Consider the following 72,089-nt stretch of genomic DNA (forward strand, 5'->3'; position numbering starts at 1 on the left):
AATACCAAATTTTGAAACAATTCCGGTGAATAATGTCGCTAAAATCATAAAAATACCGAATATTGGAAGGCACCGTTATATGGGGGCTCTACGAAGACGTGGACCTGCACAGACAATTTTCTGTCTTAGGCTGTAGCATCCATTACGAACATCAAATACCAAATTTGACAGAACAACACAGACAACTTTCTGTCTTTGGCTGTAGCATCCACTACGAACATCAAATACCAAATTTGAAACAATTCCGGTGAATAATGTCGCTAAAATCTTCAAAATACCGAATATCGGAAGGTACCGTTATATGGGGGCTCTACGAAGACGTGGACCTGCACAGACAATTTTCTGTCTTAGGCTGTAGTATTCATTACGAATTTCAAATACCAAATTTTAAACAATTCCGGGGAAGAAATATCGGTAAAATCGTAAAAATACCGAATATCGGGAGGTACTGTTATATGGCGGCTATACGTAGACGTGGACCTGCACATACAATTTTCTGTCATAGGCTGTAGTATTCATTACGAACTTCAAACACCAAATTTGAAACAATTTCAGTTAATACTGCCGCTAAAATCATCAAAATACCGAATATCGGGAGGTACCGTTGTATGGGGGCTCTACGAAGACATGGACCTTCACAGACAGTTTTCTGTCTTAGGCTGTAGTATCCACTATGAACTTCAAGTACTAAATTTGAAACAATTTCGGTTAATACTGCCGCTGACATCATCAAAATACCGAATATCGGGAGGTACCGGGGCTATACGAAGACGTGGACCTACATGGCGCATTTTTAATACCAAAAGTCCTGCAGACATAACATACATTTGAGTAAAATTTTGTCAATCTACTTCAATTAGTTCGGAAGCAAGAGTGATTTCCACAGAGGAATGACATAATATACTCTCCATACTATGGTGGAGGGTATAAAAATATACAGTTATATTTTCATATACTTTTCCATTAAATCCCTATGCTATTATCCTGCCCACACCTTCCCCTTAATACATATGTTTTTGACTTGTTAACCAACCGACATCAGCTTTAAAATATTTGTTTTTTTTTTCGGCTTTAGAAATGTTAAAATTTACAACCTCTTTATAACACCGCTGGTGCCGGCGATGGTCCCGATGACGGTGAGTGACCTCGTTTTCTTTGTCTGTCAACACTTTATGCCCGGAGAATTTAATTAAAAAAGCCCTCGTATTAAATAATATTCGACACGTGCTGTTTACAATTCACACACACACATACATACACGACTCAATGCGAATATGTTTCGCAGAATTTTTTGTTTTTGTTGTCTCAATATTGTTTTTGATATTTTTATCACACACACATACGCACACACAAATTCCCTTTTTGACTCAAAGGGATTTGCACCAGAAAAAGGAAACAAGCCAAAGTTAAATATCAACATTTAACACTTGACAGTGTGTGTGTGTATCTGCATGTGTGTACGTGAACGTGAACGTTTTCTCACTTTGTTGCAGTTAAAAAAATTTTAATTAGTTTTAAATGTTGCATTGAGAACGTGTCCCGATTATAAAGAATTCTTTGATCAAATTCTTGGTGGAATTGTAATGATAATTTGGAAATAAAAAGGAACAAGACTGGGTTACATAAAAAGGAAAGATTGCTGAAAAAAATTAAAAAAAATTTTATACGTTTTGTACAGAAAAAAAAACTGTACATTTTTAAGTTATGAAATCTAAGAAGAATATAAATCAAAGATAATCAATTGTATCGGCGATATGCGTGATAGAGTAGATTGATGTTGTCTACTTTCGCAATTAATTTAGGCATATTAAAAGCAGCAAGTAAAGGTCAAAAGTCGGGCGGGGCCGACTATATGATACATCACTATGCGTATTAAGTAGAGTTTCCGTAACAAAAAAGTTTATATTGGGATTTTATGTGAAGTAGATAATATTAACTACGAACTTTATTTGAATGGGTATCACGGTTTTTGAGAAGTCAGCATTTTGAAAACTATATCTATGGAGGCTTTGGTACCTCTAGTAGTATATAAAACTGATGTATATTGAATAATATGACTTCGATAAGGATTATATTAAAAAATATTTCTTGGAACAAGAGACACGCCGGACCGAGTTTCACCGAATGGAAAAATTCGGTTGAATATGAAAACATCTATCCACTTTGGGCTGATATTATATATATGTTATATCGAAGCTAAAAACTTCAAATCGGATAAAAATATATATATGGGACCTATAAAGAAATCTGAACCGATTTAGATAAAATTTGCCAGAGGTATTTCTGGACTGTGTCTGATAGCTGGTACCAATATCATTGTTGTCGAATGCATATTACGAATGTGAGGGACTTAAACACCAAATCGGATGAAACATATATATTGGAGCTATGGGTATATCTGAACCGATTTTCACAAAATTTATTGTACTTGCCTCTAGATAAATTCGGTCGCATAAGCCAAAATTCAGGTCATTATACCCTACAACAATATGTGTTGGGCCAAAAATTATATAACACCTCGAAATATTAGTTTCCCACATAGGAAAGTATATATGGATCTTCCTACCTCGCCGAGCTGATTCGATCTAGCTATGTATGTCCGTCCGTCCGTCTGTCCATGTTAATTTGTAATCACTCTACAGGTCACAATTATGGCCCGATTTAGAACGGAGGTGGGGTTTGGGCCAGAATATAACCCTATTGCTTTTGGAGATGATCGCATAATATTTAGATTGAAATGGACCAAAATCTAAAAAAATCCTGATTTTGCAGTTGCTCTACAGGTCGCAATTATGGACCAATCGAAGCGAAATTTAGCATGGGGCTAGAGCTTAGGGCTGGGCAGAAACCTTCCAATTTTGATGGTCATCGGGTAATATTTAGTGAGTGAAATAGACCATAACATTTGTGTTAAATAAAAGTCAAATTGTTCATTAAACCGCGAATATTTTTAATTAAATTAAGAGGTCAATTCTGACCGTTTCAAAGATGCCGATAGTATATATTTCTGATATTTATAGCGAAATATATACAATGTAAATATACAATGGAAGGGGATGTTAGTTAGAATGCATATATCTTAAGAATGGCTGGACCGATTTTGACAAATTTTGACAATTCAGAATGCCCTCTTGTCATGAGAGAATAAAATCCAAACAAATCGCATAAAACATATGCCAATAATGGTGTTAATATAGATTTTGTAGTATTTTGTGACATTTTTGTATTTTTTCATATTTTTATCGCATGCGATTTTTTCAATTTGAGTTGCAATATTGAAGTGTATATTTTGTAATATTTTTTCACTTTACAACACAGGTTGGGGTTATTATATATAGATTGCAATTATCGTCCGATTCTCACGAAAGAGGGTAGGGTTAGGCAGAGAAGGACTAGGACTATTGTTTTCAAAGATGTCCGCAATATATTTAAGGGTTGAAATGGACCAAAAACGGAAAAAAATTCCTGGTCTCACAATTGAAGCCTATCGACACCCTGAGAAGAGAGTTAAAGATAGGGAAGAATTCTAGAATTTTGTTTGACCATTGGATTATATTTAGCTGTAAAATGGACCACAACAACTAACAGCACGACCGAGTGCGTAAATATTGGGCAAATGTCCCTGATGGAAATCCAAAATGGATTTTGGACATACAGGGGCTTCTAACATATTGTGTGTTGTAGGGTATCACATGGTCGGCCCGCGCGACTGTAGCCTTTGCTTACTTGTTGAATATTGGTAAAGGTTGTATATAGGCCAAATGCCACAATTTTTATTTATTTTTTTAAATGTTATTGAAAGAAAACAAAAACTGTCGGAAATAGCATCAAATTTTAGAATAATTTCAGATTTGTTTCAATTGGTCTCCTTTGGCACGAATTTTGGCCTTCAAACGGCCAATGAAACCGTCATACGCTACTCGAATATTGCTCAGCGGTATTTTGACCCATTCCCGGCGAAGCGCTTGATTGAGGTGATCGAAACTTTGGTATTTTTTAGTGCCAGCCTTGCTTTCCAACATACTGCAGACACAATAGTCCAACGGATTTGTATTCGGAGATTTTGGTGGGTATTGTGCGCTGGAAATGAAGCGAGAAACCTCATTTTGTAACCATTCCTTGGTGGCGCGAGTCCTGTTGGAATGTTCAAGGTCTGTGGCCAAATTGTTTGCGTGCCCAAAGCGGAGAGCGACCATCGGCTGTTATGGCGGCCCACACCATCACCATGGCCAGCGCTTGAGTTCTGGTGGCCAACCGAAGGTGCCAATTTTCAGCTGGCCTCTTTGACAAGTAAACACGATCATTTTTTTTTTGTTTACAAACTGCTGGACAACGAATTTTTTCTCATCGGAGAAAACTAAATTTGGCAGTTCACCTCTTTCGGTCAAGCGAAGAAACTCTTTAGCTCGTTTGACTCCATTTTCTTTCAGTAGCGTTGTAAGTTCTTGAACTTTTTGGAATTTCAATGGCTTTATCCCGAGCTCATTTTTCCAATATTTGCCAAATCGAATATTGCGATATGTTCAGCTCACGAGTCATTTTTCAGCTACTGCGACGCGGGCTTCGATCCAGTCGCTCATTTACTTTTCGAACCATTTCTGCTAATATTGCTGTTTTCTTCCGTCCACTTCCTTGACGTCGGGCTACCCTACCAATATCACAGTAACGAGCGATGGAACGAGACACAAACGATTTATTCACATTTAAATGCTGGAGTGCTCCAACAATAGCCACTTGTGGTTTTCCAGCCTATCACGCTTGAATTCCAACGCGTATAACCTTTTCTTCTGTAAAACTCTTTTAAATTAATGAGCTGTCACTGGAATAATTTTAACAGCTGTCGGGCGAGAGGCTTAGAAATGACAGCAGTCTGAAATTGGTTGCAATTTTTTCATCTCACCCTGTGTATGGCAGCTATAGTTAATATAATCCAAATTTCACCAAATTTGATGTACTTGCTTCTAGACTGAACTCATTTGGACTGATATTGACCATTTGTTTCACAATTAATCCGAAATCGGTTGAAGATATATATGGGAACCATATCTAAATTTGAACCGATTCTCACCAATTTCAACATGGTTCGTCCTTCGGCCAAACAAATATAATTTTATCTAATTTATTATCGGAAAATAAATGCGGCCTGCATTTTGTTCACAAAAATACATGGACAGAGGGGCTGACGACGGCAGAAAGTGATTCTAGTAACTATAGGTCTATCTCGCCTTCATTTATCAATACAAACAAATGTACAAGGACACAATACCCTTACCACTACGTGGTGTAGGGTAGAAAAATGCCTCTCGCTATTCTGTATTGTGACTAGTTAACAAGAGTTTTTAAAGGAATTGCTTGAAATTTGGTATTTGAATTTTAATGAATAACAACCTTTGTATCGGAGTAGTTGCACTCGGACATTAAAAATTATTTGATTTCTTCATTGCAAAAACTATTAACAGTTGAAAAAATATTTCTTTGAAAAAGTCTATCTTCAACTTTTATTCTTTTGTGAAATTAAAAAAAAATTTCTTGCACCTTACATGGTATTGAATAATTGAAATGTATCTATATGTGCAGCATACAACTTTGCTCTGACTCATTAATCCATTTTAACTTCAAGTCACTTAACTTCTTCGGAAGAAAAATAAAAAACACAAAACTTCCCATTAAAAGAGAATATTTGCATTGCAGCGAACACGAAGAAGACGAACATAACAATCTGCAAGGAGTAACATCAACAGCCAACAGAAGTACCTACAATCCCTTTCATGCTTTATCCACTTGAAAAGCAGGGGAACAAAAGAGAAGGAAAAATAAAACTTTTTTCACTTTTAAGAAATAAATTCACCTTTCTTATTTGTCTTTCAAATACTTTAAATTGTAATTCTTTTTTTTTCACAACTCATAAATATGTTTACCTGAGGAACAGCAGAAGTAGCTCAAGAAACACAAACACTTTTAAACTTTTGAAAAAAAAAAAAAAAAAATGAAAACGAAATTAGCCAAGCGGATTTGCAGCTAGGTAGCTTCACACACAAACGTCAGAAAGAAAAGTGAAATTTGCCAAGGGTCACTTTGAAGTTGAAGTTAGGTATTTTAAATATTTCTCTTTCAGCAGCTAATGTTGGAAATGCACACAGAAATTGTTTCTTTCAAGGAGGGAACGCGATGAGTTGAAATACTTGAAAAGTTTTTTGAAGATGAAGAAAAATGCGAAATAACTTAATTCAACGAGGAGAGTTGCCAAGGAGATTTTGAGCTGTAAATGGGGTTTCTCTTAGATTATGCATAAATGCAAATTGCAATACTTGTACTTTAAAAGTGGTTTGGTTGTAACTGATCTATTGAGAATTAGGGGAACAAGGTTGTAATCTCTCCATAAAACTCTAAAGGTTTGGCAATTGGCAAATGCCTGCTATTTCGCCAGCCAAAAGTCTAAATTAAAATTTTAGATTCATTCCAACAGTTCGTGTTAGGCCTTTTTCTACCCTCAACCATAGTATGGGGTGTAAATTGAGTTTGTCATTCCGCTTGTAACACCACGAAATATAAACCTTATAGTACGTTTATATATATGAGGGTTAACCCACTGGATTTGGGTTTAAATTGTCATACCCATTACTTTTACTTCAAATAAATCCTCTCAAAGTAGGTTAACCCTACAAAAAGTTCTAACGTAAACATGGCATTAGGCCCAACAAAGGGCATAGACATTTGATCTGCATAAAATTCTACTTCGACCGTCCGTCCGTCCGCCTGTCCTTCTGTCCGTCTGTGGAAATCACTCTAGTGGGTACGTACGTTAATAAAATTTGATTTTTGGTATTGAACATGGGCTATATAAGTAGACGTTTTAGTATAGTCCCCATATAACTTTACCAACAGATTTAAGCTTTTCTGGGTGTATTAGACAACATTTAACTTAAAATTTGCTGTAAATTGGCAACATGTTTCCATATCACTGTACGGTCAGATATTCGGTATTCTGATGATTTGTGTCACACATTTCTCCGGAAACGAGTATTACATCCTACGACAGATATGACAGGTCCACGCCTTCGTATAGCACCAATATTCCCTATCTTCGGTATTTTGACGATTTTCGAGCCACTATTCACCGGAATTGTATCAGATTTCGTATGTTAAGTTCTTATGCAGGTTCACGTCTACGTATGGGTTCAATATAAAATTACCTTCCTTTTCTCGGTATTTTGATGATTTTGGTGACATAATCCACCAAAACTGTTCAATTTTCGTACTGAATGTCGTAATGGCCCAATAAGCTAAGCAATAGATACACATCTGAAATGTTTCTCCTAAGGCTTTCTTTTCGCAAAAAATTGTAGCATTCATACTATGGCGGAGGGTATGATACATAACTAAAAAAAATTGATTGATCGCCAAACTAAATCTCTCAAATATTTTGTCCATACGAAGCTCTTCGTCTGGAATGGTTGATATAGCGTCAGGACAGATATTCTTGGATGGTTGATATATCGTAGAAAATAGTAGAAAAATATATTAAGAATCTCTTTGTTATAAATATTTTATTAAACAAAATGTTTTGTTATTTTATATTTCTTTTTGTTCTCGTATCCGAATTAATTGTCAGAATGACTTTATAGTTCCTATAACAACAATGTTGTTATTGTAAAATATTAGTTGTTGTAGCCGATGCATACACCATATAAATACACCTTGGTTTCAAGTAACTTATTTGAATATTGCAGTGGTCTATAAAAATATTTGAATATAAAGATGTTCCCGATATAACTCTAACTCTATGATTTCTATATCCTACACCACAAAGTGATAAGGGTATTATGTTTTTGTGCATTTTTTTTTGTAATATGGAGAAGGAAGCGAGATAGACCCATAGTAACGTTTGAGTATCTTTATAGAATCACATTCTGATTCGATTTATGCATGTCAGTCCGTCTGTCCGCCCATCTGAGATAATATTTTTCAAGCAATATTAGTTTGGCCTAAGGACGAACCCTTTTGAAATTGAGATCGGTTCAAATTAAAAGATACCTCCCATATATATATTCAACCGATTTCGGGTTAATTGTACATATATATATGTTTCATCCGATTAGTTGTTTAAGTCCCTCACATTCGTAATATGTATTCCACAATAATGATATGTAGTACCAGATATCAAATACAGGCCTTAAATACCTCTGCCAAATTGTATCAACATCGGTTCAGATTTGTATATACCTTCTATAAATACCTTCAACCGATTTCGGCTTAATTGTGCACCATATGCCTAATATTCAAACTTGGTTAAAATCGGTTATGATATAGCTGTAGCTCTCATATGTACATTTCATCCGATTTGTTGTTTAAGTCCCTTACATTCGTAATATGCATTCGACAACAATGATTTTTGGTACTAGATATCTTATAGAGCTCGGAAATACCTTAGAGAAATTTTATCGAGAACGTCTTAGCTTTGGATATAGCTCCCATATATATCCTTAATCCAGTTTAAGGTTTATTGTGCAAATAATGGTTAGTATAAGCTCAAATTGGGTGAATTTCAGGACGTAGGGTTTCATTTTGTATAACTCGGCTCCGATATATATTTTTTTAATATAATCCTTCTTGAAGTGATATCTTGCGCTCTATACCAATATTATTTGGCATAAAAGATTAATATGTTTTCGTCAAATTTAGGAAATATCGATTCAGAATTGGATATGCCTCCCAAATATTAATTACCTCTGACACCAAATTATTACTGCTCTAAAGCCAAATGTTAATAGGTGCTATGTTCTACTTGAAAATTCTTTTGTTACGGGAGCGCTACTAAGTGTGCAGTAGTGGTCGGCACCGCCCGACTTTTGACTTTTCCAGGCTAGTTTTTTTTTTGCAATATTGAGCAAACCGTTTTATACCTTCCACTTTTAAAAGCAGGGTATGTTAACTTTATCATTCCATTTATAACGTCATTAAATATTCGTCGTAGACCCCCTAAAGTATATATATTCATGATCAGCATAAAATTCTATGTCGATTCAGCCCACATTATTAGACGTAGACGGTATTGAAAATGATATATCGACCGACGATTAACAGTATCCCCCGATATTTTGAATTTTGATGATTTTCGCCACATATTTTTACGGATTTATCTAAAAATTGGTATTTGTAGGTCATAATGGCTTTTAGCTCTGGTGGAGAAACCTTATATGTATAAGTCCACGTTTTTATATAGGTCCCATATAACGGTACCTCCCGATATTCGGTATTTTGATGACTTTTGCCACATTTTTCCGAGGATTTGCTTAGAAATTATTTTTGTTTATCCCCCACATAATGGTACCTCCGAACATTCAGTATTTTAATGATTGTTACACGGATTTATCTAAAATTTTGTATTTTTTTAGCTCCGGTGGCGGAACATATAATATATAGGTCCACGTTTTCGTATATAGCCCTTACATAATGTACTTCCGGATATTAAGTATTTTGATGATGTTTGCCACATTTTTCCACGGATTTGTCTAAATATTGGTATTTGTAGTTTATAATGGATTCTAGCTCCGGAGGCAGAGCATATCTAGGTCCACGTTTTTCTAAAGCGCACATTTAACGATAGCCACCAATATTCGAAATTTTGATGATTTTGACTCACTTTTGGATTTGTTTAAAAATTTGCATTTGTAGTTCGTAATGGATTCTAGCTCCTGTGGAGAAATATTATATGTATAGGTCCACGTTTTGATATAGCCCCCATATAACGGTATTCTGTATTCTGATTATTTTTGCCACATTTTTCCAAGGATTTGTTTAAAATTTGGTATTTGTAGTTCGTAATTGTTTCTAGATCTAGTTTCGGAACATAATATGTATATGTCCAGGATTTTCGGTATTTTGATAGTCCTAGTCACATTTTCGCACGAATTTGTTTTAAATTTTAAAAACGCCGGTACATATATTTTCTATTTTCTCTATTTTCATAATATGCTGGATTTCTCCCGTAATTATTTTTAGGTTGCACGTAATTATTACATTATTAATATGACAATAAACAAAATGTAAATACCTGTTAAATATTTCGATTTTTTTTTTTTTTGGAACATTGCCCTGAGATCCATGTCCTTTAAGGATAGCAACTATGTTGCTTTAATTTATGAGTGTTTTACACAGCCTGAGCTTTAAATATAACTCTCTTAAATTCAAATTTCGATATCACCCTAAAAGAATTTAGTGGAACTTTTTTCATTTGTTACAAAAATCTCAGCAACAAAACAAATGTATACTAAACCGCCTTTTCTTTCTTGAAAAAGTAAATTTACAAAAACCCATAGTATTGTTGTTTCCCCAAGATTCAACGAAACTTCTCAAATGAACATATTTCAATTATTTGCCATATGTTTCGTATCATTTTCTTGGTCTCCTTTCACTTCTTTCTTTTCCTTTTTTTGTTTTGCAAAAATTTCCAACATTTGAAAAGAACCGCATTAAATTTTACGACAACATTAAGAAATTTGATTTACATATCAACATTATTTACATAGCACACGCACGCACACACACACACAGACAGACACGCGTTTAAATGCAGTCACACAAACAAATATCTACAAATGTATACAAATAATGTCAATAGTATTGCTAATGTCTTGGAAAATCACATGCGTACACACGCACACTCACACACATCTGTATGAATAAGCACACACACACACCCAGGCACATGTCTCAAGCAAAATCAGCAACAACTGGCTCGGGACCAAAAAGGAATCTGAAAGTGAGCGAAGAAGATAAAATCGCTTTTCAAATAGCAAGCAAATCGAACATGATTTGTTGTTTGCACAACAAATGAAAGGATTTATTTATTAGTCTCCTCGCTTTCTGTTGTTGTTGTTGCTGCTGCTGCTGCTGCTGCTTTCTCTCGGTCTCGGTTCCTTTTGGCATTACAAAGTAGCTGCATTTGTTATTACCCTTTTGTAAGGAGTCAATTCAAGATACACTGACAAAGTGCCACAGCTCCATTGTTTGTTTGTCTCGTTCAACAGGAAGAGGGAAGAGTGTGTGTGTTTTGGGGAGGACGAGCGGGAGGTCTTTGGTGGCGTATACATAATGTATTATTTATTTTATCCATCTTTTATTCATTTTTTCCGTTTAATGCTGCCGGTTGTTTAAAGCTTTAACAATGGATTACGGTATATTTTAACGGGTTTTTGTGTTGTGCTACATTGGGGGAAGAGGATGTTAAGTCGAAAATGCTCACCGAAAGCGGGTAAGATTATCATCAGCTTGATGGTCTTAAATATGATGAAACAATATTTTATAGTTTTTTTTTTCAAGAAAAAGGCAAACATACATTTAGGAAGGTAAGTTAGGATGTATAGAAGAAAAAAATGTTACAAACAATTGTTTGTGTATCAGCAGCAACAATTTGTTGTTTCGGTAAATCAACTTAGAAAGTAACATATATTTTATGACATTCGAAGTTTGGAGGAACCCGATTTTTTATCATTTTGATTGGTTATAGGGCCAATACCAGACAGATGTATGACCATTTTTGATGGAGGCCCGATACATTCTATCAGGGTACATATTTGATCTTTTTCACTCGGAAGCGAAACTTGTTCAAAAACAGGATTGCTCGAAGAGAGAAAGTTTTTGAAGAAAATGGAGGAAGAGAAGGAAGATGGGGACAAAGAACTATGAAATTATGTTCACTTATATTTGAGCGTTCGAAGTTAACCGCTCCCACGAGCGCATTCGCTTGAATTCGATTGAGTTTCACTTTTTGGACAAATTCAAGCGAGTTTTTCAGAGATTGGTATCCGAAGATTTTGATGATCATTGTGCACTGGAATTGAAGCTAGGAACCTTATTTTGTAAACATTCTTGGTTATGGCGGCCCACACCATCACCATGAACAGAGCTTGAGTTCTGATGGCCAACCGAAGGGCACATTTTCAGCTGACCTCTTTGGCAAGTAAACACGATCATTTTGTCTGTTTATAAGCTGCTGGACAACGAATGTTTTTTCTTTGGGCCAAGCGAAGCAACTCTTTAGCTCTTTTGAGTCGAGTTTCTTTCTGTAGTCAATGGCTTTACCCCGAGTTCTATTTTCAAAATTTGCCAGATGGAATATTGCGCTATGTTCAGCTCACGAGCTCAGCTCGCGTCCCCGATTTTAGGAAAAACGGGGAGTTATTTCCGGTTTTCTAAGTGATAAACTTAATTACACCCTCGGCCATGTGGCTATAGAGGGTATATACATCATTTGATACGGCTAAAACGTGCTTTATCGAAATAACGGTTTTAGATCCTAGGTCTCCTTGGACGATATCCGTTTCAGATCCTTCCGTCCGTCCGTCTGTCTGGTGCGCACGATAACTCTCGAAGGGAGTATCCAATTTGATCCAAACTTGGTACATCATAATATTATTGTCAAACTTAGATCGAGTTCGGAGATGGGCAATATCGGTCCACTCCTTCTGGTACCTCCTCCACAAAATGTCAAATTTTTCGAAGAAAATTTTTGGCTGCACATAGAAAGAAAGGATAATCCGAGTTAGCTCCAACTTGGCAAAACCTAATATTTGCATCAGTGCTAGGTCAGATGCGAAAATGGACAATATCGGTCCAGTCCATCAAGTACCTCTCCCACAAATTATAACTCTTATAAAATGTGATGTAATATTCCGATTGTCTTCAAATTACAAGCAGCACAATATTTTTATTAGCCCAATGACTGGTGTGAAGATGGAATATATCGACCAACTCCTTCTGGTACCTCCCCCTCAAAGGGTCAAAATTTTGAATATCAATTAAGATTATAAAACGCGAAATTAACATCCAATTTCATTCAGACTTGGTACGTCTCAATATTTCTATCAATACAATAAGGTAGAGATCTGATCATTCCTTCTGTTACCTTCCCCACAAAGTGTCAAAATTTTGAATAACCAAAACGATAAAAAACTCCGAAATATGCATACGGTACTTTTCATATTTCACACATCCTATTATTTCTACTAACACAAGATCAGCTGTGATGTGATATACCGGTACAATCCTTGTGCTACCTCTCCCACAAAGAGCCAAAATTTTGAAAACTCGAAATTAACTTCCGATTGCATTCAAACTTGGTATATCTCAATATCTCCAGCAACACAAGTTCTGCTATAAAGATGGGAGAGATCGGACCATTTCTTTTGGTACATCCCCCACAAATTACACACAGCATAATAAGCATCCAACTCTCTTCATTTCACACATACAAACATTTTTTGCAAACACAAGATCTGTTGTGAAGTTCATATATATCTGTTACCCCACCCACAAAGAACCACAATTTTCAATGCTTTTATTTGTCATAACTTGCGAAAAAAGTCAGCGATGAATATATAATTTATGATTTCGCATAAACTTGGATATAAATGTTCGATTTTCTTGTAATTTTACCCATACCAATATTTTTATCTGTATTAGATGAGGTACACACAGCATAATAAGCATCCAACTCTCTTCATTTCACACATACAAACATTTTTTGCAAACACAAGATCTGTTGTGAAGTTCATATATATCTGTTACCCCACCCACAAAGAACCACAATTTTCAATGCTTTTATTTGTCATAACTTGCGAAACAAGTCAGCGATGAATATATAATTTATGATTTCGCATAAACTTGGATATAAATGTTCGATTTTCTTGTAATTTTACCCATACCAATATTTTTATCTGTATTAGATGAGGTATGGAATTGGAATATTTCGCTCCACTATATGTGAAGGAAGTAACCAATATAGTCAAAAACTGGAGCGTCGTAATATTTATATCATATTTATTTAGATCCGATACGAAATGGACAAACCTACTCCATGGAGGGTCAACAGTTTGAATAATTACAACCGAAGTTAAAATATATTTTATCGAAAATTGGCTGAGGGTATACATCTGTGGGCAAAACCGACTGATATTTTCTATCTTGTTTTTCAGTTATAAAGTATGAAAATGGAATATTTCGGTCGGCTATATCTGGTATCTCACGCACATTTTAACATTTTCTAAAATTATCACATATCTCAAATAAGGTAAAGCAGTCGATATAGTCCAAACCTGGAACGTCGCAATATTTATATCATATTTATGTAGGTCCGATACGAAGTGGACAATATTGGCTCAATTCTTCGGAAACTACTCCATAGTGGGGTCAAAAATTTTATTAATCATAACATAAGTCAAAATATAATTAAATAATCGAACATTAACTGAGGGTATACATCTGTCGGCAAAACCGACTGATACTTTTTAACTTGTTGTTAATCAAAAATGTAACCTTTGTGGGGGGAGGTACGAAAAGGAGTGAGCCATTAAATTCTGCATTCAAGTCTGATCTCTAGTTGAGAGAAATATTTATATATACCAAGTTTGAATAGAATCAAAGAATATTTGAAATTTGACCCTTTGTGGGAAAGGTATCAGAAGGGTTGGGCTGATATATGCTATCTTCACTCCAAATCTTGATCTACTGGGATGTATGACATTTGTCCCGTTGTTGAGGTGATACCAGAAGGAGTTATGGCGTTTGACTTTGTTGCAGTATTTTTTTTTTTTTATCTCACCCTGTACATCTGTCGGCTACACCGACCGACACCGAGAAACAACTAGAACCTATTATTATAATGCGACTGCCAGAAAAATAAACACAGTTGTAAACAAGTAAGCAAAGGCTACAGTCGAGCGGGACCGACCGTTGAATACCCTACAACACTATAAAAAACGATACAGTTCATATAGACGAGATACTAGAAAGAATTCCACAAGATATTGTGACAAAAATTATAAAAGAAAACCATCAGGTTTCGTTCTCTAATTTTCGAATAATAGAAACTTAAACTAATTTGCTCATTTCCAATTTATAGGTAGATGTTGCACGTAAATGGTCTTCCTAGATCTGGAACCAATATTTCCCAAAGACCTATAGTCTCTCAGAAGTGGCAAAAGATTAACATTTATTATTGGTTTTTGACTGAAACGCATTTAGATGAGATACAGACATAGTCAGAGTGCGTCTTTCCTGCATTTGTGAATTCTCCAAAAAGTCACTGGAATGAACATTTTCGTATTTTGTCTACAAAAGTTGGCAAACTCCTTCACACATTGAAAATTTTTGGATGGCCATCCAAAACTGCTTGGCTTTTGCAATGTTCGGTAACCCCAATTCAATTGTGCGTAAGGACCGGGCGATAATTATGACTTGCTGACAATTTTGCAGTTTTTTGTCCATTTCAACCCCTAAATATATGGCGATTATCTCCAAAAAGAGTAGGCTTCTATTCTGACCCTCTTCTTATCCCCATGCAAAATTTTATTAGGATTGGGCCATAAATGCGATCTGTATATGATATCCTGATATCCTAACTACTTAGTTTTGTTAGCTGTAGAAACATTACCAAATGTTTAATTTAAAATGAAAATATGCCAAAAATATGACAAAATTGAAAAAATATGAGAAAATATTACAAAATCAATATTTTCATCTTTAGAGAGATATTTTTATGGAATTTTTTTTAAACGTTTCTTCTTTCCTGCCAAGAGGCCATTTTGAATTAATGAGAACTGTCGAAATCAGTTCAGCCGTTCTCGACATATAAGAGATCTTCCAAGCATATCTTCTATGATAGACATATATATCGCACATATTTTGCTATATATCCGATTTGATGGAAGTTAACATCAATGTAAAGATCAGAAGTAACCTTGACATGGCTTTGTGATTTCGCTGGGATTTAAAATATTCGCGGTTTAATGAAAAATTTTGAATTTTTTCAACACAAAAGATATGGTCTATTTTACCCGCTAAATATTATCCGATGACCCCCCAAATTGGTAGGCTTCTTCCCCGCCCTAAACTCAAGCTACATGCGAAATTCCGCATCGATTGGTCTAAAATTGCGACCTGTATAGCTACTGCAAAATCCGACATTTTTCAGTATTTGGTCCATTTTAACCCCTAAACATTTGGCGATCATCTCCAAAAGAAATAGGCTTCTATTCTGACCCTAACCCCACCTTCGTGCAAAATTTCGTAAGGATCGGGCCATAATTGCGACCTGTAGCGTGATTACAAATTAACATGGACAGACGGACAGACGGACGGACGGACATACATAGCTAGCTAGGAAGATCCATATATACTTTCCTATATGGGAAGCCAATATTTCGAGGTGTTACATAAATTCTGGCCCAATCAAACTTATAATACCCCCATCACATAGGGTTGTAGGGTATAAAAATGTACCACTTTTCCCAATTCTTATAATTTCACAGTCCAATAACCAGTCTAAGTTATGGAAAAATCCAAGTGGATTTTATACTACTCAGTTTGTAGATCAAAACTCCAAATGAGTTTCGGGTTCTTAGGCCAAACTTGTAGTGGTCTTTATTTAGTTTTTGACCATATTCGGAAGTTTGAGTTATATATCTCAACATTTAAGATAAAGCTCGAAATTCGGTAGAAATCCTAGGGTCTCATCCAGGAACATTGACAATAAAATGGGTCAAATCGGTGAACTTTTTCTAGGTACCCCATACAGCGAGAAATCCGATTTCTTGTATTTTTACTTTGTGGCCATGTTTTCATTTAATTTGTCCAAATTTTGGCATTTTGAGTTTTTATTATATTTCAAGGTAGCTATAAAGGAAATGACAAGCCTGATAGAGCCCACATAGTATTTATAAAAATTTCTCTATTTTCTTAAAACTAAATATTTTCAAATATTTTAACCAATATTTGATAAAATGTTAAACTAGAATGTATCGATTCTTTCGGGTGTTTTTCCTTTAAAAATATCCTAAAAACTACTTAATGTATTACACATTCATTTTTTCAAATTTATTAAATACCTCATTCCAATGATACAACTCGAACCCATTACTATGCGACTGCCAGATAAATAAATACAGTTGTAAACCAGTAAGGAAAGTTCAAAAGTCGAGCGCGGCCGACTATATGATACCCTACACCACTATGCATATTTAGTAGAGCTCTCGTAAAAAGGTTTATACAGGGCATTTCAGAGCTCTATGAGATATTTGGTACAAAATCAAAATCTATCTAATTCTATCGTGCATTTTACGAACTATATCTATCTCTGAAACGGGTTTCTCCAAATTTGACGTATTAGCTTCTAGACTGAAATCGGTCTTATGTACGAAAAATTATGACATTTGGTATGATATTGGCCATTTGATGCACAATTAACACGAAATCCGATGAAGATATATATGGGAGGCATATCCAAATCGGGACAGATTTTAATAAAATTAAAATCAACTATTTTTGGGCTTTATCTGATATCTGGTACCAAATATCATTCCTGTGGAGTCCATATTACGAATGTAAGGGACTTAAAGACCAAATCGGATGAAAGATATATATGGGAGCTATAGCTATATCTGAACCGATTTTTACTAAAATTGGTGTACTTGCTTCTAAGCTGGTTTCGGTCGGATTTTCCAAAATTGATGCTATTACGGCCATTTGGTGGTCAGTCACACGAAATCGGATGAAGATATATATATGGGAGCTATATCCAAATCTGAACAGATTTCGATAAAATTTAAAACAGCTATTCCTGTGCTCCATCTAATGCCTGGTACCAAATATCACTGTTGTGGAGTGAATATTACGAATGTAAGGGACTGAAACACTAAATCGGATGAAACATATATATGATTGCTATATCTATATCTGTACCGATTTTCACTAAATTTGATATACTTGCTTCTAGGCTGAATTTGGTCCGATGTATTAAAATACAGTCCATTTGGACTTATATCGGCCTTTTGGTGCACAATTAACCCGAAATCGGATAAAGATATATATGGGAGCTATATCCAAATCTGAACCGATTTCGATAAAATTACAAACAGCTATTCCTGTGCTCCATCTAATGCCTGGTACCAAATATCACGGTTGTGGAGTGAATATTACGAATGTAAGGGACTAAAACACTAAATCGGATGAATCATATATATGGTTGCTATATCTATATCTGAACCGATTTTCTCCAAATTTGATATACTTGCTTCTAGGCCGAACTCGGTTGGGTGTGCGAAAATTCAGGTAATTTGGACTGATAGTGGACATTTGGTGCACATTTAACCCGAAATCGGATGAAGATATATATGGGAGCTATATCTAAATTTGATCCGATTCTCACCAATTTCAATAGGGTTCGTCCTTGGGCCAAAAAAATATTGTTTGGAAAATTTCATCTCAATCGGATAATAAATGCGACCTGCATTTTATTCACAAGAATACATGGACAGACGGACGGACGGACGGACGGACAGACGGACTGACATGCATAAATCGACTCAGAAAGTGATTCTATGAGGGTTCTCAAAAGTAACTATGGGTCTTTCTCGTTTCCTTCTCCATGTTACAAACAAATGCACAAAGACATAATACCTTACCACTATGTGGTGTAGGGTATAAAAAACGATATTCTCTCTCACTTCCAGATACGCATTTAAATTCTTTATTATAGTTTAAAAGTATATTTTAAAAATCCCACTCGAAACCTGCCTCTATCTGTGTCTTTAAGTTTTTTCTTCCCCCTGTCATTTACATATTTAATTTTTTTTGACAAATATTCTCCCACTCGATTTGCCTTTTCATGGTCAAGGTTTCTGCCATATGAACTTTCCCTTATTGTTGCTTCTTTATTTCAATTTTCTTAAAGGACCCAACAGAAGAATATAAGAAAAAAAACTAATCTTAACGTCCATATGTTCATTTCGTAGAAGAAGGTCTGCTCTGAGCATTTGACGAAGGCAAAATTTGTTCAGACATTTTGTATTGTTGACTGTCTTGGCAAAATGTCAAATTATTCCGAAAATCGTTATTTAGACATTTTTCTCATGAACTTTAAATAAAAGCATATGTTTATGGAAATTTATACAGAAGAAAAAAATATATAACAATATCTTTACATATGTGTAGAAGTATATAGACGAAATTTGGCTGGCTGTGTTTGCTTGTCAATGGAAATTCGAAAGAAATGTGTTTATGAAAATGCGAGAAAAAAACTGAAAGTAGACGAAATAGAGTCTCGTAAAAAAAAAACCAACACATTGCCTTTTGAATTGTATGTCTTGATTTGTTATATGTATTTTCCATGGTGTTAAGTCTTATAATTTTGAGCAACTCAATAGGTGCCAGAACCAGAGTATTTTGCTTGCCAAGATTTCATTTTCCAAAAAAACAAAAAATGTCATTCGTCAAGTTCATTCACCACAATATCCTTTGCAATATGCAAGGACTTTTGCTCATTACAATGTGTGGCAATGACTTTTTTCAAATATTTGATGTGCAAATTTATTTATTTTATTTTTCCTGCTAATTGCTTTAAAATCTCCATAAGACACACATTATCAGAGAGCACTCATATTCTTGCCAAATCCGAAAGTCAAACACACCATCAACTGAGTGAAGATAATTGGTGTTCGTTCTTCCAAAACTGAGCAGCTAAAATTGAGAAATTTATCATTTCTTAAACAAACAGAAGTTGATGAAATGAAGGAATATAACTTTTTGATATACTCTGATATACTAATTAAAAAATTGCAAGGCGTTATGAAAATGTATAACGGAAATTACAGGCGAAGGGATTTGGTATCCTTGTAGATAAAAAAGGAAAAACGACATAAAATTCGTAGGGTAGAACATTTTATATTCACCATAATCATAGAAGATTTTCCAAAAGAATTTTAGTTTTATTTAATTCTTTGTTTCCTCTTCTATTGAGCTCGACACTTGGGCACTTGGGTTTTTTTTTATCATATATGTTATTTTTAAAATAACTTCTGGGAAGAATATCCTAGATAAAAAACAAGGGAACTGATGAATATTGGTGGCTCTTTCCGAAACCTAGGTATTCCCTGCCTTACCCCTGATAAACATTACCATCGTTCTCCACTAATAAACAAACGCTGTTTTTATAAAAACAACAATAAAGGGATTAAGCTTGACCATTTTGCAACAACAAAATACTATTGTGTCCCGAACAAACAAGCCAACACTGTTCTACTTGTAAAAATATTGAATGTTTTTTCTAAGAAAATCTGTTGATCACAACGAACCCATAATACAAAATTGTGGCCCATTCAGTTGTAAAATATAGGCAGGAACCTTAAAACCAAAAATCCACTAAATGTTTCAAACATAGATCCACAGGACTCATATTTTGCGAGGACGCGTTCCATCTACAGGAATTTCTTAATATTAAATATTTATTTCGGTAATTTGTTATCCTTCACCATATGACGGAGGACGTTTTAAAAGTGTCATTCCGTTTGAAACACCTCCCAATATTTATCTTTGGTTTAAATCCGTTTCTGGACATTTGGAGAGATGGACCGTCCAGATAGGTCCTTCGAGAGTTATCAGGCGCACCCGCATTACTCTCGAAGGGCGTATCCGATTTAGTGCATACTTGATACATCGTAATATTATTATCAAAATTAGATCGAATTCCGAGATGGGCTTCTGGTACCTCCCCCACAAAATGTCGAACATTAAAAAAAAAACAGTAAGGAAATGTCAAAAGCTGGGCGGGATCCCGTAACAAAAGAATTTATTTGTAGTAGATCATACCACTTATCAACATTTGGCTTAAGAGCAGTTATATTTTGGCTTCAGAGAGAATTAATATATGGGAGGCATATCCACTTCACTAAGTTTGACGGAGACATTTTAATCTTTTATAACAAATTACATTGCTATAGAGAGATGGCACTTGGAGATGGAAGGAAAAATATATATATCGGAGTCGCGTTGAACATAATGGAAACGTACGTCCCGAAATTCACTCCATTTGGGCTGGTATTAGCCATTATTAGCACACAAAACCAGAAATTGGATTAAATATATATTTCGAGCTCTATAAGATATCCAGAACCAAATATCATTGTTGTCAAATGCATATTACGAAAGTGAGGGATATATGGGAGCTATAGCTATATCTGAACCGATTTTCACAAGATTTGATGTACCTGTTTCTAGACTGAATTCGGTCGGATGTGATAAAATTCAGGTCATTTTAACTGATATTGGCCATTTGGTGCACAATTAGCCCGAAATCGGTTGAATATATATATAGTAGCTATATCCAAATCTGAACCAATCTCGATAAAATTTAGCAGAGGTATTTCCAAACTCTTTAAGATATCTGGTACCAAATATCATTGTTTTCGAATGCATATTGCGAATGTGTGGTACTTCAACGCCAAATCGGATGAAACATATTTATGGGAGCCATAGCTATATCTAAACCAATTTTCACCAAATTTGACGTACTTGTTTCTATACTGAATTCGGTCGAATATGCCCAAATTCAGGTCATTTGGACTGATATTGGCCATTTTGTGAACAATTAACCCGAAATCGGTTGAAGATATATTTGGGAGCAACATCCAAATCTTATCCGATATTGATAAAATTTGGCAGAGGTATTTCCAGGCTGCATCTGATATCTGTTAGCAAGTATTATTCTTATCGAATATATATATTACTTATGTGAGGGACTTAAAACCCCAAATCGGATGAAATCTTTTGTCAGAGATATTTCTGGGCCATGCTGTACGAATGTGAGGGACTTTAACACCAAATCGGTGTGAGATAATAATCAAATCAGTGTGATATAAAAAAACTGCAACAAAGTCAAACGCCATAATTTTTAATTTTTTTTTCTAAATTTTATTGAATGAAAGCAAAAATGTCGGATATACTATCAAACTTTAGAATAAAATAAGTTCGGATTTGCTCGAATTGGTCACCTTTGGCACGAATTATGGTCTTCAAACGGCCAATAAAACCGTCACACGCTGCCTAAATGTTGCTCTGCGTTATTTTGACCCATTCCCGGCAAGCGCTTGCTTGAGGTGATCTACACTTTGGTATTCTTTAGTGCCAACCTTGCTTTCCAAAATATTCCAGACACAATAGTCCAACGGATTGGTATTCGGAGATTTCGGTGGCCATTGTGCGCTGGAAATAAAGCAAGGAACGTCATTTTGTAACCATTCTTGGGTGGCGCGTGCTAAGTGCGATTTTCCTTAGTTCTGTTGGAATGTCCAAGATCTGCGTTTGCGTGCCCAAGACTTTAATACACCCTCCACAATATTTTCGTGATAATATTCGGCATTTATTCTGATGCCGAATAACGACTTATACGAGCGGAGAGCGACCATTGGCTGTTGTGGCGGCCCACACCATCACCATGGCCGGCACTTGAGTTCTGGTGGCCAACCGAAGGTGCACGTTTTCAGCTGACCTCTTTGGCAAGCAAACACGATCATTTTGTTTGTTTACAAACTGCTGGACAACGAATATTTTCTCATCGGAGAAAACCAAATTCGGCAGTTCACCACATTCGGCAAAGCGAAGCAACACTTTAGCTCTTTTTCCTGTCGGAATTTTCTTCCTGTTGCAACTTTTGAAATTTCAATGACTTTACCCCAAGCACATTTTTCTATATGCCGAATGGAACGGTCATTTTTCAGCCGCTGCGAGGCGGGTTTCGATCAAGTCGCTTCTTCACTTTTCGAACCATTTCTGCTGATGTTGCTATTTTCTTCCGTACACATTCTTGACGTCAGTATCACGGTAACGAGCGATGGTGAGAGACACAAAAGATTTATTCACATTTAAATGCTGGAATGCTCTAACGATAGCCTCTTGTGGTTTTCCGGCCAAATATGAAGAAATCACACTATCAAGCTTGAATTCCATCACGAATATTATTTTTTTTTTTGGAAAATTATCACCAAAATGCTTTTGTACGCTTGTAAACAATGCAATGAGCTGTCACTGGAATAGCTTTAACAGCTGTCGGACGAGTGGCTTAGAAATGACAGCAGTCTGAATTTTGTTTTAGTTTTTTTCATCACACTCTGTATATATGGGAGGCTATAGCTATATCTGAACCGATCACCAAATTTGACTTACTTGATCCTACGCTGAATTCGGTTGGATTTGCTAAAATTAAGCTGATTTGTACTGATTTTAACCATTTAGTGCACAATTAAGCCGAAATCGGTTGAAGATGTATATGGGAGCTACATGTAAATTTGAACTAATTCTCACCAAATTCAATAGGGTTTGTCGTTGTGCCAAACAAATATTGTTTGGAAAATTTTATCTCAATCGAATAATAAATGCGACCTGCATTTTGTTCACAAAAATACATGGACTGACGGACCGACCGACGGACTGACATGAATAAATCGACTCAGGAAGTGATTTTATGAAGATTCTTAAAAGTAACTATGGGTCAATCTTGCTTCCGCCTCCATGTGACAAAGACATAATACCCTTACCCCATAGGGTATAAAGATAAGACTTTTAACCAAGGAGACCATGCATGAAATATGCTTAAAAATCCAACATTTATATGGTCTTTGAAAACTATTTACAATAATCTTGTGATGTTTTCTGGACCTAATATGGATCTCTCATTGATGATATGATATGGATATATACTCAATAGACTGCAGTTTATAGGAAATTGTATTCTTAAGAAAAATAAAGTCTACATATTAAAAATTACAAAAATAGGTCTTTTTTGTACATTTTCCAACTGTAGCACCCATTTCTTCCACCTTAACAATACTCCATACTCTTTCCCCGCCAAACTCACCACAACTGAACAAATTTCTCAAAATTTGTTTTGGCATATCATTTTGTTGGTTGTCTGCCACCATTAAATCGCGGATGTGTGTGTGTGTGTCTGTTATGTACGCTCGTATTCACTTTAACGCCTCAGTTATCGATTTCAGGTTGGCAAAGTAAAGTGCGAAATGTAATTTTCGCGAGTACGTGCCGGCTTATCGCCCCCCAAAATGACAACCACCAAAAGCGCACATTTTTTGGCATGTCACGGCGGAGTTGTGGCACCGACGACGCTACGATTTTCAGCAATCAAACACGTAGCTTTTCATTGGCATTATACATTAGAGATGAGGGCAAAAGTTTTGCATTGAAATTGTTTTGTTTATTTGTATATTTTTATGACTATATTTGATGGGTTTTGTTTTTCGGAGGGAGCGGTGGTGGAATTATGGGAGTAAGGAAATGGAAAACGAGCAACAAAAATATGTAAAATCTATACGTGTTATGGAAAAACACTCTAACCCCTATCAGAGAATTTTCCGCCATGTCAGTTTAGTGTTGGACAGACGTCTTCTTTTTCTGACATTCCACGCTAGACATAATCATTCTCAACGAGATCATATTTTGAAATGATGGCAACGTGTTTATGATTATCTGAATTTGATGGGGAGGGAGATTTGTACAAAAAAAGAGAATGAGTTTAAATAAATTTTAAATCTTTATATGTTACTTCTCAAATTTTTTATACGTAATAGATAAAAGGGAATTCATTTTTTTTATTTCAAAGGAAATTATCTTTCCCCCTTAGAGAAGCTGAACATCCGTCTTGTTGTATCCCCCTTTTATTTTACTCGAGTAGTTAATTACCCAATTGACAATTTAATTTGCAGAAGATTTTAATGGAGATCCCAGCTTTGGTTTGACGAGCTAAAATTGCTTGCAACCTGCAAAGTGTTCACTCAGCAGGCAACCCCTTTTCTTTTACGAACATCCATTGCTAAGAGAGTACAATTTGCAAACACTTGTCAGGATTGGCATTTTTCATTAAATACTCATAGCTGGGTAGCGTAATTACGCAATTTTATTAAATGTAATTTTACAAAAAGGCGTTAAAAAGCAAATTATTGAAGTAGGTATACATTTCTACTACATTATAAAGGGGAGATATTCAAAATTAAAATAAACAAGTAAAAAAGCTGTAAGTTCGGCCAGGCCGAACTTTTAATACCCTCCACCATTTGGTACAAATTTGGCAATTTCCAAAAAAAAAAAAAAAACATCCGTTTAAAATTCTGTTAAAATCTTAAAAATACCGAATGCCTATACGACGACATAGACCTGCATAGGCAACTTCTGTCATAAGTTATTACAATATTTAAATACGAAACTTGAAGAAAAATCTGTTTATAATGTAGCTAAAATCATCAAAATACCGAATATAGTGGATACCGTTATATGCGGGCTATACGAAGGCGTGGACCTGCAGACATCAAAATCATCAAAATACCGAATATCGGGGGGTATGGTATATGGGGGCTATACGAATACGTAGACCTACATGGCCCATTTTCTGTTTTATGCGGAAGTATCTATTACGAACTTCAAATACCAAATTTGGAACGATTCCGTTAAAAAATGTCACTAAAATCATCAAAATACCGGATATCGGGGGGTACCGTTATATCGGGGCTATATGAAGACGTGGGCCTACATGGCTCATTTTCTGACTTAGGATGTAGTATCCATTTAGATCTTCAAATACCAAATTTGAAACGATTCCGGTGAATAATGTATTTAAAATCATCAAAATACCGAATATCGGGGGGTACCGTTATATGGGGGTATACGAAAACGTAGACCTGCACAGACAATATCCTGTCATAGGCTATAATATCCATTACGAACTTCAAATGCCAAATTGGAAACAATTCCGGTGAATAATGTCGCTAAAATCATCAAAATAACGAATATCGGGAGGTAGCGTTATATGGGGGCTATACGAAGACGTGGACCTGCACAGACAATTTTCTGTCTTAGGCTATAATATCCATTACGAACTTCAAATGCCAAATTGGAAACAATTCCGGTGAATAATGTCGCTAAAATCATCAAAATACCGAATATCGGGAGGTACCGTTATATGGGGGCTATATAAAAACGTGGACCTACATGGCCCATTTATTTGTATCTCAATTCGTTCGAAAGATAGCGTGATTACAACAGACAGACGGACAGACGGACATCGCTAAATCGACTTAGAATTTTACGCTGATCAAGAATATATATACTTTGTTGGGTCTGACATGAGTATTTCGAGGAGTTACAAACGGAATGACAGAGTTAATATACCCTCCATAGTATAGTGGAGGGTATAAAAAAAATACTCTTAAAATACGAAACTAACCATCCGATTCAATTTGGCTCATTTTCACATATCACTATTTCCATCAACACAAGATCTGTTAAAGGTGGTAGAGATCGGACCATTCCTTCTGGTACCGCCCCCACAAACGGCCCAAATTTTGAATAACCAAAATTATCACATATTTCATATAAATTGAAGGAGGTAACCAATATAGTCCAAACCGGTCACGTCGCAATATTTATATCAAATTAATTTAGTTCTGATACGAAATAGACAATATTAGCTCATTTTTTCGGAACCTACTCCATAGATGGTCAACAATTTTAATAATCACAACAGAAGTCAAAATATATTTGAACAATCGAACATTGTCTGGGGGTATACATCTGTCGGCTAAACCCAAAACTTTTCCAATATATCCATATGTAAACCATAGGAACCAATAGTGACCTCAATAACTAATTTCAGAATTTTAGCTCTGCAATTTTGAAATTACCAAATTTAGTACAACTATAGTACCCATATCCAAGACCGGCTCCTTTCCTCAACCGCAGAAAACAACAGTGACATTTATAACAAATGTCAGGAATTTCAAACCTCTTCCTTAGCCCAACACCATATCTAGTAGCATTTAGTATTTTCGAGCAACAATAGTTCGCATTTTCAAACAATCTCAATGTTTCAACCTCATCTACCAACAATGGCTTCAATATCAAATTTCAGGATTTCAGCTCTTCTATTTCCCCAACCACCAAATTTAGTACCATTTACTGCAAATATAGTACGCATATTCAAAAGCAGTTTCTCTCAATCACAGACACCAAGAGCGATATCCATATCAAATTTTAGGATTTCCGCTCCATTCGTTTTCCCAATACCACATTAAGTACTATTTAGTACTTGTCGTACAATCAAAGTACACATTTTCAAAACCACCAGATACCATCAGAGACCTCAATATCAAATTTACGGATTATAGCCCTATAACTTCACCTAATAACAAATTTCAGAATTTCAGCTCTATTCCTTCATCCAATACTAGTACATGATGTAAAATTTTAGTACACATTTCCAAAACCACGCCCATATCTCAATTCCATCTACCAAATGCGACCTCAATATCAAATTTGAGGATTCCAATTCTATTCCTTCACCAAATATCGAATGACAATCATTCTCATTCAATCAAACCAAATGTGGAACTATTTAGTACGTTTCGTACATTTATAGTACACATTCCAGAAACCATTTTCATATATTAACCATAAACACCAACATTGATATCTATACAAAATTGCAGGACTTCAGCTCTAGTCCTATTGTTCCATTGTCACAATTAATACCACTCAGTACTTATAGATCAATTATAGTACGTGTCCCAAAAACCCCTTACATATCCCAATCCCAGTTACCAACAGAGACCTCAATATCAAATTTGAGGAATCCAGACCTATCCCTTCACCAAATTCCAAATTTAGTAACATTTAGTATTATTCGTACAAATCGCCAAATCTCAAACAGAAATAAAATCAGATATCTATAGATCAAATTTCCCAATACCCAACACCAAATATGGTACCGTTTGAAACTTTTCATACAATTCTAGTAAATATTTTCGAAACCACCTCCATGTATCCAGGCAATACGTGAATAGCGACCCTAATACCAAATTTCAGATTTCAAGCACTATCTGTCACCTAATACTAAACTGTACCAAGTATTGCATTATTTAGTTCTTTTTGTGCACATGTAGTACACGTTTCAATATTTCAATTCAACAAAGATCTTAACAAATATGTGTCGCATTTCCAAACCACAGCTAATTCTCAAACACAGATTCCAATACTCAAAATATCAAAATAATAGTACATATTTCCGGATGAAGTTCCGGCTGCACATTAACAGCGACCCTAATACCGAATTTCAGATTTCAAGCACCAAATTGTACCAAATATATACACACATTTTCAAAATCACCCCCATATCCCAATTTCAGATACCAACAGAGACCTCAATGTCAAACTCCAGAATATCAGCTCTATTCCTTAACCCAATACCAAATGTGGTACTGTTTAGTACTTTTCATACAATTATAGTACACATTTCCGAAACCACCTCCAAACCTCAAATAATGTAACCATCAGTAATCTAAATATCAAATACATAATTATACCCTGCAACACTATATGTTGGGGGTATTATAAGTTTGATTGGGCCAAAAATTATGTAACACCTCGCCGAGCTGGGTTGATCTAGCTATGTATGTCCGACCGTCCGTCTGTCCGTCTGTCCATGTTAATTTGAAATCACTCTACAGGTCGCAATTATGGCCCGATCCACACGAAATTTAGAATGGAGGTGGGGTTAAGGCCAGAATAGAACCCTATTTCTTTTGGAGATGATCGCATTATATTTAAGGGTTGAAATGGACCAAAAACTGAAAAATTTCCTGTTTTTGCAGTTGCTCTACAGGTCGCAATTATAGACCAATCGACGCGGAAGTTAGTATGCGGCTAGAGCTTAGGGTTGGGCAGAAACCTTCCAATGTTGGTGATCATCGGATAATATTTAGTGGGTGAAATAGACCATAACATTTTTGTTAAATAAAAGCCAAATTTTCCATTAAACCCCGAATATTTTTAATCCCGGTGAAATCACAAATAGGCGAACAGGTCAATTTTGACCATTACGTAGATGCCGATAGTAAATATATCGGATATATATAGCGAAATATAAACAATGTGTATATACAAATGAAAGGGATGTTAGATAGAATGCTTATATTTCAAGAATAGCTGTACCGATTTTGACAAATTTGGTCAACTCAGAATGCCCTCTTGTCATAAAAGAAAAAATTTAAAGAAATCGCATAAAAATATGGCAATAATGGTGCAAATATAGATTTTGTAGTATTTTGTGACATTTTTTTTTTCATTTTTTTATCGAACGCGATTTTTACAATTCGACTTATAATATTGAAGTGTATATTTTGTAATATTTTTTTCAGCTTACAACACAGGTTGGGGTTATTATATACAGATTGCAATTATCGTCCGATCCTCACGAAAACTTTCATTAGGGTAGGGTACGGCTCAGAAGGGCTAGGCCTATTGTTTTTAAATATGTCCGCAATATATTTAAGGGCTGAAATGGACCAACAACTAAAAATTTTCCAGATTTTGCAGCCTTTATAAAGGTCACAGATAGAAACAAAGTATACAGTAGACGATATCTCGCATGAAGTTGTTGTTTAGAACAGCGGGTTGAATGGACCACTACTTCTGTGTGAAAAAATACCAACATTTCCTTTCACCCTAAAACAAAAATACACAAAAGGCGAATTTCTGGCTTGTTATGCTGATTTCGTTGAGAAAATTTGGCAATACAGTGGAACCTATTGCATTTGGAGATGATAGCAAAATATTTAGGGGTTCAAATTAACCAAAAAGAGAAAAAAATTACCTGATCACACAATTGAAACAATTCGACACGGAATTTTGCCTGAGAAGAGAGTTAAGGACAGGGAAGAAGTCTAGGTATATAGGAAGAAGTCTATAATTTTTTTCAACTTTGATTCTCATAACTAATCAAAAGATTTTAGCTCTATCCGTTCAAATATCATAATGTTTCAATTTCGAAAATCCTATGGTACACCTATCATGCACTCAATCAGTGACTCTCATTCTAAATTTTAGAATTCCAGCTCATTCCGTTTTTCTAATAAAAAGTAGTCAGGTTTTAGTATACTTTTATTACTAGTTTCCAAAAACCCAGCCTTATCACACGTCTACTCTTCAAGACTGGCCTCAAGGGAAATTTAGTGTTTCTTCAGTCAGTCAGTCAGTCAGTTATTTCACTACTCTTTTATATCCACAATTCTTGTCTTGGGTGAACTTTTAAAAAATATCCATAATTTATATGTGCCCTGGAAGACTTTGGATAAAATATTTAAATATCCACGATTCTTGCCCAGAATTTACTCTGCTGTGACAAAATAAATTCCCAATCCACACAAACTTCCCACTGACGTACTTTTTTTTAATAAAAATAAACACAATATGAGGTGCTACGAAATGAAAACTAAAATTTATCTATTCCTCTCCGTAAGCCCTTAAAATCATAAACAGAAAAAAATAAGAAATTAGCTTTCTGTTTTCTCAGTCCACTCATTACAAATAGTTAGCATTTCAACTAAGGACACTATTAATTTTCCTTTAGAGACTTTTTGTGAAAAAGAAGAACAAAAACGCGAAAAAAAAGTAAAACACACTCCTCTGTGTACATTCAGCGTTAAGGGAAGACATGGCCTCAACATTCGTTTTCTGCGGCCCCACAGAAGTAACAACAACAAAATTTGCGGTTCCACCATCCATCCCCAGTCATTGCATTAAAAACAATGAAGTTAATGCAATTTCAGGTTTTTCTGTTGCTTTTCTTTTGTATAATTCTTTCTCATTTTCATTTCCTATTAAAATTTTTATTTTTTTTTTCTTCTCGCCTTTTGTTTCGTTTGCAAATTTCTTTTGTTTCCTTATGGTTCTATTCAGGGTAAGGGCATTTTGTCTTTTTTTTTAGATTCAGATTTTTTTGTTTGCTTGCCACACTTTCTTCTTCTTTTTTAGGATTGTTGCAGCCCTTTTTTGTTGTATTTGCACTTTGTCTTTTTGTTGCCGTTCTGCTTCCATTTTCTGGTGACAATATTTGCAAGTTAGCAAAATGAGATAATGAATGAAGGTTTGCATCAGCATTACTTGGTGGTTTTCGGCATTTGGATGATTTGAGGGATTCTAGAGCATACAGTGAAAGAAAATTTGGAATATAGTAAGAAATCTTTTCAAGCGTCAAAAGAAGGAACTGATTTTTCAGGGTCTTTACAGTGATTCACAGTTAGAGAAAAATTTAATAAAAACTGTCTAACACGAGTTGAGGGTCTTATGTTTTGGAGTGTAGTGTATATTTTTTATACCCTCCACTATACTATGCAGGGTATATTAATTTTGTCATTCCGTTTGTAACTCCTCGAAATACTCATGTCAGACCCAACAAAGTATATATATTCTTGATCAGCGTAAAATTCTAAGACGATTTAGCCATGAACGTCTGTGTCTTTCTGTCTCTTGTAATCACGCTTTCTTTCGAACAAATTGAGATAGAAGGCTAAAGTTTTGCACACATGTATACTTTGGGCCATGTAGGTCCATATAGCCCCCATATAACGGTACCTCCGGATATTCGGTATTTTGATGACTTTAGCGACATTATTCACCAGAATTGTTTCAAATTTGGCATTTGAAGTTCGAAATGGGTACTACAGCCTAAGACAGAAAATTGTCTGTGCAGGTCCACGACTTCGTATAGCCTCCATATAACGGTACCCCCCGATATTCGTTATTTTTTTGGATTTTAGCGACATTATTTACGTAAGTTCGTAATGGACACTTCATCCTAAGTCAAAAAATGAACTATGTAGGCCCATGTCTTCATATAGCCCCCATATAACGGTACCCCCCGATATTCGGTATTTGGATGATTTTAGCGACATTTTTAAACGGAATCGTTCCAAATTTCGTATTTGAAGTTCTAATAGATAGTGCAGCATAAAACAGAAAATGAGCCATGTAGGTCCACGTCTTCGTATAGCCCCCATATAACGGTACCCCCTATATTCGCTATTTTGACGATTTTAGCTACAATTTAAACAGATTTTTCTTCAAGTTTCGCAGTTAAATATTGTAATAACTTTTGACAAAAGTTGTCTATGCAAGTACAAGTCGTAGTATAGGCATTCGGTATTTTTAAAATTTTAACAGAATTTTTAACGGAAACAAAGTCAAACGCCATAATTTTAACATTTGTTTTTTAATTTTATTGAATGAATGCAAAAAATGTCGGAAATTGCATCCACTTTTAAAATAAGTTTAGATTTGTTCGAATTGGTTACCTTTGGCACGAATTGTGGCCTTCAAACGGCCAATGAAACCGTCACACGCAGCCCGAATGTTGCTCTGTGGTATTTTGGCCCATTCTCGGCGAAACGCTTGCTTGATGTGATCGACACTTTGGTATTTTTTAGTGCCAACCTTGTTTTCCAAAATACTCCAAAACAATAGTCCAACGTATTGGTATCCGGAGATTTTGGTGGCCATTGTGCGCTGGAAATAAAGCGAGGAAACTCATTTTGTAACCATTCTTGGGTGGCGATGGTGCTGAGTCCGGTTGGAATGTCCAAGGTCTGCCAAAATGTTTGCGTGCTTAAGGCTTTAGTACAGCCTCCAGAATATTTTCGTGATAATATTCGGCATTTATTCTGATGCCACGGTCGATTAATTCGAGAGGAGACGCACACCATAACCATGGCCGGCGCTTGAGTTCTGGTGACCAACAGAAGGTGCACATTTTAACCTGACCTCTTTGGCATGTAATGTTTTTCATCGGAGAAAACTAAATTTGGGAGTTCACCACTTTCGGCCAAGCGAAGCAACTCTTTAACTCTTTTGAGTCTATTTTCTTTCTGTTGCGGTGTAAGTTCTTGAACTTTTTGGAATTTCATTGACTTTACCCCGGGCTCATTTTGCAATATTTGACGAATGGAAGTTTGCAATATCTTTATATCACGAGCCATTTTTTGGCCACTGCGACACGGATGCTGCTGATGTTTCTGCTTTCTTTTACCAGTATCACTGTAACGAGCGATGGTACGAGACACAAAATATTTATTCACATTTAAATGCTGGAATGCTCTAACGACAGCCACTTGCGTTTTTCCAGCCAAATATAAAGAAATCTCACAATTACGCTTGAATTCCGCCACGAATAACTTTTTTCTGGAAAACTCTCACCAAAATACTTTGGTACGCTTGTAAACAATATAATGAGCTGTCACTGAAACAAGTTAAACAGCTGTCGGACGAGTGGCTTAAAAATGACAGCAGTCTGAAGTTGGTTGCAGTTTTTTCATCTTACTCTGTATATATGGAAGCTATATCCTAATCTGCTCCGATCTCGACAAAATTTGACAAAGGTAATTCTGGGCTGTATCTGATATCTGGTACTATAGATCATTGTTGTGAAGTGCATATTACGCATGTGAGGGACTTAAAACCCCAAATCGGACTAAACATATATATTGGAGCCATAGCTATATCTGAACCGGTTTTCTCCAAATTTGATATACTTGCTTCTAGACTGAATTCGGTGAAGTGTACCAAAGCACAGGTCATTTGGACCTGTGTATGTATTCGCCATTACGTGCGCAATTTATCCGAAATCGGTTGAAGATATATGGGAGCTATATCCAAATCTGATCCGATTTTCACAAATTTCAATAGGGTTCGTCAATTGGATAATAAATACGACCTGCATTTTGTTCACAAGAATACATGGACGGACGGAGGGACTGACATGCATAAATCGACTCAAAAAGTGCTTCTATGAAGATCTTCAAAAGGGTCTATTAGGTCTATTCCTGTTACAAACAAATGCACTATGTGGTGCAGGGTATAAAAATCCGTCGAAAAATACCGCTTAAACGAAAATCGTTGCGTGTGTACCGATTCTGAACTTCAAATACAAAATTTGAAACAATTCAGGTGAATAACGTCGCTAACATCATCGAAATACCTAATATAGGGGGGTAATGTTATATGGGAGCTATACGAAGACGTGACCTGCATAGACAAATTTCTGTCCTAGGCTGTGGTACATATTATGAACTTCAAATGCCAAATTTGAAACAATTCCGGTGAATAATATCGCTGAAATTATCGAAATACCGAATATCTCCCGTTATTGAAAAATGTTTCTACAAGCTTCAAAATACGGAATATCGGGGGGTACCATTATGTTGGGGCTATACAATATCATGGGAAAATATAGCTAGTCTTCGAATTTGACAAAAGATTGATCTGTGAAAAAATTTAGCTCATATTATCCATATTTTAGCTCATATTATATCCAGTGTGAAGTGAAGGATACATCAGTCCACGACTTGGGCTACATTTCCGATAATCGACCATTTTTTTTAAAAATAAGTAAAACAGCAATACTCAAACCGTAATATTAGGTCGGTCAATAATCCTAAACTTTCTAACTTTTTCTATAGAATAGCTCTTAATCATGTTATATCCTTTATAATAAGTCCTTAGTATTATTTATTCCTAAAAGAACAATAAAAATCCCGTTCAAAATCTTTATGCCTAAAATTTCCCAACACTCACATTTAATATAAAGCCTTTGCCAAGAATACAAAAAATGGTCGACCACAAGTACCGCAATCTCTTAAGGATTTGAGAATTAGGTAACTTTCTAATAAGATTTTACTTACAACACCCTCTCCCCCCCCACCCTTTCCTTTCCATTGAAGCATAAGCCACAAACCCTAAAAACGGTTATTTCTTGTGGTTGCTAGAACATGCAATTCATAGCTTAAGCTGCAAGTAACAAAATAAAGCAACCAAAGAACGAACGACAAATTGCAACAAACAAATTGTGCTAATGTCATTTCATTTGGTGTTGCTACTACTGCAGCTCCTTTAGCTGCCAGCACCCTCAAGTTGCTGGTCAACAACATCTTTTGTTACATTTACTACAATTCGCTTACTTAGTCATTTGGTTTTGTGTTTGGGGTTTACTTGCTGGCAAAACGACTGCAGTGGGGAGACGAATGTTGCTGCTGCTAAGACGCAAGTCTTCCTCTATTGCAATGCCTTGCCTTCCCCACCGTCGAAGTCAGCCCTGCAAGTGGCTTTTTTAATTGTCACAAAGTATTAAATTAAAGCTCTACAATGTTGATTAAGATAAAGTGCTCAGTTTTGTGGTAATTATTCTTCTCATCCAACGCAATTGCCTTCTCAGACCAGAGAGAGCTGCGTTTCGTTCGCCATTTTTTTTTTTAACAAAGCATGCTCTAATGAAATGTGTCACACCATTTTGTGGTACGAGTGGTGGAGTAGGGAACAAATTAAAATTATTTAAATGTAATTCTTTTGTGAAAAATAAAGGAAAATGAATCAAAGGGATTACAGGTAGCACAAAACGGTGTTAAATTTGTTTTGTACGAATGAGAAAAAAACTAAAAATATTTCAAAATTTCAATTTTGGGCTAAGAATCTCATGTTACCTCTGTATTCGGGTAAGTCTAAACTAGAACTACTTGAAGAAAAAAAAAAAGATGTGAATTGTATTCGGTTGTTAAGATCAATAGAATCTCGAATAGAATACCTAGAATAATTAAGCAGTAGAACGATTTCGAACAATTTTGGAGGATTTACTTTTACCCTTTTAAGGTTTCAAAAAGTTCAATAACAGTGACTTCGCTTAGAAAATCTAGGATTGAACAAGTTAAAAAACAGGGCCGGCCGAACTTTGAATGAATTCGGAAATTATCAAACACTAAAATCCTTAAAAATTCTGTTAAAATTTTAAAAATACCGAATATAGCCGTTATTTTGGGGTCTATACGACATGGACCTACATAGGCATAGTTTGTCATAAGAATTACTATATTCAAATTCGAAACTTAAAATAAACGGTGAATAATGTAGCTAAATTCATCAAAATATCGTATATAGGGTGGTGCCGTTATATCGGAGCTGTGCGAAGACCTGGACCAACAAAGATAATTTTTTGTCATAGGCTGTAGCATCCATTACGAACTTCAAATACGACATCTTAAAAAATTTCGATGGGTATTATACCTAAACCCGTCAAAATACCGCATACCGGGAGGTACTGATATATGAGGCTTATATGAAACCTGGAGATGCATAGACAATTTCTGTCATAGGCTGTAGTATCCATTATGAACTCTAAATACGTAATTTGAAACAATTTCGGTGAACAATGACGATAAAATCATCAAAATACCGAATATTGGGAGGTACCGTTATATGTGGGCTACACGAAGACATGGACCTAAATGGCTGATTTTCAATTTTAGGCTGTAGTATCCATTACGAACTTCTAATACTAAATTTGAAACAATTCCGGTAAATAATGTCGCTAAAATAATCAAAATACCGAATATGGGGGAGGGGTATAGTTATATAGGGGCTATACGAAGTCGTGGACCTACATGGCTCATTTCCTATCTTAGTCTGTAGTATTCATTACAAACTTCTAATACCAAATTTGAAACATTTCCGATGAATAATGTCGCTAAAATCATAAAAATACCGAATATAGGGAATTACCGCTATATTGGGGGCTGTACGAAGACGTGGACCTGTACAGACATTTTTCTGCCATAGGCTGTAGTATCCATTACGAACTTCAAATACTAAATTTGAAACAATTCCGGTGAATAATGTCCTTAAAATCATTAAAATACCGAATATCGGGATGTTCCGTTATATTAGGGGCTATACGAAGATATGGAACTTCATGGCCAATTTACTAACTTAGCCTGTCTACTGGGAAAATAAACATGTCTGTCTGTTAATATCACAAGAATTTTGAATGGGACATCTAGAATTCTAGAATACCGATAATTGGGCAGTAGAACGATTTTGAACAATTTTGGAGAATTTTGTTTTACACTATCAAGGTTTCAAAATTTTCCATTACAGTGACTTCCCTTAGAAAAACTGAGATTGAAAAACGACCCTAATAAGTTGTTCTGGCATCTAGATAAATTCATCCATTCATCCAATAAGATTTCAGAATAACAAATTGCAGAGACATCTTTCTGCCTAGGACTGTGAATATTTTTTAATCGGGCGCAACAGCTGTATAGGACATTACGCGGTGAAAAGAAGATTTCTATCTGCTGAGAACAAAAAAAATATATAATCCGAATCCTATTAAATAATGCGAACTGGGGGTATCAATTAGCGATGTACACAGAAATGCATTTGGAAGCAATTCGGGTGGCGCCCAACATATGTTCAAATGTACAAAAAACACAAGAAAGGCGATCGTTTTGGAAAGTACGCCGGCCCATCCCCTACAAATGTGACTGGTAGCTATAATATCAAATATTGAATCTATGATAAACCAGTAAGGAAAGGTCAAAAGTCGGCCGGGGCCGACTATATGATATCCTACACCACTATGCATATTAGTATATCTCCCGTAACACAAAAGTTTATGGATTGGAGTTTTTATGTGAAGTACGACCCTATGACCCTTATTTAAATGACCCTTATTTAAATTACCCTTATTTGGGATGTATATCCAACTCTGAAACGATTTTGTACCTCTAGTACAAACTAGCATTGTCGTAAAGTGCATGGTATGACTTCGATAAGAACCGGGTTTCAGAAAATAAAAAAAATTCGGTTGAATATGAAAAAATCTATGTAAAATCGGATTAAGATGTTGATATAATCTGATGATGATAAAATCTGAACCGATCTCTTTACAATTTGGAATTTTCGAGCAGTATCTGATGCATGGTATCAAATATGATTGTTGTGGAGTGCATATTATGCATGTGGTGGACTTTAACATAAAATCGGATAAATCATATATATGGGAGCTATAGCTATATCTGAACCATTAGGGCTGATATTAGCCATTTGGTGCACAAAAAACTTGAAATCGGTTAAAAATATAAATCTGAACCGATCTTGACAACATTTTAAGCACTTATTTGTGAGTTGTGTGTAATATCTTGTACCAATTATCATTGCTGTGGGGTGCATATTACGCATGTAAGCGGATTTAACACCAAATCGTATGAAAGATATTTATGGGAGCTATAGCTATATCAGAACCAATTTCCACCAAGTTTAAAGTTGGGATGGCAAAGATTCAGTTCATTTGGGATTATATTAACCATTTGGTGAACAGTTTGGTAACCGAAATCAGTTGAAGATATACATGGAAACTATAGCTACATCTGGTCCGGTATCGATAAAACTTACAAAAGGTACTTCCGAGCTCCATAAGTTATCTGGTACCAAATATCGTTTTTGTCGAATGCATATTAAGAATGTGATTGACTTAATCACCAAATCATACGAAACATATAGATAGGAGTTATATGTGGGACCTGTAGCTATATCTAAACCGATTTTCACCAAATTCGATGTACTTACTTCTAGTCTGAATTCGGTCGGATGTGCCAAAATTCAGGTCATTTGGACTGATATTAGCCATTTGGTGTACAATTAATCCGAAGTCGGTTGAAGATATATGGGAGCTATATGTAAATCCATGGGCCAAATAAATATTGTTTTGTCTCATCTCAATCGGATAAAAAATGCGACCTGTATTTTGTTCACAAAAATACATGGGCAGACGGACTGACATGCATAAATCAACTCAGAGTATGATTCTAGGAATATCCTCAAAAGAAACCATGGGTCTAAAGGGTGAGATAAAAAACTGCAACAAAGTCAAACACCCAAATATTATATTTTTTTACATGAAAGCTAAACATTTCGGAAATAGCATCAAATTTTAGAAGGACTGGTTCCTTTGGCAAGAATTATGGCCTTCAAACAGCTAATGAAACCGTCACAAGCTGTCTGTGGTATTTTGGCCCATTTCCGGCGAAGCGCTTGCTTAAAGTGATCGACACTTTTTTAGTGCTAATCTTACTTTCCACAATACTCCAGACACAATAGTCCAACGGATTGGTATCCGGATATTTTGGTGGCATTTTGCGCTGGAAATGAAGCGAGGAACCTGATTTCGTTTTTGACCATTCTTGTGTGGCGCGTGCTGAGTGCGATGGTGCTATGTCCTGTTGGAATGTCGAAAGTCAGCGGCCAATATGTTTGCGTGCCCAAGATTTTAATACACCCTCGAGAATATTTTTGCTATAATATTAGGCATTAATTCTGATGCCACGGTCGATTAATCCAAGCGGAGAGCTTCCATAGGCTGCTATGGCGGCCCACACCATCACCATGAGCGGCGCTTGGGTTCTGGTGGCAAACGGAAGTTGCACATTTTCAGCTGACTACTTTGGCAAGTAAACACGATCACTGCTGGACAACGAAGGTTTTCTCATCGAAGAAAACCAAATTCGACAGTTTACCACTTTCGACCAAGCGAAGCAACTCTTTAGCTTTTTATACTCTACAACACTATGTGTTGGGGGTATTATAAGTTTGATTGTGCCAAAAATTATGTAACACCTCGAAATATTGGTTTCCCAGATAGGAAAGTATATATGGATCTTCCTATCTCACCGAGCTGAGTCGATCTAGCTTGTATGTCCGTCCGTCCGTCTGTCCATGTTAATTTGTAATCAATCTACAGGTCGCAATTATGGCCCAATCTTCACGAAATTTAAAATGGAGGTGGAGCTAGGGCCGGAATAGAATCCTATTGTTTTTGGATATGATTGCATAATATTTAGAGGTTTAAATGACCCAAAAACAGAAATGAAATCCTGATCACACAATTAAAGCCAAACGACACTACTGATAAGAGAATTAGGGACAGGAAAGAGTTTTAGCATTTTGGATGACCATTGGATTATATTTAGCTGTAAAATGAACCGCAACAACTAACAGAACGACGGAGTGCGTAAATATTGGGCAAATCTCCCTTGCCAAAATGCTAAGGGTAATATCTAGGCAGTGCTCTCTGACATAGTTTCAAAAGCGAAATCTTCCTAAATGGATTTGGACATAAAAGAGCTTCTAATATATTGTAGAAATGTAGGGTATTACATGGTCGGCCCCGCACGATTATAGTCTTTGCTTACTTGTTTGAGTCTATTATCTTTTTGTTGCAGTGCAAGTTTTGCACTTTTTGGAATTTCAATGACTTTACCCCGAGCTCATTTTTCAATATTTGCCGAATGGAATTGCTATATGTTCAGCTTAGATCAAATAGCTGCTTTACTTTTCGAACCATTTCTTCCGATGTTGCTGTTTTCTTCCGTCCACTTCCTTGACGTCTGGCTACGCTACCAGTATCACGGTAACGAGCGATGGTACGAGATATAAAAGATTTTTTCACATTTAAATGCTGGAGTACTCTAACGATTGCCACTTGTGGTTTTCCAGCCAAATTTGAAGAAATCACACTATCACGCTTGAATTCCGTCACAAATAACATTTTTTCTGAAAATTCTCACCAAAATGCTTTTGTACGCTAGTAAACAATATAATGAGCTTTCACTGGAATAATTTTAAAAGTTGTCCGACGAGTGGCTTAGAAGTGACAGCAGTCTGAAGTTTGTTGGAGTTTTTTCATCTCACCTTGTACCTCGCTTCCTTCTCCATGTTACAAACAAATGCACAAAGACATTATACCCTTACCGCTATGTGGTGTACGGTATAACAATGTGGCGAAAATCATCAAAATACCGAATATCGGAAGGTAAGGTTATACGTGGGCGTGGGAGTTTTAATTATATCTAAATAATTGCTTTGAGGCTAAATTCAGTCGAATGTGTCAAAATTCATTCCATTTGTTCAGTGGATATAATACTTTGCTGTATATGTTCAACTGCCTCGTCAAACCTATCCATCTCACTCTAAAATTGAAAATAGAACCAGAACTCAAGCAAACACCTTCAATATAAACCGCCACGACAAAAGCAGCAACAATTACATAAGACAAAACTGTCAATATTCATTACCTTAACTTTAATTAAAATTTAATCAGGCATAAAGTTGAGGTAAGTCGTTGCTCAATGTTACAACATTATTAAAACTGACAAATTTTCACTGAAATAATGGTTTTCTATTTATGTCATGACAAACGGTGCTCAATCAATTACGACTCATCCCTTGGCCACTTCTTGAAATGCTCTCAAGTGAATTACTGCTTTGTCGTCGTCACCATCGTCGTCGTACAAAACAATAGGACTCCCGGGGAAAATAACTTCCTTAATTAAATTGTTAAACTTTCTGCGTAGGCACGTTGCTGTCATCAATTGTGCAGTGCGACCGCAGTTATTTGGTTTGGTTAGCGTCGTTAACTGTAAAACTGGAGAGAACTATGATGGCTCGACCATAAAATCAATCAGTCTTGTCATCGGCGGTTTTACAGCGACGACAACGATGATGGTGATGGCGACAACGACGTCGACGCTGACGTTTCGGTTTGCAAAATCAACACCACCACCATTTTTATCTCAGCCAAGTAATCATCAATGGAAATGACATTACGGCGTGTGTTGGAGTGGAGATTTTCCAGTAATTCGCTAAAGATTTTGTATTGACATCCTCTATCATGATGCAAAGTCAAGTGTCACTTGACTTAATGAGATATCGTGAATAGTGTTTGGAGAAAATCGCATCTAAGTGTATATATATGTGTGTGTATGTGCCCACGTAAGCCGCTCTATGTCTCCCAGCAATTATATTCCGAGATAATTTAATGAGTTACACATTGTAATGTGGTCTAATAAATTGCACAAAGTGTTGGGGTGACAATAGATGCGGTCAACTGATGTGCCATCGTTGGGTGTTAATTGTCAAGGTGGTCGTGATTACAGGTGAATTTGTGGTTTTTACACCAGAGTTCAGGCAATAGAATAAGTTTTGAATTTACAGGCAAAACTTGCGCCTTTTTGTAGCCTTAGCCATATAAAAGGACATAACAATTTTAATTTTAAAAATATATTTCGCTACTTTTAATATAGAGCTTATAATGGCATTCGGTATTTTCGTAATTTAAGCGACATTATTCATTTTTTCAAATTTGGTGCTTTAAGTTCGTAATGGGAACTACAGTCTATGACAGAAAATTGTCTGTGCAGGTCCACGTTTTCATATAGCCCCCATATAACGAAACCTCCCTATATTCTGTACTACGATGATTTTAGCTACATTATTCACCAAATTTTTATACCCCACAACACTATGCGTTGGGGGTATTATAAGTATGATTGGGCCAAAAGTTAGGTAACACCTCGAAATATTGGTTTCCCACATAGGCCACAATTATGAACCAATCGACGCGAAAATTTACATGGAGTTGTTGTTTGGGACTGGGCAGAAACGGACAATCATTAGCGGGTAAAATAGACCCTAACTTTTATGTAAGAAAATAGGAAAATTTCCACTGAACCGCGAATATTTTAAATCCCAGCCAAATCATAAATACAGTAAAATATCACTTCTGACCTTTAAGTGATGCTAATAGCCAAGAAATCGGATATATAGCAAAATAGGTAATATATATATGTAAGAAAATTAATCTTATTTATTCTGCTTACAAATCAAGAACCGCTGGGCCGATTTTCACAATTCCCATCAATGCGGAATAGTCTCGTGACAGAAAAGGATAAAATCTAATATAATCGCGGGATAATATACCAATAAAAAAAGTTATATCTTTTGTTTCATTTTTTTCCATTTTTGTCTTATTTTTTATCGCATGCGATTTTTTTTTAAATTTGACTTACAATTTTGAATTTTAAATTTTCTAAATATTTACGCTCTCCAACACTACGTTTTGAGGGTATTATATCTACGTCGCAATTATCGTCCGATCCTCACGAAATTTTGCATGGGGGTAGGGTCGGAATTGAAGCCTACTGTTCTTAGGATGTATATTTAGAGGTTTAAATGGATACAAAAAATTTAATTTTTTCTAATTTTGTAGTCGTTCTATTATGCCACAATTGAAAACTAATCGACATGAAATTTCGCATCGGAAGAGAGTTAAGGACAGGGAAGAAGTCTAGCATTTTTTAGCTGTAAAATGGACCACTTCTTTTTTACTCGTTTTTTTTTTTTTCAATAATTTCAAAAATAATTACCAGATTAAGAAAGTAGAGCTAAAAAAAGATACATTTTGGCATTTTGAAAGTTTACATCGCAAAGTAACCTAAATAGAGGGGTAAGTTCCCCCCTTTTCCACACTTTTGGAAACTTTCGTATAAAGGTTCCTCCATTCATTTTTGGTATATAGTGTCTTCGGCAATATTTCAGATAAAAATGTGGTGAATATTTTTGTTGAATGTTTTAATCCTCGAACGAGTCCTTTTTGATCCCTTTGTATAGAATATGATTAAAAACTCCCTTTAAACAAATATATTACCCAAGAAGACATCAAGGTTCTAAATTTTACCAAAATGCCAGAAATTTAAGGGCTAAAGCGGTATTTTGTGTGTGTTTGTGCAAAAATCTCCATCATAATCATAGTTTTAGATGGATGATGTAAAAGAAAACAAGTAAAATAGTATGAGTCGGTTTTGCCGACAGAGGTAATCCATTCCATTTTCATATTTCGTCTAATACAGTAAAAATATTGGTATGGGCAAAATTACAAAAAAATCGAACATTTAAATCTAATTTTATGCGAAATCATAAATTTGGATAAATTACATATTCATATCTTATTTCTTGTTATGAGAAATATTTGGATGTAGCAAGTTGTAAAGAATCGCCGACTTGTTTCGCAAGATATGACAGATATCAACAAATCCCTTTGGGTACATCTTTGTGGTTTAAGTACCAAATGGGGTTCGCAGATATATATCATATTCACAACAGATTCTGCGTTGGCAAAAATATTTTGGATGCGTGCAATTTAAAATGGGTTGGATGCTTATTTCGCCTTCTTTCGGCGTATTGTTTTTAAAAATCTTGAACCCTATGTGGGGTTGGTACCGAAAGAAATAGTCCGACCTTTAAAATCCTAATAACAGATCTTATGTTGATAGAAATATTGAGATGAATCGAGTCTAAATGAAATCGGACGTTAATTTCGAGTTTTATGATCTTCATGGATACTCAAAATTTTGAACCTTTGTAGGGGGGTACCAGAAGGGGTGGACAAATATATCCCATCTTTTCACCAGACCTTGGGTTAATAAAAATATTGTGATGTGTGTTACTTAAAGAGAACCAAATGCGTATTTCATATTTTAGGTTCATTTTTGTTATTCAAAACTTTGACCCTTTGTGGGGGAGGTACCCGAACGAGTACACCAATATTCACACCAGAATTTGGGTTAATTACAGTATTAATTAAAATGTATGTGTAATTTGAAGACAATCGGTCGGTTTTATAAAAGTTATAATTATTCAAAATTTTGACCTTTTTTGGAGGAGGTACTGGATGGAGTGGACCGATATTGTCCATTTTTGCACTGACCTAGCACAGGTGCAAATATTAGGACTTGCAAAATCAGATTTTTATTTCTCTTTCTGTGCAGTAAACTTTTTTACACCTTGTGTTCCTCCCACCAGAAGTAGTGGACCGTTGTTGCCCATCTCCGAACTCGATCTAAGTTTGATAATAATATGACGTTATACCAAGTTTGGATCAAATCGGATACTCCCTTCGAGAGTTATGGTGCGCACCAGCCAGATGGACGGACATTACTATGTCGACTCCAAATGTCCTGAATCGAGGTATGTTTTGGCCGTATTAAATGATATATAACCTTTAGCCATATGGCTGTGGGTATAAAAAAATTACGGCACAGAAAGAGAAAGGATAATCCGATTTGCATCATTGCTATGTCAGGTGCGAAAATGGACAATATCGGTTAACTCCATCATGTACCTCCCTCACAGAGGGTCAACATTTTGAGTAATTATAGCACTTATAAAATAATTGTTTTCATATTTTACTCATCAAAATATTTGAATTAATATTGTAATTAACCCAAGTTCTGTTGTGAAGACGGAGTATATTGGTGTACTCGTTCTGGTACCTCCCCCACAAGGGGTCAAAATTTTGAATATCCATGAAGCTCATAAAACGCGAAAATAACATCAGATTCCATTCAGACTTGGCACATCTCAATGGTACAGACCGAAGTATTCCTTCTGATACCTCCCCGCCAAAGGGTCAAAGTTTTGAAAAACCAAAACGATCATTAAATTGTACCAATTGCTTTTCTTCCTTATTTTTATTGATTTCCTTTTTAGTCATTCGAAATCCTCACCACTTCTAACTCACTGCATTGAAACTCAACTCTTCACATTCTCAGTTCATTTGATGTTAATAACTACGTAACATGTCAATGCTTAGTTGCGACGTGAACACACAAGAGCAATTGTAACACCCATGAGATAATTATAAAATCATACCCATACATACTACCACCCCCCCCCCCCCCCTTCCATCCCTCCCATTCGATGTGATTGCATTTTCTTCTACCAACCACCTGGAACATAAATTGTGGCATAAATTAATGTGTTATACCCGAGAGTATATAAATTATGAATATTTATGAGCAACATTCCATCAGTCTGTAGTCCCGTGACAATGGCACCGAACCCTTTTTACCTTCTCCAACCGGGGTGATGAATTGGTAACGTTCATCATTCATACGCAACTGTAAACAGGTTTGTTGGTTGGTTGGTATGTGCCAATGTTATTCACACAATGTTTGTACAGACGACGGAGAAGAAGAAGATGACGGAGAATTCAAATCAACTCTTTGAACAAATACAATGACATATGTGAGCATTTTGTGATAATTTGAGGGAAAGATTGGGAAAATTTTGTAGGAATGAGATCGGTAGAGTGTTGTCCATGGTACACACAGGTCGAATCAACATTTTAGTTATATATGAAGTAAAGAAAGATCAAAAGTCGGGCGGGGCCGACTTTACGATTCCCTACACCACTATGCGTATTTAGTGGAGCCATCGGTTACAAGTAAAAGTTTATTTTTGGAATTAATGTGAAGTGGATCGTACCAATTATGTACCAATTTTTTTAATGCTTTTTATAGCGTTGGAGCGCTTAAAATTTGGAATCAGAGGGAACTAATACATGGGATGTACTCTGAACCAATTTCCACCAAATTTAGTAAAGGAATTTGCATATCTTGTACGAAATAATATTGATATAGAGTGAGTTATATAACTTGGAGAATGATTATACAGGAATCGAGAGGAAAAATTCGGTTGAATGTACAAAAATCCACCCGAATTGGGCTGATATTAAATATTTGGTGCACAATAACCATCAAATCGGATGAAGGTATATATGGGAACTATATCCAAATTTAAACCAAAATTTTTTATACCCCCCACCTTGGAAAGGAGGGTATATTAACTTTGTCATTCCGTTTGTAACATCCTTAAATATTCATCGTAGACCCCATAAAGTATATATATTCATAATCAGCATAAAATTCCAAGTCGATTTAACGATGCCCGTCTGTCTGTCCGTCTGTCTGTCTGTTGAAAACGCGATACAGCCCACATTATTTTGTATTGTGTCTAGGATGGTAGGTATTGAAAATAAGATATATCGGTCCACGTTTTTGTATAGTCCCCATATAACGGTACTTCCCGATATTCGGTATTTTGATGATTTATGCCAGATTTTTTCACGGATTTGTCTGAAAATTGGTATTTGTAGGTCATTATGAGTCCCAGTTCGTGTGGCTAGACATTGTATGTATAGGTCCAGGATGGTATATGTGGGTCATAATGGGCTCTAATGTTTCCTTTACCCTAAGGTGGAGGGTATTAAAAGTTTGGCTCGGCCGAACTTAATGTTTTTTACTTGTTTAACTTTATCTGATATCTGGTTCCATATGTGGAGTGCATATTACGCATATGAGGGACTTAAAATCCCAAATCGGAAGACACATACATTTGGGACATTACTCAACGGAATTGTTTCAAATTTCGAATTTAATGTTTGCAATCGGTATTGGAGCCGATACAGGTACCTTCCAAATGGTGGAGGGTATTAAAAGTTTCGTCCGGCCGAACTTAAATGGTTTTTTACTTGTGTTACTATTTAGTTTGTAAAATTCCGAAATATTCTTACCTTACTTAGGGTACACTTCTATGTCGACTGAGCTGTTTTAAAATTCACCCTACTAAGTTAATAATATCGAATTTTAACGTGAGCCCAATATAGACTGTGTAACGTGACAGGTGTCAAGTACATACTGATAGTACATACCGTAATAGGTACAGTAACAGCATCGTTCTACTTTTTCATTTCACTACAGAGACTTCGGTTTCCTGTACCACACGGAGGCCTTGGCTTCCGCCCCACTCAGAGACTTCGGTTTCCTGTACCCCACGGAGGCCTCGGGTTTTCGTCCCGCAGAGTCCTTGGATTCCTGTATCACACGGAAGTTTCGGCTTTCCGTCCCACACAGAGACCTCGGTTTACTTTACCCACAGGGACTTTAATTCCCTGTTCGTATAATTACGAAGTAGTTTGTAATCGTTGCACGTAGAAGTAGTAGTAATCACTGCGTCAAGCGAATTCCTGAACATCATCGCATCGTCTTTCCCGATCATCAACTGTATTACCGCACCTCATCGTAAGATCTAAACCTCAACACACCCCGTCATCACCGAGGGCCGCAACCAGCAGCCAACAAATGTATTATCGCACATCTCCCGGTCTATAAACCCATCGCATTTCATTTGTAGTATAAGTCACTCAGGGTCCTTATGGCGACCCTGGAGACGACTGAGCATATCCAAGCCGACGATAAAACCACGTTACACCAGCACCAAGTATATAAAAATATTCGTAATACCAAATTTTATATTTCAAACTCTATACCTTCCACAAATACAAAATTTAATACTATATAGTATTTTTTCAATTTTTTATTTTTATTTATTAATTACTATTTTTTTTTCTGTACGCACTCTCAAAACAGCTTCCAAGTCTCAACCTATACGCTACTACAGACATCAATGTCAAACACTCAATACCAAATTAGTACCATTTATTACTTTTCGTATATTTATGGTACGCCTTTACAATACTATCCCTATATTAAACCTTACCACCGGGAAATGACCAAAATACAAGGTTTTTAATTTCCAGCTCCATTTGTTCACCCAAAAACCAAATTGTACCAAAATTAGTGCAATTCCTACAATTAGTGAACATTTCCAAAACCAACTCCTCATATTAACTCTAAATTCCAAACTTGACGCTTATACCAAATTTAGAGATTATAACTCAATCCGTTCATATAATACTAAATTTATTACTATTGTATTATTCTTAAGTACTTTTCGAACACTTATAGTTGTAAATTCCAATAACCCAGCCTTTTCTCAGCCATACACACAAATATTTTCCGACCTGTAGAATTTTTAGATTCTAGCTTCACCTGTGCATTGAATTATTCTGTCAATCATTCATTTAGTGAAATATTTTCAAAATATATGTGTCGCAATGATTGCAGTGTTTACTTCAGAGAATTTAACTCATAAATCAGCGTTATCATAAAAATTGCCGTTTTTTAATTTTCCTAATTTTCCACCAAGAATTTAAATTTTTTCTATTCGACAAGCCTGGAACAATTTCACTCAAAATTCTGTATCAAAAACATACTTTCGATTTTTCTGGATATTTTCCCAAAATTTTCTATCATAAAAACCTTCAAATTAGAATGAGGAATTCGAATTTTAAGAGGAAGAGGACGTTCTCTTAGACTTTGGGAATACAGCCAACATTGTCTCATTATTAGTTTTAAATCCGATATGATAATTAAATTTGAAAAATCAACGGAATTCAACAAATACTATTGCTTATTTTCACTATGGCCCATAGCTGAACTTTGAATACCCTATACCATTTGGTACAAATTTGGCGATTTTCTAAAAAATAAAATCCGTTAAAAATTTTGTTCAATTTTAAAAATACCGAATGTAGCCGTATATTAGGGTCTAAACGACGACGTGGACCTGCATAGGCAATTTTTTTGTCACAAGCTATTACAATACTCAAATGCGAAACTTGAAAAAATCTGTTAATAAGGGTGGTACCATGGGGGTTATAAAACGTGGACCTACACAGACCATTTTCTGGCATAGGCTGTAGTATCCACTACGAAATTCAAATAACAAATAATGTCGCTAAAATCATCAAAATACTCAATATCGGAGGTACCGTTATATGGGGGGTATACGAAGACGTGGACCTACGTGGCTCATTTTTTGTCTTGGGATGTAGTATCCATTACGAACTTCAAATACCAAATTTGAAACAGTTCCGGTAAATAATGTCGCTTAAATCATCAAAATACCGAATATCGGGTGGTACCGTTATATGGGGGCTATACGAAGACATGGCCCATTTTATTACCAAAAGTCCTGCAGACATAATACACATTTGAGTAAAATTTTATCAACCTACTTCATTTCGTTCGGAAGCTAGAGTGATTTCCACAGACGGACGGGCGGATAGAAATAGAATTTTATGCTGATCAAGAATATTTATACTTTGTGGGGTCTAAGATGTATATTTCGAGGTTATAAACGGAATGAAAAAGTTAATATACCCTCCATACTATGGTGGAGGGTATAAAAACTGCTCAGACATTTTTGAGTCTTTTGATTCCCATCCTATATCATTCACCATTTATTTTGTTATTGCTTTGGTTATTAAATATTTTTACATTTTTTTTTATTTATTTTTTTTTTTTTTTGAAACTGCAATCTAAGTTTTACTCAGTAGTTGGCTTGGGCTTATCTCAGCCAAAAAGTTTGGTGATTTGTTTAGTCGCAACAAATGTAACAATAGTTTGATTCATAACCAGGCTGGTGTCGAAATGTTGCTTCTATGGAAGAACAAGTGGCAGTCAGGGAATGATACCGCATTGAAATCCGTAAACTCTTATATTCTTTATCATGGCGATATTATTCAATCTTTCTCAGTCTCAAATTTCTCTCTCAGTCCCTTAATTATTATCCATTTATCTCCGTTAGGATATTGTCTCTCCAAGGATAAATTTCATATAACAAAATCAAAAGACAACCACTTTGGTCATTGTGTATGTGTGTGTGTATGCATCACTGCCATAGAAACTAGAAAGCCCAACTTTCAACTTTTTTTCCTGTCGTTTTTTTTTTATTTTCTCTGTTTGTGTTTCCTTTCAGCATTCATTGTCGCCTTGTCATCTTTCTAGCTTAAGATTACAACACAACAACAGCCATCAGTTTTGTCATCTACTCTGGCCATAACCACAAGCATTTTTGAGATTCATTTTATTCGTCTCCCAAAGACTTGGGCGTTTGTTGGGTGTTCCAACCAAACAGAGAAAGTAAAAGACGTAAAATTAAATGTTTTATAAATGTTGAAGAACGGTTGCTGTTACAGAGTGCAGGGAAGGAAAGAGAGATAGAGGCAGAGAGAGAGAGACGATTTAGACAAATTGTGCATTTCAAGCAATTTGTCCGAGAGCTGAGTTGAAGTAACATTCATGTAGCAATTAGTCAAATATTTAATAATATGAGAAAACATTTTAAAAACTTGACACAATGGCAAATATTTTTGGCAATTTAATTCAAAGTTGGTTGCAAAAGGAAAAGATGAAAAGGATTTGAAGATATGAAGGAAATTTAATAACTCATTAAGTAAGTTTTTTTCATAAATAGGATTTTTTTTATCGAAAATGTAGAAATACCATAATATGGGGGCTATATGAAAACATGGACCAATTTATTCCATTTAAATACCATACATCCTAGGAACAATACTAACATCTGCGCCAAATTTTAATGCTCTATCTCTAATATATCCATTTTTATCAACGATTATTGAAATAGTCACATATTCAGTTGTCTGACTTAAATTAAAGATTCAATATTAAAACTGGGATATTTTAGGAATGTTTAACACAAACTAAGCAAGTTAAAAGTTTAGCCGAAAAATGTATAGAACCAGCAAATGTTTTAAATATATTTTCATACCCTCCACCATACATAGCATGGAGGGTATATTAAGTTCGTCATTCCGTTTGTAACTCATCAAAATAATCATTTTAGACCCAACAAAGTATATATATTCTTGATCAGCGTAAAATTCTAAGACGATTTAGCCCTGTCCGTCCGTCCGTCTATCCGTGACGCTACAGTCTAAACGAATTAAGAAAGGAAGCTAAAATTTTGCACAGGTCTCTCTTTTGTCTGCAGGCAGGTCAAGTTCGAAGATGGGCTATATCGGTCCACGGCATCGTATAGCCCCCATATAGCGGTACCCCCCATATTCAGTATTTTGTTGATTTTACCCACATTTTTCAACGGAATTGTCTGAAATTCCACACAAGGAGTTCCTTGTGAGTACTTTGTACCTCGGCAGAGAATTATCTATATAGGTCCACGATATCGTATAGCCCCCATATAACGGTACCCCCTCCCCCCATATTCAGTATTTTGTTGATTTTACCCACATTTTTCAACGGAATTGTCTGATAATCCACACAAGTAGTTCCTTTACCCACTAACAGAGAATTCTCTCTATAGGTTAACGATATCGTATGTCCCCCATATAACGGTACCCCTCGATATTCGGTATTTTGGTGATTTTAGCCACATTTTTCAAAGGAATTGTGGGTATTTTGATGATTTTAGCTACTTTTTCAACGAAATTGTCTGAAATTTTATACAAGAGGTACTTTGTTAGCGCTTTATCCCCTGTCGTATATCCCCCATATATCGGCAACTTCTGGTATTAGGCATTTTAAATGTTTTAACATATATTTTAATGGATTTCATTTTCTTCGAAAAATTTTTAATTCGTTCCAAATGGTGGAGGGTATTCAAAGTTTGGCCCTGCCGAACTTACTGCTTTTTTACTTGTTACTTGTGTTATGATTTTTCAAATTGCTGACCCTCTATGGAGTTGGTCCCGAAATAATGGGTCAATATTGTCCATTTCGTATCAGACCGAAATAAATGTGATATAAATATTGCGACGTGACAGGTGTGGACTATACTGGTTACTTCCGTCACTTTATATGAGATATGTGGTAGTTTTTAGAAAATGTTAAAATATTTGTGAGATTACAGATATAGTCAGCCGAAGTTTTCTATTTTCATGCTTCATCTTATACAGGTAAAAACATTGGTAGGGACAAAATTACAAGAAAATCGAATCTTTTTTATCCAATCCATAAATACCTCTCAGGATTCTGGTTGAGAAAAATACATAGATATAGAAAGTTGTAAAGAATCGCTGATATGGTTTGCAAGTTATGACGGATAGAAATATTGAAAATTGTGAACCTTTGTGGGGGAGCTACCCGAAGAAGTGGTGGGATCTCTAGCATCTTCATAACAGATCTTGTGTTGGTAGAGATATTGAGATGTAACAAGTCTGAATGTAATCGGATGTTACTATTGAGCTTTATAAGCTTGATGGCTGTTAAAAATTTGGACTCTTTGTGGGGGAGGAACCAAAAGGAGTGGATCGACATATCCTATATTCACAGGAGACCTTATGTTAGTAGATATAAAGGAATGTGTAAAATAAGAAGACAACCGGATGCTTATTTCGGATTTTGTGATGGTTTTGGTTATTAAGAACTTTGACCCTTTGTGGGGAGGTACTTAGAGTAATGGTGCGATCTCTACCATCTTTGTAAAGGATTTTGTTTTAATAAAAGTATTGAGATGTGCCAAGTCTGAATGGATGTATATTTCGCGTTTTATGAGCTTCATGCATATTCTAAATTCTGACCTTTTGTAGGGGAGGTAACCGCAGGAGTGATCCGATATATTCCATCTTCGCACCAGATCTTGGTTTAGTAAAAATGTTGTGATGTGTGTAATTTTATAAATATTCAAAATTTTAACCGTTTGTGGGGGAGGTACTTGATGAAGTGGACCGATATTGTCCATTTTCGTACCTTACTTAGCACTTATGGAAACTCTAGGATTTGCAAGGTTGGAGGAAATTCAGATCATCGTTTCTCTTTCTGTGCACTAAAATATTAGCTTTAAAAATTTCGACCTCTTCTGAAAATTTTACCCACAAGAAGTAGACCAATGTTGCCTATCTTCGAAATCGATCTATGTTTAATAATAGTATAAAGATGTACAAAGTTTGGACCGAATCGGATACTCCCATCGATAGTTATCCTGTGCAACAGCTAGACAGACAGGCAGACGGACGGATAGACATCGCCAGATCGACTTCAAATGTGCTGAAATGGATTTGTTCCAAAGAGACCTAGGGTTTAAATTCGTTATTTCGATGAGGCACGTTTTGGCCATATGAAATGATATATACCCTCTCTAGCCATATGGCTGATAGTATAAAAAATATGTATCGAAGCAATAGATAAACCGGACCGGGTTTCACTAAATGGAAAAATTCGGTTGAATATGAAAAAAATCTATCCAATTTTGGGCTGATGTTCCATATTTGATGGACAATAACAGTAAAATCGAAAGAAGGTGTATATCGGAGGAGTATAAAACTGGATCTGAACTGTATAAAATTTGGCAGAGGTATCTGACACCCGGTACCAAATATCATTGTTGTGGAGCTCACATTACGCATGTGAGGCTTAAAAATCTAATCGCATGAAAAATATCTGATATAGCTGAAACGACTTTCACCACACTTGTCTATAGGACGAGTTCAGCCGGAATTGACAAATTTCAGTCCATTTGGGCTGATATTAGCCATTCGTTACACAATAAACCTTAAATCAGATAAAGACATATGTGGGAGCCATATCCTTATCTGATGCGATAAAATTTGGCAGAGGTGTTTTTGAGCTCCATAAGTTATCTGGTAACCAATATTATTCTTGTGGAGTGCATATTTCGGATGTGAGGTACTTAAAACCCCAAATCGTATGATACGCATATACAGAAGATATAGCTATTTCTGAACCGATTTTCTCGGTCTGGTGTGCCAAAATGCAGGTCATTTGGACTAATATTGGCCATTTGGTGTACAATTAACCCGAAATCGGTTAAAGATATATATAGGAGCTATATTTAAATTTGAACCGAATCTCACCAATTTCAACAGGGTTCGCCCTTGGACCTAACAAATATTGTTTGCAAAATTTCATATCAATAGGATAATAAATGCAACCTGCATTTTGTTCCCAACAATACAGGGTTGCCCATATTCGACGGACCCATGACTCTTTGGGCCCATTCCAATCGACGAGGCTTGTCCGCAGGTAACATTCTTTGCGTCAACTGAATTTTGTACTGGAACAATGCGAATTCCGTTGTAAAGTGGACCGAGCCATGCCCAACTGCTGAGAACGGCGTTTTTGGGAGGTTCCTGGGGACCTCTCAACACTGGCTCGTACGGCAGCGATATTCTCGGCCGATCGCCAAGGTCGACTTTTATATGGCCTCTTCGGATTAGAAAGAGCCTTACCAGTCGAAAATTTCTCGCATAAACGCTTAATGGTGTTCTTAGAAGGCGCACTTCTCACATTTTTTAATGTTTTAAAAGCACGTTGACTTCTGTAAATTTCAACTATTTCAGATCGCTCGCGTGGCGTGTATTGGTTCATGGTAAAATCTGCTTAGACTGACGCTTCAAACGCGGTATGTCATTAAGCGATGTGACATCTCTGTCAAAAGATATGGCGTTGCCAGATGGGTCCGTCGAATATGGGCAACCCTGTATATGCACAGACGGACGAACGGACTGACATTTTACAAACAAATGCACAAAGACATAGTACTTTGATCACCATGTGATGTAGGGTATAAAAACCGACCTCAATTTAAAAAGTTTTATTTTCAACAAGTAAGCAAATTCTACAGTCGAGCGGGGCCGACCGTTGAATACCCTACAACACTATAATAAACGGTACAGTTTATATAGACGAGATACTCGAAAGAATGCCACAAGATATTATGACAAATAATAAAAGAAAACCATCAGGTTTCGTTCTCTAATTTTCGAATAATAGCAACTTAAACTAATTTGCTCATTTTCAATTTATTGGTAGATGTTGCACGTAAATGGTCTTCCTAGATCTGGAACCAATATTGCCCAAAGACCTATAATCTCTAAGAAGTGGCAAAAGATTAACATTGTCTACAAAAGTTGGCAAACTATTTCACACATTGAATATTTTTGGATGGCTATCCAAAACTGTTTGGCTTTTGCAATGTCCGGTAACCCCCATTCAAATGTTCGTGAGGATCGGGCGATAATTACGACCTGCTGACAATTTTGTAGTTTTTTGGTCCATTTCAACCCCTCCAAAAATCCAAAAAGAGTAGGCTTCTATTCTGACCCTCATCTGATCCCCATGCAAAATTTCGTTAGGATCGGGCCATAAATGCGATCTCTATATGGTATCCTGATATCCTAACTACTTAGTTTTGTTAGCTGTAGAAATATTATCAAATGTTTAATTCAAAATGAAAATATGCCAAAAATATGACAAAATTGAAAAAATATGAGAAAATTTTAGAAAATCAATATTTTTATCTTTAGAGAGATATTTTTATGCGATTTTTTAGACGTTTTTTCTTTCCTGCCAAGAGGCCATTCTGAATTATTGAGAACTATCGAAATCAGTTCAGCCGTTCTCGACATATAAGAGATCTTTCAAGCATATCTTCTTTGATAGACATATATATCGCACATATTTTGCTATATATCCGATTTGTTGGATGTTAACATCAATGTAAAGATCAGAGGTAACCTTGTCATGGCTTTGTGATTTCGCCGGGATTTAAAATATTCGCGGTTTAATGAAAAATTTTGAATTTTTTCAACACAAAAGATATGGTCTATTTTACCCGCTAAATATTATCCGATGACCACCCAAAATGGTAGGCTTCTTCCCCGCCCCAAACGCTAACTACATGCGAAATTCCGTCAATTGGTCTATAATTGCAACCTGTATAGCTTCTGCAAAATCCGACATTTTTTCAGTATTTGGTCCATTTCAACCCCTTAACATTTGGCGATCATCTCCAAAAGAAATATGCTTCTATTCTGACCCTAACCCCACCTTCGTGCAAAATTTCGTAATTCCGACCTGTAGCGTGATTACAAATTAACATGGAGAGACGGATAGACGGACAGACGGACATAGAGCTAGGAGCTAGGAAGATCCATATATACTTTCCTATATGGGAAACCAATATTTCGAGGTGTTACATAAATTCTGGCCCAATCAAACTTATAATACCCCCAACACATAGTGTTGTAGGGTATAAAAAGAAAAAAAAAAGGTTCAATACACATTAATTTTATTTCTTTGAATAAAAGAAGAGCTCTTCAGTTTTCACTGCCATTAACCCCTCAACATTCAAGAATATGTCACGTTCTGTCATAATTTCATAGCACTAGCATTTCCCATAGTTGTTTCCCGCACGCTTCTGAGATAAAGTATTTCTTGGAAAAACTCTTATGACACTTTTGATAAATATATGACGTCTAAGTTAAACACAATAATCATTTATAAACGAGTTTTTGTTGTCTGTTATGTGCTGCAAATACATTCTGTTGTTCTACTACTTCTTCTTGTGCAGCATTGCAGGTAAGGAACGCTCATCACGAAACAGCTGGATGTTATTGCACTGCATTAACTCATACCGAACTTGCTTCCAACATAGAACAAATCTTCCATTCTGATATCGAGTATACACTTGATTTAAAGTTTCACTAAAGATGTAAGGATGACAAAATTTTCGAACGAATGACAGTGATGTCAACATGACGTTTTCGTCTGTGTTGTGTCAAAATTATGGGGTTGGAAAGACGAGTATACAAAGTTGAAAGGAGTAAAAAATTTTGAATTAAATATTAAACCATGGCATATTACTGGGATAGTTGTACTTGTATACTCCAGGCTTTGGACTACATATGGTACATATGTGACATCGAAAAAAATGCTTCCCTTCGAAATAAAAGTTTTTTAACCCATGGCCAAATCGTTTTTAAGGTAATTTGGAAGTAGATCTAGCGTACGAGACTATCCGTACAACAATCTGTTCGGCCCAGTGCCAGCAATATGGAGCGAAGAAAAAGAAGAATTTTCATTAAATTATTTTATCTTTTTAACAAGTAAGAAACATTAAGTTCGGCCGGCCAAACTTTTAATACCCTCCACCTTAGGGTAAAGGAAACATTAGAAGAAATGTGGCAAAAACCATTAAAATGCCGAATATTGGGATGTACCGTTATATGGGGGCTATACCAAATCGCGAACCTACACATGCAATGTTTCGCCAAAGGAGCTAGAACCCATTATGACCTAAAAATAACAATTTTCAGAGAAATCCGTGAAAAAATGTGACAAAAATCATCAAATTACCGAATATCGGGAGGTACCGTTATATGGGGGCTATAACAAAACGTGGACCTATAATTACAATGACTCGCCACACGAACTGGGCGTGTAATAAGGCTGGACTCTTAGAAACTCGTACGAAAAGTACTAAAATGTACTAAAAATTTAATGTTTTGTGTTGGACAAACGGAAGGAGCTAGATTTCTGAAATTGGGAATAAGAGTCACTGCTGGAGTGTAGGATAGATATACCAAAGGGTTTTGGGAAATTTGGAACTTCAAGGTTACGAAAAGTTATAAAATGGTACCAAACATTTAAAATGGTACCATTTGGCATTATGTAAACCGATACAGTTAGAAACTTTCAATTTGGTATGAGAATCAAGGTTAAGTTCAATACATTCAAGTTGTGTTGGAAATGTGTACTAACTGTGCAAACTGTACTAAATTTGGAACAGTTTGGCTAACGGTGAATAGGCGAAGTTGGAATTTTGACATTTTGTATTGGAGTCCCCGTTTGTAGAAGGTATGTGATAAAGAGGTATTTTGGGAAGTGTAACCAACAAGGGCACGAAAAGTACTAAATAGCACTAAACTCCTCGAAATACTCATGTCAGACCCAACAAAGTATATATATTCTTGATCAGCGTAAAATTCTAATTCGATTTCGCGATGTACGTCTGTCTGTTGTAATCACGCTATCTTTCGAACGAATTGAGATAGAAGTTTAAAATTTTGCACACATGTTTATTTTTCCAGTAGGCAGGTTAAGTAAATATGGGGGCTACACCGATGTATGGGGGCTACTGCGAAAGCCACTTGTGGTTTTCCAGTCCAATCGAAAGAAATCACACTATCACGCTTGAATTCCATCACGAATAATTTTTTCTGGAAAATTCTCACCAAAATGCTTTTGTACGCTTGTAAATAATATAATGAACTGTCACTGGAAAAAATTTAACAGCTGTCGGACGAGTGGCTTAGAAATGCCCGCCCTACGTTTGACGTTTCCTTACTAGTTTTAAAATAGTTTTTGCACGGAATTAGGAAAAGAATTTCGGATTTATATAGTTTTTTTTCTAGGAAATCATAGCCTGAAATTGTTGGGTCTTTTAGGTAAACTCTTTATTGAAAATCGTGGGTATTTTTCGAAACAATTTTAATTAAATTTCCGAAAAACTATAAAATTTTTAATTTATTTTCAAGGAAATCCTGACCAAGAATCCTTGATTATTCAAGAGAAAATCTTAAGGAACTTCTGCCCGTTAACGGTACATTTTTTTATAAACAAAAACTAAATTCACGGTTGAAAATCGAAAATCCTCACAGAATATCTTGTTTTGAGGAAAAAAATCTTGATAAAAATCGTACATGGTTTTAGATTTTCTGGCAAAAAGTCGTAAATGCTTTCAATGTCTTAAAAATTAAGGATTTTGAACATATTTTTCTTCGCCGACGGTTTTTTATGATTCTTGTTTTCAAGAGCCAATGCCTTTCAAAATTTTTCGATTCTCAAGAAAATGGAGTATGGGTTGAGGTCAGAATAGAATCCTATTGTTTTTGAGGATGTTTGCGAACATATAGTCAGGGAGAGAAATCAACCAAAATCTGTTTTTTTTTCTGATTTTGCTGTTCCTCTAAAGATCAGAGGGCATATGTTTACAATTTTGGATGGTCATCGCATAGTCTTTAGATGTGAGATGGACCATGAATTTTGTGTGAAAAATATCAAAATTTAAATTTATTTGTTTCTTTCTTACAATAATATTTTTGAAAGATCACGTATATAGTCCTATGGCTCCCATCAAAAACCAAGATAACCATTCTGCATGAAATTATCTCTTGAACAGAATGGGCTATCTACACATAATTTGTTCATATTTATTTCGCTGAAGCCCATTAGGGCGATGAACCTACTTCAGAATATTTGTGTCGATACGTACTCTTTCATGCATAATATCAGAAATGGGAAATGTACAATTTGTCTCAAATTGTATATGTTTTTATATTTTTATGCCTTCATCATTTAGATTACTAATGCGAACGAAGAACACCATTCCAACTGGGTTTCACAATTTTTTATTTCAATTTAAGAAATCAAAAATATGGAAAACTAATTTTGAATGGCGATTTTCTGTTCTTCACTTTTGTATCGTCATACAAAAATCTGGCTTTAATATCCTCTTAAACAATTCCCATTCCATTTAATTTTCAATTACATTCATATTTTATCACTTTTAAACTATTTTCCCCGACGTTTTTTCCTCCAACCAATCTTAAAACAATTCCAACTTTTTTAATCGAAATCAACAGCAGTTGTAACACCTTTTGCTAAATTCAACATCAACATCCGAAACAAATGAAATGAAAGAGTTATAAATTAGACCATGAATGCAAAGTAGGACAAATCCTCCCAGTAATCTCCGATCCCTACCTTCTACACCTTTACCCACCCCAACGAAGTACCAACAGCAACAACATCGAATGACAAGAAATTTTAATAAAGTTGGTAAATAATTCATTTAGCTAGCAGGCTGGCTGCCTGCCTGCCTGGTGGCATCAGCAACAGGAAACGGAAACAAGCACCAACACTAATGATGCAAACGCCAGCCATCCAGCCACCCAGTCAGCCAAGCAACCAGCAAAAGACCGAATAGCAATCAGACAGACAGACAGACAGACAGACATTCTAGTCAGACAAAAAGAATCGCCATCAACGTACTTTTGTGGCCAAACACAACGGTTTACTTCGCGAAAGCTCCTCAAACAATAGCTAGTTGCAAAACGTGCAAGCACGTGGCATGCTGAAGTGACATGGCAGCAGATGTTGCTGCAGAAATTTTAGCATTACTACTCCGTGCAATTATTGCTAAATGGAAAAAGTTTTTCTGCTGATTTCGATGTTGGTGCTGCTTGTTGTTGTCGCCGTCGTTGTTGTTTTTAATATTAGTTAACGTGTAAATATTTTGTATTTGTTGGGGCAAACGAGGTGGGCGAGGAAAGGAGGGGGAATTAGGTTCTCCTTTGGAAAGGTGTAATTTTTATGAAAAATTTAGAAATTGTAGAGGTGCTGTTATATGGGATTTTCAAATAGTGGTGTAGGACATAACCAGTTGAGAATGATCAAATTCGAGAAGGCCGACTATATGATAACCTACACACTTTCCATAACAAATAAACTTTTATATTTTTATATTGGGCATTTATGTGAAGTAGATCATACCAACTCTGACCTTGTTATGCATTTCCAACTCTACATCTATTTCCACAAAATTTGACGGAGGGATTTGTACCTTTCGTATCAAAAAATATTGCTAAAGAGTGCACGATATGACATCGAGTATGTTAGAAAACTAGCAAGAGCTCGCTACTTCGTCAGCCAAAAGTTCATCTTAAAATTTTAGATTCGTTCTAACAGTTCGAGTTAGGTCTTTTTTAGATCTCAAATTGCATGTCTTGTTCAGTTTAAAAAAAAAAAAAAAAAAAAAAAAAAAAAACTTCATACATCAAACTAAATTTTCAGATATCCAAGATTTTATATTTTATTCAAGTTTTTCATATTCGGAAAGTATAATTGGAAAATGTTTGTCTTTTAAAGCCCAAAATTCCTCAAAATCGTTCGTTTTAAAGTTAATTAAGAGGAATATAATTGAAATCATTACAAAACTTATAAACTAATATTGACTTCAATATCTAATTTCAGTTTCAAATCTCCCTTCCCTTCACCCAATACCAATTAAGTAACATTTAGTACGCAAATCCAAAACAATATACATTTCACAATCATAGACATCAAGGGGATCCAAAATTAGTACCATTAGTACAACTATAGTACGCATTTGCAAAGCAACCTCCAGATCTCAACACAGATTACAAATACAGGCCTTAATATTAATTTACAGGATTTCAGCTCTGTAATTTCCCCCATTATAAGCTCCATACCACTAAGTACAATTATAGTACGAATACACAAAATCATGTACTTCTCTCAGCCGCAGACACCAACAGTGACTTTTATATCAAATGTAAGATTGAAGCTCTATTACTTCACCAATACCAAATTTTGTACTATATAGGACTTTTCGAACAATTACAGTACACATTTTCAGATCTACTTTCATATTTAAACTTCAGATACTAAGAGTTACCTTAATATCAAATTTCGAGATTCCAACTCTATCCCTTCACGCAATACCAAAATTTATTACAAATATAGTAGGTATATCCAAAACTAGCCCCTTCTCGCAACCACAGACACCAAAAGTGATACTTATATCAAATTTTAAGATTCCAACGCTATCCAATACTTAATTTGGTACTATTTGGTAATTTTCGTTAAATTATAGTACATATTTCCAATACCACCTCCATATCTAAATTACAGATACCAACAATTACCATAATATCAAATTTGATGATTTCAATCCCATCCCTTCACCCAATGGTAAATCTAGTATAATTTAGTGTTGTTCGTACAATTATAGTACACATTTCCGCAACCACCTTCATATGTCCAGGCTACACAGAAACGACGATCTTATACCAAATTTCCGATTTCAAGTAATTTTTGTTCATCCATTAACAAATTTTACCACTTCCATATACCAAGAGAACTCAATTTCAAATTTGATGATTCCAGTCCTATCACCCATACCAAATTTAGTACCATTGGGTATTTTTCGTACTAATATAGGATAATATATCTTAACCTCAGACACCAGCTATAACATCCATATCAAATTTGTGATTTTAGCTCTATTCCTTCACACTATACACAGATTTAGTAGCATTTAGTACTTTTCGAACATAAATAGTACATATTTCCAAAATCTCCTCCATATCTCTTTTCTAGATACCAACAGAGACCTCAATATCAAATTTGATGATTTCGGCCCTATGTAATACCATTTAGTACTTTTCGTAGAAATATATAGTACGTATATCCAAAACTATATCGTTCTCCTAACCACAGACCCCAACAGTGACATCTATATCAAATTTAATGATTTCAGGTCTGTTCCTTCACTCAATTCCAATTTTAGTACTTTTACGTACTTTTCGTACAATTAAAGTACACATTTCCAAAACCACCTCCATATCTAAACCAAAGACACCGGCAGTGATATCTACATTTTCATTTCAGGATTCCTGCCTTATACCTTCACCTAATACCACATTTAGTATTATTTAGTACTTTTCGTACACCAATAGAACACATTCCCCAAAAGACCTCCTCCTTATTCACTTACCAAATATCTATTTACTTACCAAAATAGCAAACTTATTACTATTTCGAGATTCCAACTTCGCATTTCCAAAACCACGCCAATATCTTAACCACAGATTCCAACTGTGACATCTGTATCAAATTTTAGGATTTCAAACACTTTCTATTCACCCAATACCAATATATATTACCATTAAGTACTTTTCGTACAAATACAGGACATATTTCCAAACTTAAATCACAAACACATAATCCATCACTATTCTAAATAACAACATTTCCGAATTTTATCGCTATCCCTTCGCCCAATACCAAATATGGTACCATTCAGTACTTTTCGTACAATTATAGTACAAGTTTCCGAAACTACCTCCGTATGTCCAATCTACACATGAACATCGACGCTAACACCAAATTTCAGCAGTCTCTATTCACCCAGTACCAAATTGCAATTGTAGTACAAATTTCCACAACCACCACTTCATCGCAAACCAAACACAAACAGAGACCCCAATACAAAATTTCAGCTTCATCCGTTCATCCTAAACCAAAGTATTCCAAATTGAGTACCATTTAGAACAGTTCGCACACTTAGTACACATTACTAAAACCACCTTCATATATCAAATTTACCTTCCAAGCTTGATTGTCATATAAAATTTCAAGTTTTTCTCTACCCGCTCACATAATACCAAATGGTACTGTTTTAGAAGTCTAGTACTATTTTCGAACTTTTCGTAGAATTATTGTACACATTTCCGAAACTACTTCATTTTCTTAATCACAGTTACCAGCAGAGATGTCAACATAAAATTTCAGGATTTCAGCTCTACTCCTTCACCCAATATCAAATTTAGTACCATTTAGTGGTGTTCGTACAAATATAGGGCGCATAAGTAAGGCACCGCCAAATCTCAAACTCAGATACCATCGGTAATCTAAATATAAAAATTTAGAATTTTATGTCTTTCTCTTCACCTAGTCAAAAAAATAGTACCATTCGGTAATTTCGGTACATCTGTCCTACACTCCATCAGTGACTCTCATTCCAAATTTCAGAATTGTATCTCATTCTGTTTGTCAAATGAAGGTGTTGGATTTTTAATACACTTTAGTACATATTTAGTACGAATTTCCAAAAACCAAGCCCTATCACACAGCTACGCATCAAAACTGACCCTCGTACAAAATTTTGAGATTCTACCAAAACTTCAGGTTTTAGCTCAATCCGCTCACTAATACCAAATAGTACCAGAAGGTTGCTACCATATTGAAACTTTTCGTAACCTTAAGGTTCGAATTTCCAAATACCTTTTGTATTCCAAATTTTTGGTACATTTTTGTACTTCTAGTAACGTTTTTGTACAAATTTCCTGAAAGCTAGCCTAATTACACACCTACGTACCCAGAGTGATGCTCGTACAAAATTTCTTGATTCTAGATTCTACCTTAAGCATGTAACGGCTAGGCGTTGATTCTCGGTCAGTTAGTCAGTTATGTCAATACTATTTGAATACCCTCCACCTTGAAAAGGAGGGTATATAAACATTGTCAGTCCGTTTGTAACATCCCTAAATATTTGTCGTAGACCCCATAAAGTATAATTATTCATGATCAGCATAAAATTCTTAGTCGATTTAACGATGTCCGTCTGTCTGTCCCCTGACTTTCTGTTGGTATTGAAATTGAGATATGTCGGTTTTGGAGGCGGAACCTCCCGATATTCCGTATTGTGATAATTTTTGCCACATTTTTTCACGGATTTTTCCAAAAATTGGTATTTGTAGTTCGTAAGGAACGATACGGAACATAGTATATATAGGTTTACGTTTTGGTATAGCTCCCACATAATGGTACTTTCGGATATTCAGTATTTTGATGATTTTTGCCAAATTTTCCACGAATTTTTCTAAAAATTAGTAATTGTAGTTCATAATGGGTTCAAGCTCCGGTGGCGAAGCATTGTTTGTATAAGTCCACGAATTTGTATAGCCCCCATATAACTGCACCTCCCGATTTTCGGTTTTTTGATGATTTTGGTTTGCCACATTTTCCAACGGATTTGTCTAAAAATTGTTATTTGTAGTTCCAAATGGATTCCAGCTCCGGTGGCGGAACAAAGTATATATGGGTCCTAGTTTTGGTGAAGCCCCCCCGATATTCGAAGTTTTACACAGATTTGTCTACAAATGAGTATTTGTATTTCATAATGGGTTCTAGCTCCGATGGCAGAATATAGTATATTTGGGTCTAAGTTATGGTATAGCTCCTATATAACGGTACCTCCCGATATTTTTTATTTTGTTGATTTTCGCCACATTTTTTCACGTATTTGTCTAAAAATTAGTATTTGTAGTTGGTAATGGGCTCTAGCTCCGGTTGCGAAACATTGTATGTATAGGTCCACGAATTTGTGTAGTCCCCATATAATTGTACCTCTCGATTTTCGGTATTTTGATGATTTTTGCCACATTTTTCTACTGATTTGTTTTTTTGTTACTTTTTGTTAGTAATGGGTTCTAGCTCCGGGGGCTGAACATTGTATATATAGGCCTCCGTATTGCCCCTACATAATGGGACCTCCGGATATTCAGTAATTTGATGATTTTTGACACATTTTTTCCATGGATTTGTCCAATATTGGTATTTTTATTTCGCAATGGGTTCTAGCAACGGTGGCCGAACATTGAACATTTAGATCCACGTTTTTCTATAGCGCACATATAACGATACCCTAGTTACATTTTCCCACGATACTATTTAAAATTTGGTATTTAGGAAGATTTAGTAGATGACAATCCTTAAAGTAAAAAATTATGTATGGAGTTTTCCGTTTTGGTATGGCCCCATTGTTGGAGGGTATTAAAAGTTCAGCTCCACCGAACTCAATGTTTTTTTTTACTTCTTACTTGTTATGTAAGGATTTCGACTTGTGTTTTTCGAACTCCAATAACATCAAATTGTCTGACTCTCATAGCTTCACTTCGACTCCTCGCACTTTCCACACCACCACACTGTTGTGTCCTCCAAGTGCATACATTTACCCGGACGTGTTATATTAAGTTTTTCTTTTGTTTTATTTATTTATTTTTTTTTTTACAATTGTTTACGATTTATATTTTAATTTACTTTTTCAATTAAATAACAATGTGAAGAACCAAACCATGGCGCTGGTTGGCTACGAGTGAGTTATTAAATGATTTTGATGTTTGGGTGTAGAAAAAATTAATCAATCACTTGAAGCGTTTTAATCAAATATCCCAGCCAGTGCGAAGGGCAAAAAAGTGAAAATATAAACTGCATTTTTATATAATTAATTAATTAGTTAATAAAATTAAATGAAATGGAAAAATATAATTAAAAATTTATCTGTGTTGAAAATGTTGCAATTAACAATTAAACTTGTTGGCAGGATGGGGAATTGGAGTGGGGTTAGAGTATAGGGGTTCAATATGTAATACTACGAGATAATGAAGCTGGGAGTCTTCGCACAAAAGTGTTGGGGACTTATTAGTATTCTGTCATACTGAGTGCATTTTCTAATTCTAGAGGGATTATCTAATTCCGAAGGAAACAAGTTAAAAAGCAGTAAGTTCGGCCGGGTCGAACTTTGAATACCCTCCACCATTTGGAACGAATTTAAAAATTTTCAAAAAATAAAATCCGTTAAAAATTCTGTTGAAATTTTAAAAATACCGAATTTAGCCTATATATTGGGGTCTCTCTCTCTACAAAGCATAGGCTTTGTTTGTCATAAGCCATTACCATATTTAAATTCGAAACTTGAAATAAACGGTGAGTAATGTAGCTAAAATCACAAAAATACCGTATATAGGGAGATACCGTTACACCAGAGCTATACGAAGACCTGGACTTGCATAGAAAATGTTCTGTTACAGCCTGTAGCATCCATTACGAACTTCAAATGCGACATCTCAAACAATTTCGGTGAGAATTGTACATAAAATCGTCAAAATGCCGAATATAGGGAGGTACTGATATATGGGGCCTATACGAAGACCTGGCCATGCATAGACAACTTTCTGTCATAGGCTGTAGAATCCATTATGAACTTCAAATACCAAATTTGAAACAATTACGGCGAATAATGTCGCTAAAATCACAAAAAAATACCGAATATCGGGAGGTACCCTTATGTGGGGACTATACGAAGACTTGGACCGGCATAATCAATTTTCTGTCTAAGGCTGTAGTATCCCTTAGGAACTTTAAATATTAAATTTGAAACAATTCCGGTGAATAATGTCGCTAAAATCATCAAAATACCGAATATTGGGAGGTACAGATATATGGGGGTTATACGAAGACGTAGACCTGCACAAACAATTTTCTGTCTTAGGCTGTAGTATCCTTTTGGAACTACAAATACCAAATTTTAAACAATTCCGGTGAATAGTGTCGGTATAATCATCAAAATACCGAATATAGGGGGGAATAGTTATATGGGGGCTATACGAAGACGTGGACGTACATGGCCTATTTTCTGCTTTAGGACGTACATGACCCATTTTCTGTTTTAGGCTGTGGGGTCTAAAATGTATGTTTCGAGGTGTTACAAGCGGAATGTCAAACTTAGGAGGGAGGGTATAAAAATGAGATGTGTGGCTAAAATCATTAAAATACCAATATTGGGTGGTACACTTACATAAGGGCTTAATGCAATCCGATACGAACTTCAAATGCCACAGACAATACACACATTTTCGGGTAACTCTGCTATAAACTGCATTATATGGCATCCATGCCACAATTTGGACCTATACGTATTATTTCCTTCTGTACGGAGAGACCAGTAACTGCCGATTTACTGCCAATATGACTAAATGCCAACAAAAAACTCGGGTTATACCATTAAATAGGGGCTATTACATATACCATTTTCAAAGCCAATATTCTGTGGACCTAACATGTATTAAAACAAATAAGCAAAGGCTATAGTCGTGCGGGGCCGACCATGTTATACCCTACAACACTACAATATGTTCGAAGTCCTCGTATATCCAAATCCATTTTGGAAGATTTCGCTTTTGAAATAGAGTCATAGAGCCCTACCCAGAGGTTAACCTTAGGCTTTTATCTGGAGAATTTGGCCAATATCTACAGAGTTGCCCATATTCGGCGGACCCATCTGGCAACGCCATATCGTCAGTCCAAGCAGATTTTTACCATGAACCAATACACGCCACGCGAGCGCTCTGAAATAGTTGAAATTTACATTCAATAGAAGAAGTCAATTGTGAAAACTCAACGTGCTTTTAAAACATTAAAAAATCCGAAGAGGCCTTACGAGCCAGTGTTGAGAGGTTCCCAAGAACCTCCCAAAAACGCCGTTCTCAGCAGTTGAGCATGGTTCGGTCCACTTTACAACGGATTATTCGCATTGATTTGCATTTGTTGCCGTACAAAATTCAATTGATGCAAAGAATGTTGCCTGCGGACAAGCCTCGTCGATTGGAATGGGCCCAAAGAGTCATCATGGGTCCGTCGAATATGGGCAACCCTGTATATACTTTGCTTGGTCTTACATGAGTATATCGAGGAGTTACAAACGGAATGGCCAAGTTAATATACCCTCCATAGTATGGTGGAGAGTATAAAAAATATAAGTTTATACGACTATCTAACTCGAAGTTGTTCATCCTTCTCCCTTTGAGGTACCTTAGGTTTAATTTGGTTCGTAGTTTTGTGTTTTACATCATCAAACTAACAAGCTGCAATGGCAAACTTAAAATCAATTTAAAATGACCTCAGCATACAAAAAAAAAACTCTTCAATAAATCTACAGAAAAAATGTGCACCATAATTTCATTTTGGACCGACCATTCTTACACACACACATACGTACACCTGCAACGAGTGCCCCAGGTGATGATAGCATTTACTTGCAACCCAAACATGTATTTGTCCAACAATTGCTCAATTTAAACTTTGCCAAATAACAATTTGTCACATCCTTTTGGACATCCATTCATGCACACCTACGTACATACATACATACATAACAAACACTCTCCAACAAATCGACATACATCAGCGGCAATGCAATCCAATGGATTTGTCGACAAAACGGAAGCAACCCGCTTGAAAATTTAGTGCGCGGAAGTTCACAAAACCAAACACCTGAAACTACTATATTTTTTTGGGTGACCGAACACAGAAAAAAAAAACCAAAAGAAACTTCACCATGGGACATTAAAATGTGTCTATTTGTGAGTGTGTGTGTGAGTGTGTGCGGTGTGCCCCGATAACAATTTCCAACAAAAATCCTACCACCTGAAAGAAAGAAGCAGACGAGTGCCACAAATAACAGAAAACTTTTCTAAGGCAATCAACATTGACAACCAACCAACCTTTCGGTACGACATCCTCTTTTATTACAAAAATGCTTTTCGGTGGCGTTAAAAGGAAAATCTAAAATGTCATTTAAAAGTCTGTGCGGTAAAAGTAGGTTAAAAGTGCTTGGAAGGAAATGGAAAGCTTAAGTTTTGCGAGCTATTATATCTATTTTAAAATTTAAGAAAATAATAAGTTTTTAAAAGGGCGTTTTAAAATAAAACCAGTTGCGAAGACAAAGAAAACAAGTAAAAAAGCAGCTATACCCTGCACCATTCGGAAGGAACTTGTAAATTACAAAAAAAAAAATCCGTCGAAAAATACCTCAAATAAAGACCTATATATGAGGGCTGTACGAAGACGTGGTGCTGGATAAGCAATTTTCGGTCATAGGTTGTAGTAACGATTTCGAACTTCAAATACGAAATTTGAAAAAAATACCGATGAATAATGCCGCGAATATCATCAAAATACAGAATAAGGGGAGGTATCGTTGTATGGGGGCTATACTAAGACGTGCACCTGCATAGATAATTTTCCGTCATAGGTTGTAGTGTAGCACACATATCGAACTTGCTTCCATCTGTGCACTGGCTGCTGGGATAGTTCCCTATGAATTCATATACATACATTACATATTTAGGAGATTTAAGAACCGAATATGTGATACCTACATACACCTACACCTTTTTCAAATGCACATCCAAGTATTTTAATAGGAATTCGAGAACTCCATTTGTTCTTCCTTCAATAATTACATTTGTAAAGTGTTTAAAAGTACAGGGTGAAATAAAAACAAGTTAAAAAGCAGTAAATTTGGCCGTGCCGAACTTTGAATACCGTCCACCATTTGGAACAAATTTGGAAATTTTCAAAAAAAAAAAAAAAAACTTTAAAAATTACTTTTCAAAAAAAAAAAAAAAAAGAATAACAAACACAGCGAATTACACTTATATTGCGGTCTATACGAAGACGGGGACCTGCATTTTTCACAGGCCATTACAATATTCAAAAAAAAAAAAAAAATAGGGCAAATAATGTCATAAAAATATCAAAATACGGAATATAGGAAGGTACCGCTATACAGGTACACGGGTACCAAGACCAGCATAGGCAAGTTTTTGTCATAGACTGTAGTACACATTACGAAGTGCAAATATGACATTTAAGACAATTTCAATAATATCGCAAAAAACATTAAAATACCGAATATAGGAAGTTACTTTCATTTGTGGCTATACGAGAGCATGGACCCGCAAGTTAATTTTCTTGAAACAACTCCGGTGTATAAAGTCCATAAACCCATTTGACTGCCGTAAAAAGGGAGGTACCGTTATATGGGGGCTATACGAAACAGTGGACCTGCATGACCAATTTTCTGTCACAGGTAGTAATACCCGTTACGAACAGCGAAGACGAAAAATTTTACAAACCTAGATGCATTCGTTCCCAATTCAGACTTCACTCATTTCTAAGCCACTCGTCCGACAGCTGTTAAAATTATTCCAGTGACAGCTCATTACATTGTTTACAAGCGTACTGAAGCATTTTGCTGAGAATTCTCCAAAAAAAAAGTTATTCCTGATGGAATTAAAGCGTGATAGTGATATTTCCTTATATTTGGCTGGAAAACCACAAGTGGCTATCCTTAGAGCACTCCAGCATTAAAATGTGAATAAATCTCTTGGGTCTCGTACCATCGCTCGTTATCGTGATACTGCTGGCGTAGCCCGACGTCAAGGAAGTGGACGAAAAAAAAAACAGCAACATCAGCAGAAATGGTTCGAAAAGTAAGAAAGCGACTTGATCGCAACCCGCGTCGCAGTGGTCGAAAAATGTTTTCTGAGCTGAACATATCGCAATATTCTATTCGGCAAATATTGAAAAATAAGCTCGGGGTAAAGCCAACAGAGAGAAAATAGACTTAAAAGAGCTAAAGAGTTGCTTCGCTTGGCCGAAAGTGATGAACTGATAAATTAGGTTTTCTTCGATGAGAAAACATTCGCTGTTCAGCAGTTTGCAAACATACAAAATGATCGTGTTTGCTTGCCAAAGAGGTCAGCTGAAAATGTGCACCTTTGGTTGGCCATCAGAACTCAGGCGCCGGCCATGGTGATGGTTTGGGTCGCCATAACAGCCGAAGGTTGCTCTCCGCTCGTATTAATCGACCGTGGCATCGGAATACATGTCGAATATTATCTCGAAAATATTCTGGAGGGTGTATTAAAGCCTTAGGCACGCAAAAATTTTGGCCGCAGACCTTGGACATTCCAACAGGATTCAGCACCATTGCACTCAGCACGCGCCTCCCAAGAATGGTTACAAAATGAGGTTCCTCGCTTCATATCTAGCGCACAATGGCCATAAAATCTCCGGATACCAACCGGCTGGACTATTGCGTTTTAGTATTTTGGAGAGCAAGGTTGGCACTAAAAAATACCAATTTGCCGATCACCTCAAGCAATCGCTTTTCCAGGGAAGGCCCAAAATACCGCAGAACAACATTTGAGCAGCGTGTGACGGTTTTATTGGTCGTTTGAATGCCATAATTCGTACCAAAGGTGACCAAATCGTACAAATCTAAACTGATTCTAAAATTTAATGCTATTTCCGAGATATTTTGCTTTCATTCAATTAATTTAACAACAAATAAAAAAGGTGTAAGTTCGGCCGGGCCGAACTTTGAATACCCTCCACCATTTTGTACAAATTTAACAATTTTCAAAAAAATAAAATCCGTTAAAAACTCTATTAAAATCTTGAAAATAACTAATGTAGCCGTATATTAGAGTCTTTACGACGACGTGAACCTGCATAGGCAAATTTTGTCACAAGCTATTAGAATATTCAAATGCGAAACTTGAAAAAATATGTTTATAATGTAGCTAAAATCATCAAAATACCGAATATAGGGAGGTACCATGGTGGTCATAAAACGTGGATCTGCACAGAAAATTTTCTGTCATAGGCTGTAATACCCATTACGAACTCTAAATGCGTAATTTAAAAAAAAATGTTGGTGAATAAAGTCGCTAAAATTACCAGAATACCGAATATAGGGAGGTACTGGTATATGAGGGCTATACGAAGACGTGGACCTGCACAGACAATTTTCTGTCTTAGGCTGTAGTATCCATTGCGAACTTCAAATGGAAAATTTTGAATAATTCCGATTAATAATGTCGCTAAAATCATCAAAATACCAAATATCGGAAGGTACAGTTTTATGGGGGCTATACGAAGACGTTGACCTGCACAGACAATTTTCTGTCTTAGGCTGTAGTATCCATTTCGAACTTCAAATACCAAATTTGAAACAATTCCCGTAAATAATGTCGCTAAAATCATCAAAATACAGAATATCGGGATGTACCGTTATATGGGGGCTATATGAAAACGTGGACCTACATGGCCCATTTACGAACTTCACCTGCCTAATGTAAAAATAAACATGTGTGCAAAATTTTAGCCTTGTATTTCAATTCGTTCGAAAGACAGCGTGCTTACAACAGACGGACAGACAGACGGACAGACAGACGGACAGACAGACGGACAGACAGACGGACAGACATCGCTAAATAGACTTAGAATTTTACGCTGATCAAG

This window comes from Musca domestica, unplaced genomic scaffold (assembly GCF_030504385.1).
Source record: "Musca domestica strain aabys unplaced genomic scaffold, Musca_domestica.polishedcontigs.V.1.1 6, whole genome shotgun sequence".
NCBI classification, from domain to species: Eukaryota; Metazoa; Arthropoda; class Insecta; order Diptera; family Muscidae; genus Musca; species Musca domestica.